Source organism: Salvelinus namaycush, chromosome 3 (assembly GCF_016432855.1).
Source record: "Salvelinus namaycush isolate Seneca chromosome 3, SaNama_1.0, whole genome shotgun sequence".
Lineage (NCBI taxonomy): Eukaryota > Metazoa > Chordata > Actinopteri > Salmoniformes > Salmonidae > Salvelinus > Salvelinus namaycush.
The window spans coordinates 42183150-42255238 of record NC_052309.1 but is presented as its reverse complement, the minus strand read 5'-3'; the positions used below and the strand labels follow the sequence as shown (position 1 = coordinate 42255238).

The 72089-nt window shown below is 41.4% G+C and overlaps 2 protein-coding genes across 2 annotated transcripts; both read right to left on the bottom strand.

Moving 5' to 3' along the window:
- Positions 1–18657: 18657 nt before the first annotated feature.
- rsf1b.1 (remodeling and spacing factor 1b, tandem duplicate 1) lies at positions 18658–62677 on the bottom strand. The gene is made up of 16 exons (XM_038988481.1): positions 62524–62677; positions 35493–35584; positions 34996–35088; positions 32838–33043; positions 32522–32637; positions 28710–32311; positions 28249–28521; positions 27843–27947; positions 23275–23354; positions 22879–22933; positions 22583–22698; positions 22397–22464; positions 21076–21301; positions 20609–20835; positions 19884–20069; positions 18658–19693 (listed from the first exon to the last, which is right to left on the bottom strand). The coding sequence occupies exons 1-16, from the start codon at positions 62675–62677 to the stop codon at positions 19188–19190; spliced, it is 6105 nt and encodes a 2034-aa protein (XP_038844409.1). The 3' UTR covers positions 18658–19187.
- A 2437-nt stretch (positions 62678–65114) lies between these two features.
- On the bottom strand, positions 65115–70698 carry LOC120031561 (40S ribosomal protein S3-like). The gene is made up of 7 exons (XM_038977373.1): positions 70606–70698; positions 69801–69931; positions 69215–69308; positions 68854–68948; positions 67277–67464; positions 65466–65705; positions 65115–65196 (listed from the first exon to the last, which is right to left on the bottom strand). The coding sequence occupies exons 1-6, from the start codon at positions 70687–70689 to the stop codon at positions 65506–65508; spliced, it is 792 nt and encodes a 263-aa protein (XP_038833301.1). The 5' UTR covers positions 70690–70698; the 3' UTR covers positions 65115–65196; positions 65466–65505.
- Between the last annotated feature and the right edge of the window lie 1391 nt (positions 70699–72089).

Genomic DNA, 72089 nt, shown 5'->3' with positions numbered 1-72089 from the left:
AGACAATTGATGTATGGATGACTCATAGTGAAGACTGGGCTCGTGCAGATAACCAACAATTTACGACGTTTGGAATGAGACTAACGTGAGGTAAAGTAAATAAATCATTAATCAGAAGACTATTGATCAGATATGAAAATATCTGAAAGGTTATATTGGGAAATTATAACTTTGTAATCTGACTACTTTCCCTGGTGCACCCAAATTCATAGTTAATTAGTTACGTTATTATTTAGTTGATCGCGTAATAACTAATTACAGAGAATCTTTGATAAAAACTATAAGTCTTCAATTTAATGACAGTAAAGACACGACAGTAGAGACAACAATACATCATGCAAAGCAGCCACAACTGTCAGTAACTGTCCATTGATTGAGTCTTTGAATGAAGAGATTGAGATAAAACTGTCCAGTTTGAGTGTTTGTTGCAGCTCGTTCCAGTCGCTAGCTGCAGCGAACTGAAAAGATGAGCGACCCAGGGATGTGTGCACTTTGGGGACCTGTTACGGATACAAGTGTTCTGTGTGTATCCTGTGTATTTCTTTTCTCTCCTGCTCCCCTACTCACAGGTGACAATAATCATTCCCCAATCAGTCATCAATCAGTCGCTAATCGGAAGACACCTGCTCCTTTTCCCTTACCCAATCACAGTCCCTTTCCCTTGGTTTAAAACCCCTGTCAGTTGTTGTCTCCCCAGCTCAATCTCTTTGTAACATGCCTTCTGTCTGTAGATCGCTTGTGTGTTTTGCAGCTACATGTCACTTTGTCCCCACCTGTGAGTATTGTTTTGGTTATGGTGTTTGAGTGTTTGTTTGATGGTGGGAAAAGGGGGTAACCAGACAAGTCGCCCTTGGGCTACACTACCCGTAGTTAAACATTGTTAAAAACACTAGTTAGAACTGGGCGGACCACCCCCTGTATTTTTGGTTAGTTAGTTAGCTGTTTGTGAAGTAGACTAGTCTAGCTTAGGGGTGTTTTTGAATTATTATTCTTTCATTCCTTGGGTCCCGCTCAGCCCCTTTTCCTGCTTCCCCCCCCCCTTTACCGTGTGTTTATAAATAAACATTTAGTGTTTGACGGTAATTAAGTTGTCTGTGTTATTTGTTCTCACTGTTACGTTTTCACTACTATAATTTGCATGAGTTGTGTTACGGGTCCCATTACCATCCCCCCTAGACTGTCGGGCCAAAGGGATTCGTAACATAACAGGACCTTTAACAGAATGTGACTGGCAGAATGGTGTTGTATGTGGAGGATGAGGGCTGCAGTAGATATCTCATATAGGGGGGAGTGAGGCCTAAGAGGGTTTTATAAATAAGCATCAACCAGTGGGTCTTGTGACGGGTATACAGAGATGACCAGTTTACAGAGGAGTATAGAGTGCAGTGATGTGTCCTATAAGGAGCATTGGTGGCAAATCTGATTGACGAATGGTAAAGAACATCTAGCCGCTCGAGAGCACCCTTACCTGCCGATCTATAAATTACATCTCCGTAATCTAGCATGGGTAAGATGGTCATCTGAATCAGGGTTAGTTTGGCAGCTGGGGTGAAAGAGGAGCGATTACGATAGAGGAAACCAAGTCCAGATTTAACTTTAGTCTGAAGCTTTGATATATGCTGAGAGACGGACAGTGTACTGTCTAGCCATACTCCCAAGTACTTGTATGAGGTGGCTACTTCAAGCGCTAAACACTCAAAGGTAGTAATCTCACCTGTGGGGAGAGGTGCAATTCTTCTTACCAAACCATATAACCTTTCTTTTGGAGGTGTTCAGAACAAGGTTAAGGGCAGAGAAAGCTTGTTGGACACTAAGAAAGCTTTGTTGTAGAGCGTTTAACACAAAATCCGGTGTCATGACTTTCCCTCCTGGGTGAGGATCATAGAGAGCCCCCCCCTCTCCAAGAGAGGAAGGAGGGGAAGTGGACCTGTCTTATGACTTTAACGACCGGTCGTAAACTCTCTCTCTGGACCTGCAGTACTGAACAAAGGAATCTGATGTGTGTAGAGAGAGAATCTGCTGCCAGAACTCCATCATCCAACTAAAGAATGTGGGAAATGGTTGGTGGGGATCCAAACAATAAATCCTGTCAAAAGTTGTGATATCATAAAGGATGGTATAACTAAATAACTAACTCTACAAATCAGATTTACATCTAAATGTTAAACATATATGATTAAATACAAAACTATTTGTAAAAAGAAAGCAAGGGTATTTTAGCCTTCTAAATGAGATAATTGTTGTATAAAGTTTTACCCTGTCAGTAACCACGCGCACTTGAGCACAGACGTTATGCCAACAGGATGGAATGCCCCTTTTTCCAGAGTGCATAAATGGATTGCTAACAAAACTTACATTAGACCAGAAAGTGTGGAGCGGGGCTACATGTTGAAATGGTTTAAAACTACCACAGCAGTATACGTGCAGCCCGAGCTGAATATGTTGAAATGGTTGCAATTTAAATAGAGACCAGCGTGACCGATAGCGTGAGCTGAATGTTTACGAAATGGTTAGAAACTCTCAACAGGATTGAAGAAGATAAAGACTACATCGGAACATTCAGTCTGCAGTTGTTTAAGTACTTTAGTCTAGTAAACTCAACCGAGGACCACCGTGTGTGTACCTTTGAAGGACCCAGTCTAACGAACACTCAGAGACAAAGAAGCCTACTACAACTGAGGACAGTGACCTCTGGTGGACAACCAGAGACTTACACAACCAGAGACTTACATCGAACTACTCGCCATAGATGGACGAGTGGTTTCAAAAGAGAGATGACAAAGGCATACAAGTGTAAATATATGTGTTGCATTTCTTTTCAAATTAGCGGTCGTTCACGTACAAAGTACTCATTTTTCATGAGCATAGCTTCCACATGTATGTACCAGCCCACTCTTTGTCTCTCCCGCTCTCTTTATCTTACCCCTCCCCTTCCATTGTGTAACAAGCCATCATATCGGGTTAGTCCACTAGGGACTTTTCATTGCATTATGTTAGTAATCAATTCAACGTATACCGCGTGTGTTTGTTTATGTATTTCTGTGTGGTTATTTAGTTAGTAAATAAATAAATAAGCCAATTTGTATATCGCTGAATCATCATTTAGACTAGGGTTCATGCAGATATCCAAGAATTTTGCAACGTTCAGAATGAGAATGATATAAGGTAATAATGATTAATGGATGACTGGTACGATAACAATATATTCTGATATGTGACGACCCTCCCACTGTGTCTGCCGAATTCTCTCTCTTTGCTCTTGTTTTCCTTAATAGGATGTCGGTGAGCGGAGCCGGGAGGGTCGTCATCAAAATGGGACACACCTGGGCTCAGGTGTGTCCCAGGATAAATGCACCTCTTCCACATTCATTGAGGAGACTCTCTCCACTGATAGATTTTGGTTGTGGCATTTTTGTGGCTGTTTTTGTTTGTTTGCATTGGCACCTTTCAACACCCCTCATTATCACATTTATGCACGCAACCACTCACTTACACTAATGATTACTGACTTCACACACCATTGTTAATTGTGTTTAGTTTACTTTAGTTAATAAATATATTTTGTTATTCCTTATCTCCATGTCGTCTCCCTTTTTGTTTGAATATATCTGTCATGAACCGGCTTCGAGCCGGTTCGTGACAAATATATTCCTGAGTAAATTCGGGAAACGGTAAATCATTAACTTTTCCGTGGTGCCCCAAGTTACTAATGAGTTAATTGTTACATGATTAATTGAATCACTTAATAATTAAACATAGTTAATTGATTTGATAAAATAGCCGTCATCACATTAATGACAGTCACGTCATGACACCGGGGAGGGGCCAGCTGAGTATAAGACTGTATCATCTGCATATAAATGCATGAGAGAGCTTCCTACTACATTAACTATGTTGTTGATGTAAATTGAGAAGAGCATGGGGCCTAGGATTGATCCTTGTGATACTCCCTTGGTGACAGGCAGTGGCTGAGACAGCAGATGTTCTGACTTAATACAGTGCACTCTTTGAGAGAGGTAGTTAGCAAACCAGGCCAAAGACCCCTCAGACACCAATACTCCTTAGCCGGCCCACAAGAATGGAATGGTCTACCGTATCAAAAGCTTTGGCCAAGTCCATAAAAATAGCAGAACAACATTGCTTAGAATCAAGGGCAATGGTGACATTGAGGACCTTTAAGGTTGCAGTGACACATCCATAACCTGAGCGTAAACCAGATTGCATACCAGAGAGAATACTATAGACTTAAAGAAAGCCAGTCAGTTGATTATTGACAAGTTTTTTCAACACTTTTGATAAACAGGGCAAAATAGAAATAGGCCTATAGTTCAAAATGGCGCCGGAAGAAATGGCAGCAGTTTTATGGGCGCACAACCAATTGTGCTATTATGTGGTTTATTTCGCGTTATTTGTAACTTATTTTGTACATAATGTTTCTGCAACCGTATCTTACGGCAAAAAAAGAGCTTCTGGTTATCAGGACAGCGATCAATCACCTCAGATTAGACAAAGATTTTTTCTTCAACAAACAAGACGCACAAGACATTCTCCAAACACCCGGCAGGGCTGACTTCCACGTTTTTTGCAAGAGGAAGTGACGCAGGTACAGAGGACAAAGAGCCGGATGCCTGGTCAGGACCTGAAAAAGGTGAGTGGGAAAGCTGCCGTTACCGTCAATACTACTCGCCAACGTGCAATCATTGGACAATAAACTAGACGAGGTACGATCACGAATATCCTACCAGCGGGACATCAAAAACTGTAATATCCTATGTTTCACGGAATCGTGGCTGAATGACTACATGGATATTCAGCTAGCGGGATACACGCTGCACCGGCAAGATAGAACAGCACACTCTGGTAAGACGAGGGGGGGCGGTCTGTGCATATTTGTAAACAACAGCTGGTGCACGAAATCTAAGGAAGTCTCTAGATTTTGCTCACCTGAAGTAGAGTATATTGTGATAAATTGCAGGCCACACTACTTGCCTAGAGAGTTTCAGCTACACTTTTTGTGGCTGTTTATTTACCACCACAGACAGATGCTGGCACTACGACTGCACTTAGTCAGCTGTATAAGGAAATAAGCAAACAGGAAACCACTCACCCAGAGGCGGCGCTCCTAGTGGCCAGAGACTTTAATGCAGGGAAACTTAAATCAGCTATACCAAATTTCCATCAACATGTTAAATGTGCAACCAGAGGGATTTATTTTTTAGATCACCTGTACTCCACACACAGAGACGCGTACAAAGCTCTCCCTCGCCCTCAATTTGGTCAATCCGACTCTATCCTCCTGATTCCTGCTTACAAGCAAAAATTAAAGCAGGAAGCACCAGTGACTCGGTCTATAAAAAAGTGTCAGATGAAGCAGATGCTAAACTACAGGACTGTTTTGCTATCACAGACTGGACCATGTTCCGGGATTCTTCCGATGGCATTGAGGAGTACACCACATCAGTCACTGGCTTTATCAATAAGTGCATCGAGGACGTCGTCCCCACAGTGACTGTACGTACATACCCCAACCAGAAGCCATGGATTACAGGCAACATTCGCACTGAGCTAAAGGGTAGAGCTGCCGCTTTCAAGGTGTGGGACTCTAACCCGGAAGCTTACAAGAAATCCTGCTATGCCCTGCGACGAACCATCAAACAGGCAAAGCGTCAATGCAGGGCTAAGATTGAATCATACTACAACGGCTCTGACGCTCGTCTTGTGTGGCAGGGCTTGCAAACTATTACAGACTACAAAGGGTAGCACAGCCGCGAGCTGCCCAGTGACACGAGCCTACCATACGAGCTAAATCACTTCTATCCTCGCTTCGAGGCAAGCAACACTGAGGCATGCATGAGAGCATCAACTGTTCCACTGTGTGACTGTGTGACTGTGTGATCACGCTCTCCGTAGCCGACGTGAGTAAGGCTGCGGGGCCAGACGGATTACCAGGACGTGTGCTCTGGGCATGTGCTGACCAACTGGCAGGTGTCTTCACTGACATTTTCAACATGTCCCTGATTAAGTCTGTAATACCAACATGCTTCAAGCAGACCACCATAGTCCCTGTGCCCAAGAACACAAAGGCAACCTGCCTAAATGACTACAGACCCGTAGCACTCACGTCCGTAGCCATGAAGTGCTTTGAAAGGTTGGCAATGGCTCACATCAACACCATTATCCCAGAAACCCTAGACCCACTCCAATTTGCATACCGCCCAAACAGATCCACAGATGATGCAATCTCTATTGCACTCCACACTGCCCTTTCCCACCTGGACAAAAGGAACACTTACGTGAGAATGCTATTCATTGACTACAGCTCAGGGTTCAACACCATAGTACCCTCAAAGCTCATCACTAAGCTAAGGATCCTGGGACTAAACACCTCCCTCTGCAACTGGATCCTGGACTTCCTGACGTGCCGCCCCCAGGTGGTGAGGGTAGGTAGCAACACATCTGCCACGCTGATCCTCAACACTGGAGCTCCCCAGGGGTGCGTGCTCAGTCCCCTCCTGTACTTCCTGTTCACCCACGACTGCATGGCCAGGCACGACTCCAACACCATCATTAAGTTTGCTGATGACACAACAGTGGTAGGCCTGATCAACGACAACGACGAGACAGCCTATAGGGAGGAGGTCAGAGACCTGGCCGGGTGGTGCCAGAATAACAACCTATCCCTCAACGTAACCAAGACAAAGGAGATTATTGTGGACTACAGGAAAAGGAGGACCGAGCACGCCCCCATTCTCATCGAGGGGGCTGTAGTGGAGCAGGTTGAGAGCTTCAAGTTCCTTGGTGTCCACATCAACAACAAACTAGAATGGTCCAAACACACCAAGACAGTCGTGAAGAGGGCAAGACAAAGCCTATTCCCCCTCAGGAAACTAAAAAGATTTGGCATGGGTCCTGAGATCCTCAAAAGGTTCTACAACTGCAACATCGAGAGCATCCTGACTGGTTGCATCACCGCCTGGTACGGCAACTGCTCGGCCTCTGACCGCAAGGCACTACAGAGGGTAGTGCGTACGGCCCAGTACATCACTGGGGCTAAGTTGCCTGCCATCCAGGACCTCTACACCAGGCGGTGTCAGAGGAAGGCCCTAAAAATTGTCAAAGACCCCAGCCACCCCAGTCATAGGCTGTTCTCTCTACTACCGCATGGCAAGCGGTACCGGAGTGCCAAGTCTAGGACAAAAAGGCTTCTCAACAGTTTTTACTCTAAAGCCATAAGACTCCTGAACAGGTAATCAAATGGCTACCCGGACTTTTTTCTTGATTTTTTTTTTTTATAAGTTATTTTACCAGGTAAGTTGACTGAGAACACATTCTCATTTACAGCAATGACCTGGGGAATAGTTACAGGGGAGAGATGAGCCAATTGTAACCTGGGGATTATTAGGTGACCGTGATGGTTTGAGGGCCAGATTGGGAATTTAGCCAGGACACCGGGGTTAACACCCCTACTATTACGATAAGTGCCATGGGATCTTTAATGACCTCAGAGAGTCAGGACACCCATTTTAACGTCCCATCCAAAAGACGGCACCCTACACAGGGCAGTGTCCCCAATCACTGCCCTAGGGCATTGGGATATTTTTTAGACCAGAGGAAAGAGTGCCTCTGGTCTGCCTCTAATACTGGCCCTCCAACACCACTTCCAGCAGCATCTGGTCTCCCATCCAGGGACTGACCAGAACCAACCCTGCTTAGCTTCAGAAACAAGCCAGCAGTGGTATGCAGGGTGGTATGCTGATTTGCATTGAGTGCCCCCCCAACCCCTCTTTTTACACTGCTGCTACTCTCTGTTTATCATATATGCATAGTCACTTTAACTTACATTCATGTACAGTGGGGAGAACAAGTATTTGATACAATGCCGATTTTGCAGGTTTTCCTACTTACAAAGCATGTAGAGGTCTGTAATTTTTATCATAGGTACACTTCAACTGTGAGAGACGGAATCTAAAACAAAAATCCAGAAAATCACATTGTATGATTTTTAAGTAATTAATTTGCATTTTATTGCATGACATAAGTATTTGATCACCTACCAACCAGTAAGAATTCCGGCTCTCACAGACCTGTTAGTTTTTCTTTAAGAAGCCCTCCTGTTCTCCACTCATTACCTGTATTAACTGCACCTGTTTGAACTCGTTACCTGTATAAAAGACACCTGTCCACACACTCAATCAAACTAACAGACTCCAACCTCTCCACAATGGCCAAGACCAGAGAGCTGTGTAAGGACATCAGGGATAAAATTGTAGACCTGCACAAGGCTGGGATGGGCTACAGGACAATAGGCAAGCAGCTTGGTGAGAAGGCAACAACTGTTGGCGCAATTATTAGAAAATGGAAGAAGTTCAAGATGACGGTCAATCACCCTCGGTCTGGGGCTCCATGCAAGATCTCACCTCGTGGGGCATCAATGATCATGAGGAAGGTGAGGGATCAGCCCAGAGCTACACGACAGGACCTGGTCAATGACCTGAAGAGAGCTGGGACCACAGTCTCAAAGAAAACCCATTAGTAACACACTACGCCATCATGGATTAAATTCCTGCAGCGCACGCAAGGTCCCCCTGCTCAAGCCAGCGCATGTCCAGGCCCGTCTGAAGTTTGCCAATGACCATCTGGATGATCCAGAGGAGGAATGGGAGAAGGTCATGTGGTCTGATGAGACAAAAATAGAGCTTTTTGGTCTAAACTCCACTCGCCGTGTTTGGAGGAAGAAGAAGGATGAGTACAACCCCAAGAACACCATCCCAACCGTGAAGCATGGAGGTGGAAACATCATTCTTTGGGGATGCTTTTCTGCAAAGGGGACAGGACGACTGCACCGTATTGAGGGGAGGATGGATGGGGCCATGTATCGCGAGATCTTGGCCAACAACCTCCTTCCCTCAGTAAGAGCATTGAAGATGGGTCGTGGCTGGGTCTTCCAGCATGACAACGACCCGAAACACACAGCCAGGGCAACTAAGGAGTGGCTCCGTAAGAAGCATGCATCTCAAGGTCCTGGAGTGGCCTAGCCAGTCTCCAGACCTGAACCCAATAGAAAATCTTTGGAGGGAGCTGAAAGTCCGTGTGTGTGATATTCGGATCAGAATGTTGTACTTATCATCCCCGATAACACAGCTCCAGACGGATCAGTGACCAAGGCCCTGGCTGGTTTAACCACATTAGCTCACGAACTAGCAGAGAACTCTGGGGTGGATAATTCTCTAACAAATTGGTTTGATAGTGTGTTTGGGAAATGGAAAAATGTCATAATCACTGTGTTGTGGGCAACTTTCACCTGTATGAGTGTTTTGGTTCTGTGTGGATGTTGTTTGATTCTGTGTATGAGAGGTTTGATCACCAGGACTCTGGAGAGGTCAAGGACGCAACATATGTTGAGGTACGGACCGATTCCGTGCGCCGGCCAGTGGGATGACGAATACAGGCCTCCAGGCCTAGGAGATGGCTCCGTTTCTTTTAACTACGAGGAGCCAATGTTGGATGATACAATTTTTTTATGTTTAGATTGTAATAAAAATTCTAACAGGAAGCGTTACGATTGGATATAGGCCTATAACAGTCATTGATGAATATCGAATGTACATACATGTCTTGGTTTGGATTATCCTTGTATACAATTGATGTATCAGGGTGTATTATTTAGTCATTAAGGGTGGATTGTGGATGGAATTTATATGTTTAAATGAATGATTAGAATATTCCACCCCGAAACTATATAATTGTATGTAATTGATTAGAATCATCAGTGAATGACATTAGAATAGTCAAAGTATTATTAATGATGTGTGTAGTCTTAGTCAGTATTAGGGTAAAACAATATATCTGTACAATATGTCTCTAAAGTATCTTAAACACAGACTGTCTGAGCAAGATTCGGTGCCGACCTTGGCTAGGGGCCACTGAGAGATTTGGGAAAGGACAGGGAGTGCTTCTCACGATCCTTAATCTTTGTCGGCTGGGTAGTGGGACAGTAGGATACCTAATGTTTGTGTGTAAAAGTATGTGCGTAAGAAGCCAGTATAAAATGAATGGTTTTGTACAACTAACTAGCGCGCTCTCGTGAATAAACCTTATTGACTATTTTAGCTGGGCCTCCGTCTGTTTCATTTTAATCAGTATCTTACAAATCCTGATTAGCAGACTGAGTAGTTTAATTTAATTGGTTTATGAACATCGAGAACATAAATTCTCATGACAGGTGACTGTAGTATCCTCGAACGGCAATGAGATGGGCACAGCGGTATGCATGTACAGTGCTTTTCAGTGTGGCGCAAATTAATTGAACAGGAGAAGAGGATGTGGTTGCTTATGGAGGGAGAGCAGTGTGGGTGGTGGGTAGAACAGCTACAGTGACGTTGATTGGTTGCTCTGGCTCATCACTTCTTGACTAAAAGAAAGATAGATTTAGAAATGAGTTCGACCTTGCCATAGTTCAACAGCTGAAAAGCCTTCATTAACATTCTCCCGGAGATAGCAAGACATTCCGTATTCATTGAATGAAGGAGCGTACCCATCCACATTTACAATTTCATTCATCAATTAGATAGATAATACTAGCACATCATTACATTATTGTAGAATAGGCTACTCCTGTATGCACACTATATTAGGATACCGTTATGATTTCATTGGTCTTGTCAGGCATGATTTTAAGCTCTTCGATCAAAGTTGTACGTCGTACCTCGTTCCCTTCTTCAGTGAAAAGTAGTTATGCATCCCCCATTCAATTCAGTTTGAATGTGAATGTGTAGGACTAGTGACAGTGGAAAAATAAACCCATAGCTCCAGCACACATGGGCATGTAGGGGTAGTCTATTACAATGTAAAATATCTATATATCCTATAGCACCACGTGTATATTTTCATTTACAATATAATTAATCCATGAAATAAATACAAGCACATCAAATTACGTTATTGTACACTAGCCTACTCCCCTATCGACACAGTAAATAATATTGCCTACATGCTTTTCGAGTGTGCTCCCGAGTGGCGCAGCGATCTAAGGCACTACATTTCAGTGCTAGAGGCATCACTACAGACACCCTGGTTCGAATCCAGGCTGTATCACAACTGGCTGTGATTGGGAGTCCCATAGGGCAGCGCACAATTGGCCCAGTGTCATTTGGCTGGTGTAGAATTAAGTTAAGAATTTGGTCTTAACTGACTTGCCTAGTTAAATAAAGGTTAAATAAAAATAAAAACATTCAACAATACGTTACCAACAAAAAGTAATTATTTTCAAATAAACCAAATTTGCCTTATCCACACAGTAGGCCTAAATACTTCCTAACGATATCACAACTTAAATATAGCCTGCTTACTCCTCAATCGGATCAAGGACATCTTGGTAATTATTTGCATAGTCTCTAAGGAAACTATCTGGGGCAGACACTCTCGAAAATCACGTCTGCTGCTTGTAAAAAAACAAACAAATAAATGTCTGTGTCGCCGCCAGGCTCTCAAATACCTTGCCCGTCTATCACTCTATCCTGATTCCTTGGGACGTCACTACCCCGAACCCTACACTATAACCCTTAACTAACAGTAAACTTAACCATTTTATATTTATACTTAATTGAGGTAGGGACATCAAGGATTCCGAATAGCACAGACCCTCTGGGAAAGCCTATGAACTCCTCTACTCGACTGAAAGCCATGGACACAACTCTTATTGGTTGTCTGAAGTAGGCTACTGGGAACTGGAAACACAGTCTGTGATTGGCTAACAACATTTAGATCTGTATACAGCGAGATAAGATAACGTACCATTCCATGAGGTGTTAAGGGATTACCTATTTGCCTAGAAAAGATGTCCAGTCTATTAGCGATAACAGGAAATACACAAGCCGAAGGCTACACTATAGCTCAAGGTGGCTACTTCGGAATGTCGTCTTGCATGGGGAAAAACGGTACGTTTCTAACATTTATGGTTGAGATGTAATTAATATAAACTATAACTTTCATTAACACGCAAACGTTAGTAATGACATGTTAGTTACACGCAGACGTTAGTAAGGCATTGGTGTCATGTCAGTCAGGTGTTCAATGGTAGACGACAGCCACACGGTGGTACGGTTGCCTAGGCTTAATTCTGGCACATATCACCCCCCATACACAGCCCTCCCGCCCTTCCCACCACTCACTCAGCAACAGCCTGCCTCACAGTCAGCAGCAGGTCACAGTGAAATAAATATTTAAGACAAATGCCATGGCTGCCGCGGTGTAACTTTCAAAGTAGCCTAATTTTCAGGAAAACAGCGAACATGGCAACACTGAGCACATTCACTAATTTGTTTGTAAACAATTAACAAGCTAGTTAACTACCACATGTTCTTGTCAAACTGTCAACAGAGTAGCTAGCAAGCAACGAGATATGCCAAATAACAGTCTAAAACTGGTGGCAAATGTATCATATTTGACCATACAGACAAGTCACATGGCCAGGAATCAGATTTGTAGGTGGTTTGAAATGTGGCACGAAATATCAGATTCCATGCGCTTTTTGGCTGTTCAGACTGCAGGAAAAAGAACAGATTCAAATATGCAAATAAATAGGATTTGAGTTACTTCAAACTGCCAATGTGAACACGGCTTTAGCACAGCCTTCTAGTCCTACGTCGCCTTACCTTCCAAACCAGTTTCTGCAGTTGACAGTGTAGCCTAATTGAGGTTACCTGGACGGGCATCCCATTTATCCTCTGAGCACTGCAATTGGTGGGTTATAAAGAAACTATACTGAACCTTTACAACCAGGGGTGCTCTTGAGCCAAAAAAGGATCCCCTAAATAGACAAAAAGTATTTGACAGACATTTGATAGAAAGGGGTACACACCCATTAGCAAAAAAAGAAAAAAAGACTGAAATATGAGTTAAGATATCAATATATAATATGTAAATAAACCATACAGCCAACACAAGTCAACATTTTTTTTTGAAAAAAAAAAAAAAAAACAGCAACTAAACTTCCATGAATGCATCTTTGAGGACATGCCTCCTCACCACTTTTTCCGGAGGTTTATGTGGATACGCCTGCATTAGTCATAAAGCTAATAATTTCACATTTATTTGACCAATATTTCACACCACAATGATGTCCTCTCCCTTTCTCTGACAGAAAACAAGTACGCCTACCATACCAGGTTATAAACCTTTTTATTATGACAAATGTACAAGATCTTATTCATGAAAGAAAATACAGGAAAGTTAACAAAAAGGTCTTGAAGAGGAACAGAAAACATAGGCAACCCCTCGAGGGGATTATATTCATACACCAGACCTGTAGTGGCATCCTCAGTCCTCCATATCTACCCATAATAGACAATAATGAACAAACTTTTGAATCATTGGCACCAACCCCCCCCCGGCAGAGGACAGCCTGTAGTACCTGACTGACACTGCCCCTCCCAACTACTGTCTTTCTACCATTGATTTAAAAAATGCCCACTGACTATGTCAAACTCATGCATACAGCTAAGAAACTTCATATCTTGGGAACATCGTATCAGAAATCGTACATTTCTTCATCCCAAAACAATGGTAAACCAACCCTAGTCATTTTTGTCAAATTCCCACAATTGAACTGCCAGTAGAAGCTTAGGAGCAGACAAACTAATCCTGTGGTAACTGTAGTCAATATTACCATGTTAGTTGAGTGCATTGCAGGCAGCACAGAAATAGCATTTTGCCTTGGAAATCATCCTTTACTTCAAACTGTATCAAACATTGTGATCAACCAAAAATAAGAGTTTACCATCAGTGAAGAACACATGCCAAAACTATTTTACAAAATACAAATTTACAAAACAGGCCTAATTTCTTAATTGGAGCGCATTTATCTTGAACTGTTCCTGATTCTGACGAGGGTCTTGTTTATTGGGGCACAACGGAAAACAAAAACAAGCGTTTCTTATTGGACAAGTTCAGTTACTATCTCCCCAATTCACCACATTTTCTTCCATTTTGTGCCTACTGAACACAACCCAGCAGTCCTCCCAGGTATTGTCCATGCCTCCAGTGGTTGGTTTATGCTCTCCTGTCCAGTAGCAGGACTCAATGAACACTGCTGAGCAAAGGAATTTAGAGGTCTGTGGTTATTGAACCTCGCAAATCCGTAGGGCGGTCGGCGCATAGGTCTGCACATAACAAAGTGATGTCCAACAAAACATGCCAGGTCTCCGATTAATTCATTACAAAACAGTTGTGCCAATATCACAACTCCTCTACAAGGAAAACAATTATAAAGAGACACAATTGTAAAAAATTGCCAAATAGTTTTTTCCATGATAAAAAAAAGCCTCTAAATATATAGGCCTATTACAGTAAAAACTACACATACACACATCAATTTAGTTCCTACTGAGGTTTTGCTAGACCATTTTCCAAACAAAGATCAATCCAGCATGCCTTCAATTCATAATCCTCTTGATTCGAGGCTAGGGCCTGTATTCACAGAGACTAAGAATAGTAGTGCTAATATAGGATCAGTTTTACCTTGTAGATCATAATGAATAAGATTATATGGACAGCACTCCTACTGAGACACTTTCTGAATACAGGCCCAGAATGATGATTTAAACTGACCTCAAAATGTAACCTTAAAACCAAACTTAGCTCATATTTCAGAACAGACAAAAGGATAGGCTTTCTAAGATCAGAGAGAGGTTTATTTAGTTGATTCAGTAAGATGTAGAGGGGAGACTAGAGCAAGTGTAGTGTTCTCTACAATCAACACTGCACACTGGTGGTGTCAGAGGGTTACGAAAAGACCAGGGAAGAAAATGACAAAAATAATTACTTCAAAATAGTCTGATGAACAACGACAGGTAGTTATTTGTACTCAGTAAGTACATCTAGTTTCCAGGTTTTGAACCTACACACAGTATTGACTAGAAGGTACATAGGAAACATTATGCCACTTGATGGTTTGCTAGGGAGGAAAACAATACACGTGAAGGAGGGTTTGATATAGAAAGAAATACATTATAAAAATGCAACGTAAAATAATGGTTAAAATGCTGACATGGTTATACTAAAGTCTCACGATTTGATGGACAAAGAAAATAGGCAGAGTTTTCTGTAAATACTCAGTGATTTCACACATAACAAATCCCTTTAAATATTAGCATATTAAAACATTTGTCTAAAACATGGGCATTTAATCCATATATAGTGTTGGCAGCACACACTTTAAAATAATATTTATATATGTATACAGTATACAAAAACTAAACTAGGGTTTTTAGAAACAGGTGCATGCGCACACATTAGATGTGAGAAGACCAGGATTGGTCTACTCTAGTTGGTCACATTATATACAATCAAACGTTTATTTAAAAGGAAAGTCTTGTAAATGTGGTGGTTAACAGATTTCAATGTTGACTAAATGACACCTGTAATTTGGCATGATGCACTGAGGAGCTGCCTTGATATTGTTTCGTATCAATAATGAATTAATTAAAAACAGTCAATACCACTTGATGAAAACATTTGATAAAAAAAAAAAACAGGATATACAGTTGAAGTCGGAAGTTTACATACACCTTAGCCAAATACATTTAAACTCAATTTTTCACAAATCCTGACATTTAATCAGAGTAAAAAATCCCTGTCTTAGGTCAGTTAGGATCACCACTTTATTTTAAGAATGTGAAATGTCAGAATAATAGTAGAGTGAATGATTGATTTCAGCTTTTATTTCTTTCATCACATTCCCAGTGGGTCAGAAGTTTACATACACTCAATTAGTATTTGGTAGCATTGAGTTTAAATTGTTTAACTTCGGTCAAACGTTTCGGGTAGCCTTCCACAAGCTTCCCACAACCAGTTAGGTGAATGTTGGCCCATTCCTCCTGACAGAGCTGGTGTAACTGGGTCAGGTTGGTAGGTCTCCTTGCTCACACACGCTTTTTCAGTTCTGCCCACACATTTTCTATAGGCTTGAGGTCAGGGCTTTGTGATGGCCACTCCAATACCTTGATATTGTTGTCCTTAAGCCATTTTGCCACAACTTTGGAAGTATGCTTGGGGTCATTGTCCATTTGGAAGACCCATTTGCAACCAAGCTTTAACTTTCTGACTGATGACTTGAGATGTTGCTTCAATATATCCACAAAATTTTCCTAACTCATGATGCCATCTATTTTGTGAAGTTCACAAGTCCCTCCTGCAGCAAAGAACACCCACAACATGATGCTGCCACCCCTGTGCTTCACGGTTGGGATGGTGTTCTTCGGCTTGCAAGCCTACCCCCTTTTCCTCCAAACATAATGATGGTCATTATGGCCAAACAGTTCTATTTTTGTTTCATCAGATAAGAGGACATTTCTTCAAAAAGTACGATCGTTGTCCCCATGTGCAGTAGCAAACCGTAGTCTGTCTTTTTTATGGTGGTTTTGGAGCAGTGGCTTCTTCCTTGCTGAGCGGCCTTTCAGGTTATGTCAATATAGGACTCGTTTTACTGTGGATATTTTTGTACCTGTTTCCTCCAACATCTTCACAAGGTCCTTTGCTGTTGTTCTGGGATTCATTTGCACTTTTCTCACCAAAGTACGTTCATCTCTAGGAGACAGAACGCGTGTCCTTCCTGAGAGGTTTGACGGCTGCGTGGTCCCATGGTGTTCATACTTGCGTACTATTGTTTGTACAGATGAACCTGGTACCTTCAGGGTTTTGGAAATTTCTCCCAAGGATAAACCAGACTTGTGAAGGTCTACAATATTTTTCTGAGGTCTTGGCTGATTTCTTTTGATTTTCCCATGATATCAAGCAAAGAGGCACTGAGTTTGAAGGTAGGCCTTGAAATACATCCACAGGTACACCTCCAATTGACTCAAATGATGTCAATTAGCCTATCAGAAGCTTCTAAAGCCATGACATCGTTTTTTGGAATTTTCCAAGCTGTTTAAAGGCAGTCAACTTAGTGTATGTAAACTTCTGACCCACTGGAATTGTGATACAGTGAATTATAAGTGAAATAATCTGTCTAAACAATTGTTGGAAAAATGACTTGTGTCATGCACAAAGTAGATGTCCTAACCGACTTGCCAAAACTATAGTTTGTTAACAAGAAATTTGTGGAGTGGTTTAAAAATGAGTTTAACGACTCTAACCTAACACGGATCCCAAACCGGCTGCGCGCGTGCGCCATCGTGCGTAATTGTATTTTGTACCCCCACACCAAACGCGATCACGACACGCAGGTTAAAATATCAAAACAAACTCTGAACCAATTATATTAATTTGGAGACAGGTCGAAAAGTATTAAACATTTATGTCAATTTAGCTAGCTAGCTTGCACTTGCTAGCTAATTTGTCCGATTTAGCTAGCTTCCTGTTCCTAGCTAATTTGTCCTGGGATATAAACATTGAGTTATTTTACCTGAAATGCACATTGTCCTCTACTCCTCCAATTAATCCACACGTAAAACGGTCAACTGAATCATTTCTAGTCATCTCTCCTCCAGGCTTTTTATTCTCGACTTTATATTGCGATTGGCAACTTCCATAAAATCCGGTGCATTACCGCCACTGACCTTGTTTGTCTTTCAGTCACCTACGTGGGTATAACCAATTAGGAGATCCCACGTGGGTACCTGCTTATATAAACCAATGAGGAGATGGGAGAGGCAGGACTTGCAGTGCGATCTGCGTCAGAAATAGAACTGACTTCTATTTTAGCCCTTGGCAACGCAGACGCTTGTTAGCGCGAGCAAGCAGTGTGGGTGCAATAATTGAATAACATAGATTTCTAAATGTATTTTGCAGCACACGCGACACGAGCGGTGTAATCAGCCTGTTAGTGTATGTAAACTTCCTACTTCAACTGTACGTGACAGTAGAACATTACAATACTTTGGGTAAAAACAATTTAACAAATCTGTGACAAATACTCTTTTGGAGATTGTAATTACAAGTATGGGAACGGTTGTGGGTTCTGGTCACCCAATCTGTCTATTAAAAAAAAGCTGTTTCAAGCATGATGATGATGGTTCTGTGTCCGGTTTTCTCAAGGGAAACTCTATGTGGCGCTCATGCTTTTCATCCAATGCTTGTTGTATATGGTCTTAATGTGGGTGGGAAACCTGCTTAAGGGTTTAGTCAAACAACTGACTAATAGAATTTAACACATCAAAACAAATAAATTGTTTGAGGATTAAAATGTGGAATTAAAATATCAAAAAAAGTGAAAGACATTAATATTAAATGTTTGGGGAAAAGAGTGGGGGATAAAAACAATGATTGGTTTCCAGCAGCTGATCCACAAAACTATGTCACTTTAAGTTGTAAATGGAAGCAGTTTGACCCCTTACCTCTGCCATCTTCTATTCTCATATACAAATTTAGAAATCTTACAAGAGGTATACAGACTAAACAATACAAATCTACAAGAATGGCTTACCAATAAAAAAAATGAATTCTTGGTCAGCCATTCTCGTGACTTTTGTCGTTGTTGAGCACCCCTCCATTCCTTTGTTTGCTGAAGCTCAGGCCCACCTGAGCTAAAACACATCTACTTCCTACAAACAATTAATTATATCCTACAATAAGACATCCTCTTTCCCAGGCAGGAACACTGAGGAGCTTCTCAGCAGAACAGGTTTTCATGGGTCGTGTTCATTAAGTCACACAACAGAAAACAAAAATGAGTGTTTATTGGACAAGTCTAGTTAGTCCCTCCCAGTTTCTGTCTGCATTCTTCCGTTTGGGGGCTGATGAGCAAAACCATGAAGTTGAGAGATGGATTCTTTGTATGGTGGGGTCATGGACATACCCCTGAGTAGGAAACCCTGGAAGTTGGCTGGAGAAACAGGTAGGTTCATTTGTCGTCAAGTATCTGACCCGCATGTCCATTGGTGACGAAGTATGGAGGATAAGACAAAGCTAATTCACGTGCCACAAAACAACCTTTAGAGTTAGTGCTCTCAATGACTGTACAATCCAACTGCGAGAGGTGCGAAGAGTGAAGAGAATTAACTTCTCCCCGTAAGGCATCCAGTTCATATGGATGGATGGGGCCACACTGAGGGGACGAGGATGAATTGGGGGGAAAAAACAAAAAACACAAGAGGACAGGAATAAACGGTGGACGACTTCAGTGGAGAAAAAAAACATAATATAAAAAAATACAATACTACAGAAATGAACAAACGTACAACTTGGTTTTACAACACATCACTATTGCAGACAAAGTCCACTAGGTCTGTGACCCCCAGCAGGTCGTCCTCATCATCGTCCTGTGGCGCCAACTCCAGTCCGTTGGGTGCTATGGTGACGGCTGTGGCTCCAGGTTTTTGGGGCCCAATGTGAGCCAGGCCCTCCAGGGCCTTGATGGGACTCTGTCCGTTAGTAGGGGGGTGCAGCTCCACCAGGTTGTAGTCCAACGGACTGGCTCCCTTCCCCAGCACCCCCCCTTCCTCCTCTTCCTTTGTTTCTTCCTTCTCCTCCTCGTCAGAGTCGTCCGAGTCAATGCGGTTCACACGCTTGCGGACCGGACGCTCTCCCTCCGATGATTCGTCGGAATCATCATCATCATCCTCCTCGGAGGCTCGCCTCCGTTTCAGCGAGAGGCGTCTGCGGCGCTGCTGGGACTCTTCCTCAGACGAGTCAGCCCTCCTCTTCAACCTAGTCCTCTCCCTCTTGCCCACGTCCGAGCCTCTGGAGGAGCTTGCTGAAAGAGCAAGGCATGAAACGGTGGACGTTAGGTAAAACCATATTGTTAATATCAGTTAAAGTAATGGCCAGTGAGGACTCGCTTAAGAATCTAATTCATATGACTTAGACACACTACAGAAAAAATACGCTAATAGCAGTGGCAGTGAGGCAAAGAGTGCGTGTCTAGAAAAAAAAGTCTGGCTGACCTTCGCTGTCGGAGCTGGCGAGGCGCCTCCGCGGTTTGACTTTGTCCCGGTTGGTGCCGGCCTTTGAGCCGTCGGAGTCGCCGGACGACTCGCAGTAGTTGACCTGCTTCTTTGTATGACTACGGCGGGATCGGCGTTGGCTACAGTCCAGGTCGCTGTCACTGAACTCGCTGGAGCCCTCTGACACTAGTTAAAAAGGTCAGCAAAGAGAGAGAAGCCAGTCAACACAGAGCCACGTCACAGGGCCGCCACCACATACCTATTGGTCTTTAAAAGGACAATTACAAAATCAACACTTAATGTCATTATGTCAGATGTTTTCAGACCATAAGATTTTTATAATATCAAGATGGATCCATGTCCCACCCAATCGGCTGTCTAACCACTGTAACGAAGGCCTCAACCACAAATTAGTGGAAAACATAAGTGCCACAAATCAGGACCTTTTCAAATTATTTTGGGTTGTGGCATAAAGCAGAATCCACAAAACAGATTGCCTGGAACTTGTCTCAGGAGAAGACCACTTTTGAGACCTGAAAACATCTAACAAAGTGTAATTCATCCATAAAAATCCATAAAAATGTAATAAAATGTATGCACTCTACTGTAAGTCGCTCTGGATAAGAGCGTCTGCTAAAATGACTAAAATGTAATGTAAAAAAAATGTAATTCTGGAGAGTGATGTCCCTTCAAACAACAAAGAGGAATTGACGACACCAACGTACTCATTTCGTCCTCATCTTCATCACTCGTCTCCTCCTCTTCATCGTCTGAGTACCCTCTCGCTCTGCGGCGCCTTCGCGGCCGAGTGCTCCTTTGACATTTGGCCGGCCTCCTTGTCCTGGCAGTTCTGCGTCGCGTACTGCCGAAGTCACTGTCGTCGTTAGAGTCGACTGCCGCTTCGCTCTCTGCGTCGCTCTTGTCTGACGCCACAAACTCCTCTTCCTCCGTACTACGCATAAAAGTGTGCAGGGGGAGAGAAGAAAATGAGACAAATTAATTCAACACCCCTTTGTGTCACACCTTTCTGGCTGTAATAGCTGTCAATAAAGTGGTACCTTTGGTTGTGTTCATTATGGCACCCAACAGAAAACAGTCTGTCGTCTTCCATTTGGTGCCTTATGAACACAACCCTGTCGTCCTTGTCCTGACTTATGCACCCCTACACCTCCCACCCACCAGATGACCCTACCTGTCACTGAGACGGAACTCGTCCTCGCTTTCCTCCTCCTCCACAGTGCTGTCGCTGTCCAGGTCGTTGAGACGCCGGCGCTTCTTCCTGCGCTGGCCGGCGTTTGGCCGTGGCGGGCGTCCATTCTCCTTGCCCTCACCAACCTCTCCTGCTGCCAGGATGGTGGACATGTCCTTCCCTCTGCTATGGCCTGTGATGTTGGCCATGTCCTTGCCCCGACCAGCTCCTGTAGAGGGCAGCATACGTCAACATTTAGACAATCCAACAGGCACACATTAACCCCCTAGAGTCAATTGACAAACCGGTGCATCAATCAAAGTTACATAACAAAAGAATTCCCATCAAAATCTGTCAGTTTAAGCTAGAGATAGTTTTTTAGCATTGGATGAGTCTCCATCTACTGCATCCGCCAGTGTCATACTTCCGCATCTGGGTGAAAGGTAGCAGAGCTAGAGCGGTGTTTGTCAGAACATGAGACATCCCGAAACTATTCTATGGAAAGGAGAGACTCTCACGAACCCGATGGTGTTCTTCGTTTTGCTCTACGACCCCCACACGTGTCACAGAACACATCAAAGAAACCGGTACTGTTTTTTTTTTAAATTATGGAAGTGTGAAGGTAGTTTTGTGCCTAACCCCCCATAAAGGGGTTAAATGTGCATTTTTCTTTTGAGCTATTCCATCCAGAGTGATGGTTGCTGATAATGGGCCTCTGTACGCCTATGTAGATATTCCATTACAAATCAGCCGTTTCCAGCTACAATAGTCATTTACAACATTAACAATGTCTACACTGCATCTCAGATCAATTTTATGTTATTTTAAATTACAAAAAACTTGCTTTTTTCTTTTCAAAAACAAGGACATTTCTAAGTGACCCCACACTTTTGAACGGTAGTGTATTTTTCTATACCTAAAGGGGTCCTAAAATTCAAAATAGCTAAATTATCCATAGTATGACAATCTTAAAACAATTCCATGTCAACTTAGCACCCCCCCTCCCCCAATGTCTTAGACTAAAGAATGAAAGATTGTTTGCAGGCTACATGAGTTAAAAAGGCTCTCAGGCTGTGTTTCATTCAGGGTAGATGTTCCCTCCTTTGCCCTCGTTCACGCTCCTTGACAGATCTAAAATGAAACACAGCCTCAGACTTGACTATTCATAACCCTTCTTAAAGCTTGAACAATGCACAATTATCAGGGGGCGCACAGGTGAAATGCTGCAGCCAGAAGTAATTTCTGAACAAAACTAAGAGACATTGAATTAAATTCATAATTCTGTGACTTTGTTGCCAGATTCCATAATGTCCTCCAACTGTACCTCCACCATCAGCCTCTCTGATGTCTTCTTCAATTGCCTCCTCGATAGCCTCATCAAATTCATCAAACCTGCAAACAAGATGTCGAAATTATTCAGGGATTTAACAGCCACCATACTGAAATAATAAAGACCAACCACACAACACAGACTATTCGAATAACCCTGAGTTTAGTACAGACTTCATACCTATAACTTATGCTTTTCTTTGCCCTTGTCGACCTTCGACCCCAGCTCTTGCTTTTCTCTTTCTTCTGTTTCTTCACTTCTTCCTTTTCTTCCTCCTTTTCTTCCTCTACCTCCAACTGAAATGAGAGTAGGCAACGTGTCAGTACACTATAGGAAGCAATCAGTCTAGGCTGGGCAGTGAACAGTGTGACAGACCATTTTAGAAGGACGTCCAACACACACACACACAGAATTCTGGATGTTTTGCAATGGACTTTCATGATGGTATATAACCATAACAACCAAATGCTACTTACAGAGGGAGTGATGATGTTTTCGACACTTATTCCAACATAGACCAAACGTTCTTTTCTGGAGGGAGAAAATACAATAATTTTATTTAAAACAACTTCTGATAGAATAAAAAAAAAAAAAAAAAAAAATCAGCTTTCCCATTATCAGAGGCCCACTGCCGTTGTACAACAAGACATGTCAAGCAATGTAAGCTCCATTAAATATTTGAGATCGATAAACAGATCAGGGTGATTGTACCTATTCTATTGTCAAACCAATGCAATTCAGTGTAGACTCCAATTGCATGTGTTGTGGACTGAGCCTCATATTCTTTAATAAGAACCACCCAACTAAATGTATTTATCTTCCTGTTGTCATTTGCTGTTTTACACCAAGAGTCATGGTTCAGAGGTTCTCACCTTCGCTCAGCGCGATCCCTCTTTTTCAGGGCAGCATCGAGATTAGCAAGCTGCTCCTCAAGCTTGTCACATAGTAGCTTCTGCAGGGGGGTCACCAGGAGATGGGTAAGAATGACAGAACACCACACATACAGTCCCCTACATATTTATTTGGACAGTGAAGCTAAACCTTTTAATTTGGCTCTATAATCCAGCATTTGGGGTTTTAGAGGCAACAGTACAGAATGCCACCTTTTGTTTGAGTTTATTTTCATACATACAGTGCCTTCAGAAAGTATTCATAACCCTTGAATTATTCCACATTTTGTTGTAGCCTGAATTCAAAAGGGATTAAATTATTATTTTTCCCCTCACCCATCTACACACACTCACAATACCCCAATAATGACAGAGCGAAAACATGTTGAGATTTTTCTTCTACACATTTCTTGAAAATTAAATACAGAAATCTATTTTACATAAGTATTCACATCCCTGAGTCAACACTTTGTAGAAGCACCTTTTGACAGCGATTACAGCAGTGAGTCTTTCTGGGTAAGTCAAAGACGTTTTCACTCCTGGATTGTGCAACATTTTCACATTATTCTTTTCAAAATTCTTCAAGGTTGTTGATCATTGCTAGACAACCATTTTCAGGTCTGGCATATATTTTCAAGAAGATTTAAGTCAAAACTGTAAATCAGCCAGTCCGGAACCTAAATGTTCTTCTTGGTAAACAACTCGTGTAGATTTGGCCTTGTGTTTTAGATTATTGTCCTGCTGAAAGGTGAATTTGTCTTCCAGTGTCTGGTGGAAAGCAAACTGACCCAGGGTTTCCCCTAAGATTTTGCCTGTGCTTATCTCCATTTCACTTTTATCCTGAAAAAGTCCCCAGTCCTCCCATACCCATAACACGATGCAGCCACCACTATGCTTGAAAATATGGTACTCAGCAGTGTGTTGTATTGGATTTGCCCCAAACATAACACTTTGTATTCAGGACAAAATGTTAATTGCTTGGTCACATTTTTAGCAGTATTACTTTAGTGTCTTGTTGCAAACAGGACACGTTCTTTGGAATAGTTTTATTCTGTTCAGGCTTCCTTTTCACTCTCAATTATGTAAGTATTGTGGAGTAACTGCAATGTTGTTGATCCATCCTCAGTTCTATCATAGCCATTGAACTCTGCCACTGTTTTAAAGTTAACATTGGCCTCATGGTAAAATTGTGGCGTAATCCCTGAGCGGTTTCCTTCCTCTCCGGCAACTGAGTTAGGAAGGACACCTGTATCTTTGTAGTGACCTGGTGTATTGATACGCCATCCAAAGTGTAATTCATAACTTCACCATGCTCAAAGGGATATTCAATGTCTGCTTTTTATTTTATTTTGACCATCTACCAATAGGTGCCCTTCTTTGCAAGGTATTGTAAACCATCCCTGGTGTTTGTTGCTGAATCTGTGTTTGAAAGTCACTGCTCAACTGAGGTACCTTACAGATAATTGTATGTGTGGGGTACAGAGATGAGCTAGTCATAAACAAATCCTTTTAAACACTATTATTGCACACAGAGTGAGTCCATGCAACTTATGTGACTAAAGCATAACAAGAACATTTTGAAAAAGGGGTGTGAATACTTTTAGGCACCATCTGTTTTACCATTTAGAAATTAAAGCACTTTATTTATCTAATCCCCCAATTTTAAGATTTCCTAAGTATTTGGACCAATTCACTGATATTGTATTACATTTATTCAAAAGTTGAGTATTTGGTCCCATATTCCTAACATCAAGTGACTCTACATACTTGTTGGATGCAATTTCAGCTTGTTTTGGTTTGTTTTGTCATTTTCAAGTCACTTTTATTGTAAATAAGAATATAATATGTTTCTGAACACATCTACATTAATGTGGATGTTACCATGATTACGGATAATCATGAACGAATCGCGAATAATGATGAATGAGAAAGTTACAGATGCACAAAGGTCATGCCCTAAAACATGCTAACCTCTCACCATTACCAATAACGTTAGCATTTTTTAGGGGTATGATATTTATGCCTCTAACTTTGTCACTCATCATTATTCACTAGTGTTAATGGTGAGAGGTTAGCATGTTTTGGGGTGATGATCTTTGTGCATCTAACTTTCTCAATCATCATTATTCGCGATTCATTCATGATTATCCGTAATCATGGTAGCATCCACATTAACTTCTCTAGGATAGGGGGCAGCATTTTCATGTTTGGATAAAAAGCATACCCAAATTCAACTGCCAGCTACTCATCCCCAGAAGATAAGATATGCATATTGTTAGTATATTTGGATAGAAAACACTCTGAAGTTTCTAAAACTGTTTGAATCATGTCTGTGAGTATAACATAACTTATTTAGCCCGAGGACAAACCATTCAGATTTTTTTGTTTTGTTGAGGTCACTCTTTTCAATGAGTTTTCATTGGGAAACCAGATTTCTAAAGGGACCTGCTTGCAGTTCCTACCACTTCCACTGGATGTCAACAGTCTTGAGAAATTGGTTGAGGTTATTCCTTTGTGTAATGAAGAAGTACGGCCATCTTGAACGAGAGTCACTTGAAGTGTCCTGTTAGAAGCGCGTGACCAGAAAGCTAGCTATAGTTGGTTTTAATCCTGTATTGATCACAGATCATACCGTCTTCAATTTTATCGATTATTAATGTTAAAAAAAATACGTAGTTGTATTACAAAAGTAGTTTGTCCAAAATGGACATTTTGGATGTATATCGACGGAATTAATCGAACAAAAGGACAATTTGTGATGTTTATGGGACATATTGGAGTGCCAACAACAGAGGCTCGTCAAAGGTAATGCATGAATTAGATTTTTATTTCTGCGTTTTGTGTCACGCCTGCAGGGTTGAAATATGCTTATCTCTCTTTGTTTACAATGGTGCTAACTCAGATAATAGCATTGTTTGCTTTCGCCGAAAAGCCTATTTGAATTCTTTTTTTTTTTTTTTTTTTAAATAAATTTTATCCCATTTTCTCCCCAATTTTCGTGGTATCCAATCGCTAGTAATTACTATCTTGTCTCATCGCTACAACTCCCGTACGGGCTCGGGAGAGACGAAGGTTGAAAGCCATGCGTCCTCCGAAGCACAACCCAACCAAGCCGCACTGCTTCTTAACACAGCGCGCCTCCAACCCGGAAGCCAGCCGCACCAATGTGTCGGAGGAAACACCGTGTACCTGGCCCCCTTGGCTAGCGCGCACTGCGCCCACAGGAGTCGCTGGAGCGCGATGAGACAAGGATATCCCTACCGGCCAAACCCTCCCTAACCCGGACGACGCTATGCCAATTGTGCGTCGCCCCACGGACCTCCCGGTCGCGGCCGGCTGCGACAGAGCCTGGGCGCGAACCCAGAGACTCTGGTGGCGCAGTTAGCACTGCGATGCAGTGCCCTAGACCACTGCGCCACCCAGGAGGCCGCTGCCTATTTGAATTCTGACATGTTGGCTGGATTCACAACCAGTGTAGCTTTAATTTGGTATCTTTCATGTGTGATTTAGTGAAAGTTGGATGTTTATAGTAATTTCTATAGTAATTCATTTGAATTTGGCGCTCTGCATTTTCTCTGGCTTTTTGCCAAGTGAGACAGTAGCGTCCCGCCTAAACTCAGATTTTTGGATATAAATATGAACTTTACCAAACAAAACATACATGTATTGTGTAACATGAAGTCCTATGAGTGTCATCTGATGAAGATCATCAAAGGTTAGTGATTAATTGTATCTCTATTTCTGCTTTTTGTTACTCCTCTCTTTGGCTGGAAAAATGGCTGTGTTTTTCTGTGGCTATGTACTGACCTAACATAATCGTTTGGTGTGCTTTCGCCGTAAATCCTTTTTGAAATCAGATATGTTGGCTGGATTCACAACTAGTGTAGCTTTAATTTGGTGTCTTTCATGTGTGATTTCATGAAAGTTTGATTTTTATAGTAATATATTTTAATTTGGCGCTCTGCATTTTTACTGGCTTTTGGCCAAGTGGGACGTTAGCGTCCCACATATCCTAGAGAAGTTAATGTAGAAATGTTCAGAAATATATTATATTCTTATTTACAATAAAAGTGACAAAATGACAATCTCAGAAAAAGGCTGTGTCGTTATCTTCGCAAGGGGAGCGTGCTAGAGTATTGAAAACAGGGGTGCCATCTTTGAGATTTTGGTTTTATTACTTGGTAAAAAAATAAACTCATAATCTCTCCCATTTTTTGGGGAGCATACAATATACTGTAGCTCAGGATTTGTATTATTTAATACAGTATTTTCTTGCTCATATTTATCAAGGGTGCCAGTAATTATGGACCTGACTGCATGTATGAAAATACCCTCAAATACAACGTGACATTCTGTACTGTCGCCTCATAAAACATTTAATCTCATATCCAAAAGGCTGGAGTAGAGTCAAATTAAAAGTATTAGCTTCACTGTCCAAATAAATATGTAGGGGAGTGCATAATCAAGCCATTAGTTCAAAACATAGTAATGTGGCTAGTATCCAAACTGTAGTGTGAGTACAGATTGTTTAGCATCTGGATGTTACTTACATGTTGGCAAGGTGGACAGAACCACTCCCCATCTGGGATGATCATGAGAGGGGGTCTGAGGCAGGCCGTGTGGTAGCCACTGTCACACGAGTCACATAGCAAGATCTGTGGGGTAAACACGGAGGGGGATTAGCTGGAACACATTATATGGTAGTCTTATCTGTCAGTGGAGATAAATATTATGAATATAGCATATTTTTTAATTCAACCTTCATTTAGCTAGGCAAATCAGTTCAGAACAAATTCTTATTTACAATGACAGCCTACACCGGCCAAACTCGGACAACACTTGGGCCAATTGTGCGCCGCCCTATGAGACTGATACAGCCTAGTATAACCATGATTACAGCCCACCAGGGTTGGGGTCAATTCCATTTCAATTAAATGCTTTTCAATGAGGACCCACCAGCTCGGGATGGTTGGGGAGGCCGCAGTGTTTGCAGGGATCTTCGTTAGGAGGGAGGTCATCATCCGAGGAGGTGTCAGAGTCGTCGCTGTGCCTTTCTCTGTTCCGGTTCTTCCACCTCCTCTTGCCCTTCTCCACCTTAAAGCTCTCATCACTGTCGTCCTCCTCACTCTCCTCTTCGCTTGACTCGCTTTCATTGTCATCACCAGAACCATTCTTTTTGCGCCTTCGTGTTCGAGTGTTGGACCACCGGGTCTTTCTCCTCCGTCGCCCCTGAAAACAAAAGACATCACCTCATTTTTGGATTTCATGAGGTTAATGTAGGACAGCATACACATACGTTACTGAAGGCTGACACTGTGGATCCCTGATTTAAAAGATACTGTTGATCCAAAAACATTCATTCACAATCCACCTGTAATATTAATGTAGAAATACCTGCAGTTACTGAAAGAACTTACCTTAGATTTGGACTGTCCATCTTGATCAACCTTTTCTCTTGGTTTCCTCTGAACAGTTTCCTCCTCCTCGTCTGCCTTCTCCTCAGGGGGCGTGGTCTCTTTTTTCTCCAGCCTCCTGTCCTGGAACTCCACCCCCTTAGCGGTTGGCCTGCAAATCCTGGGTGACCTCCTCAGGGATCTCCCAGTCTCACCAGTATCGGACCCAGAGTCCCTCTCCGTTCTCTGGAGCGCAGCTCTCCTTCGATGAGTAATCCCCCGTATTTTCAGGCGAATCCCCTCCTCTTGAATCTCTGATGTTGTTCCTGCATCCTTTTTTTCATCCTCTTTATTCTCAGACCCTTTACTTGCTTTTGCCTCACCCGTTTTCTCTGCTGCAGTTGAGTTATCTTTCTCAGCACCATCATCCTCCATTTTGTCATCTTTCTTAGCCTGATCATCTTCCTTCTCATTCTCTTTAGGGCATCCCTGTGTTGTGGCATCTTCCTTGATTACTTTGTCCTGGCTTTTGTCTGTCTCACCTTCAGCCTCAGTGAGAGATGATGCCTTCTTGCTGGTAGCCTGTTTTTCTGATGGTGCATTACAGTCTATGCGGTTTGAGTCTGAGGTTTGAGTCTTCTGAGGCTCGCTCTCAGAATTCTCTCCACTTTTAACAGACTTCTTTGTCCAGCCTTTATCGGCATGTCCCCTAATAATTACATCTGTTGACTTTTCCGAACTTATTTCCATAGGCTCTTCCTGTTTCCTCCCCACTGGGACAGACTCTTTGAGAGAAGGTAATTGCTTGGAATCCTCAAAGGCGACATGTTTCTCTCCTTCTGCTGCAGCTGGCTTTATGTCTGCCAGTTTCTCATTTTCTTTAGAGGCATCTGGTTTCTGTCCTTCACAGATTGAAGATTTCACAATCTTTTTAGAAGCAGTCTCTGTGTTTTTAAGGCTAGCCGATTTCTCAGTGTCTTTAGTGTTAACCGATTTCTCTGCTTCTTCAGGAGTAGCCAATATCTCCGCGTCTTTAGGGATAGGCGTAGCCGATTTAGCGGAATTCTCAGCGTCTGTAGGGGTAGCCGATTTCTCAGCGTCTGTAGGGGTAGCCGATTTCTCAGCGTCTGTAGGGGTAGCCGATTTCCCAGCATTTTCAGACGTAGCCGATTTAGGCAATTTTTCTGTATCTTTAGGCGTAGCCAATTTCTCGCCGTCTGTAGGCGTAGCCAATTTCTCGCCGTCTGTAGGCGTAGCCAATTTCTCGCCGTCTGTAGGCGTAGCCAATTTCTCGCCGTCTGTAGGCGTAGCCAATTTCTCGCCGTCTGTAGGCGTAGCCAATTTCTCGCCGTCTGTAGGCGTAGCCAATTTCTCGCCGTCTGTAGGCGTAGCCAATTTCTCGCCGTCTGTAGGCGTAGCCAATTTCTCGCCGTCTGTAGGCGTAGCCAATTTCTCGCCGTCTGTAGGCGTAGCCAATTTCTCGCCGTCTGTAGGCGTAGCCAATTTCTCGCCGTCTGTAGGCGTAGCCAATTTCTCGCCGTCTTTAGGCGTAGCCAATTTCTCGCCGTCTTTAGGCGTAGCCAATTTCTCGCCGTCTTTAGGCGTAGCCAATTTAGCAGATTTCTCTGCGTATTTAGGCATTGTCGATTTCAACGTGTCTTTAGGGATACCCAATTTCGCTACCTTTTTCGGTCCTTCCAGTTGTGATTGGTTTGATTTCTCAAAGATGTCTGCCATCTCCACGTCTTTAGGGACAGATTGTTTCTCAGTCACTGCTGCAACAGCTCTTGTCTCATCTTTACAGATGGCTGTTTTCTTAGAGTCTTTCTCCAGGACGTTTTTTTTCTTCACCTCAGGGGCAACATTTGTATGTGTGCTTACAGCACTGACAGCAGGTTTCTCCTTGGTGAGAGCTGACATGTCTTTAGGGGTATCACATTTTTCTGTATGTTTAGATGCCTCTGGTTTCACTGTCATTTTAATGACCAACGATTTATTAGTCTCATTAGTGCTCTCCAGTTTCTCTGCTTTTTTATTGGGAACTGGTTTGTCTGCCTTTTTAAGGAATGAGGACGTATTGGTCTCTTTAGAGCTGGCCAGGTTCTTGGCATCTTTACTCTTTTCTGAAATCTCTGTCTTTTTAATGACAGAAGATGTTTTAATATCGTTAGAACCATCACATTTCTCTGCACTCTCTTTGTTAGATGGATTCTCTGTATTTTTTATGACTGCTGGCGACTCAGGGCGTTTCGAGCTTTCTGGTTTATCTGTAATGGGATCAGGTCTCTCGGTTTGTTTAGTGATGACTGATGTTTCTGGGTTTTTAGGGTTCAACAACTTTTCTGTGGCTTTTATAATGGATGTTTTTTCCATCTCTTTCACTACAGAAAGGGGACAACTGTCTTTAGGGACAACTGTTTCCTTAAAGGCAGCCAAATTTACCTCTTGAAATGCAATGGATGAATCTGTTCCTTTAGTTTCATCTGGTTTCTGTGACTTACTAGATAAAGGGTTTTTATCTGTTTCTATTGATGTGGATGTCTTGTGTTCTGTACGACGCACTTTCACATCCCACTTGGATACCTTGACTTTTTGTTCCTCTTTAAGATCAGAGGACTTTTCCGGTGTGCTTGTTGCATCCTTAGATGAAGTCAATGGCTTTGTCAGAGGAGATGAAGATTTAGCCTCTTTTAGGGATGATTTTTTCAGTGCTTCAGTGCTTTCCTTCTCTGCTTTTGGGGCTGGAACAGTTTTCTGTAGGTTAGTTTCATCAGCCATGGCCACCTCCATGGGCTCCTCAGCATTGCTTGCCATCTCCCCTTCCTTTTTGTCCATGTCCAGGGACAGATTTGTTTTCTCTTTTTCACTAGCTTCTGCTGCTTCACATTCTTCCCTAGCAACAACTTTTGTTTGCTGTTCTTTGCTATCAGCAGATTCTCTCTGTATTCCCATCTCTTTAGGAGATTCTCTCATCCCCTTATTGACACTTTTTTCTGTGACAGGCTGAGCATCAACATTCACTTGATCGCTTTTAATCTCCATAGTCCCCACCAGGGCAACAGAGACCTCTTTACTTGTCTCCTCAACTGTAGGAGCTTCTTTGACAGGAGCAACAGATGGGTTACGCACAATGATTCTACTGCCACCACCACTACTATTATCAAAATCTTCACTAAGTTTCATCTCTCTCTTTTTCAAGGGGATTTTGGCCTGCTGGTCATTCTTCATCACCCTTTGGAGTTCCTCTGCAGTCTTCCTCTTGGCTTCCTCAGTCTGTTCTGTCTGTGGCGTCACACAATGTTTCTCCGCAAGAGGCTCTGTAGCGCTTGTGGCTGTACTCTCCTTGGATTCTGACACCTCCATCGGCTCTTCTTTGATGGCCTGGGTGTTAATGGTGGCCTTGTCATCCACCATTGGCTTCTCGGATTGTCTTGTTGACTCTGACTCGACTTGGTTGTCTTTGAGGCCATTCGATGGGGATTTGGCATCTGATTCGTCCAGCTTTGATTCCTCTTTTGGGGATTTTTTTTCTGTATTCTCTGTTTTAGGGGAGACTAAAGAAACTGTATCCTTGGAGGGTTTGTCCTCTTCATCCCCTGAGGTATCCTCTGTCTTTTTAATTTCCCCTAATGGACAAAGGTATTATAAATAGAAAATACAAGTACAACATTTATAACTGCATCTGTCAGGGAAATACGTTTAGTTTACTTTGGATAAAATAGATCCACGGCAAATGACTGAACTCATGCAATATCATAAATATGTCTGAGTAAACAGCAAAAAACAGATGGCATATGACATTATTGACGTAACAAGCCCTGTCCATATAACTTTACCTTCTCCCCCAGTCTTCTTGTTCCCATCTTCCTCCTCTCCTTCTTTCTTTGTCAACAGTGCTGGGTCGATTTGAGTCTTCAGCTGTGCCAGGATCTCAGCCAAGCTGTTTCTGTCTCTACAGAGATGGAGAATTCAATTCAATTCAGTCGTTCCAATTTCGCAGACAGACATGCTCAGTAGTCGTGGTAAAATTACATATGAACCAAGTAATCTATAATCCACATGGAATACAAGATTTTACATTTTGGCTCTGCAGTACCACAGTATGCCTCTTTCATCCCCTAAAGCCCCCCTCCCCCAAAAGTTCCATAGTACCTGACAATGCACTTCCAGGAGGACCCGTCCAGGTCGTCCTGCTCCTCCACATAGACCCTCACATTGTTATCCTGGTCAAGTTGGAACCAGTACATTAGGCCATCCTTGTCCTTGCCAATGGGATGGAGCCGCATCTTATCGGGATCCTCCTCATTAATTGCAGTCTTGAACTTGACATTGTCATCAAACTGGCACTCACATAAGTGCTAGACAGAGATAAAAAGTATGAGAAATGTTTCCTTTGGCAAAAACAAAAATCCGATGTTAGTAGGGCGGCAAGATATGGACAATTTTTTTTTTGAATGGAATATTGCGATATGACTAGCAACACAACACAGTTGAGTGAACTGAACAAGATCTGTGCCACCACCACTGGCAACCACTATTTTCAGAGAATTAACTTTTGTATCACACAGAAAATATGTAGATTTATTTAGGTGAAAAGCGGGGTCCTTTTTACCACCTGCATCTTGTTTGGAAATATATGTTGAAATGTTTGCATGCAGAACTAGCCTAATTATAGCTACAGTGCATTCGGAATGTATTCAAGCCTTTGACCTTTTCCACATTTTGTTACGTTACAGCCTTATTCTAAAAGTTTTTTACCCTCAATCTACACACGATACCCAACAATGACAAAGCAAAAACGATTGTATTTTTTTTATTTTGCAAAAATAAATACAAAAACAGAAATATCACATTTACATAAGTATTCAGACCTTTTCCTCAATACTTTTTTGAAGAACTTTTGGCAGCGATTACAGCCTTGAGTCTTCTTGGGCATGACACTACAAGCTTGACATACCTGTATTTGGGGAGTTTCTCCCATTCTTCTCTGCAGATCCTCTCAAGCTCTGTCAGGTTGGATGGGGAGTGTTGCGGCACAGCTATTTTCAGGTCTCTCCAGAGATGTTTGATCGGGTTGAAGTCCGGGCTCTGGATGGGTCACTCAAAGACATTCAGACTTGGCAAGAAGCCACTCCTGCAATGTCTTGGCTGTGTGCTTAGGGTCGTTGTCTTGTTGGAAGGTGAATCTTCACCCCAGTCTGAGGTCCTGAGCAGAGCAGGTTTTCATCAAGGATCTCTGTACTTTGCTCCGTTCATCTTTCCACAATCCTGACTAGTCATCCTAGTCCCTGCCGCTGAAAAACATCTCCACAGCATGATGCTGCCACCACGCTTCACCATAGGGATGGTGCCAGGTTTCCTCCAGACGTGACGCTTGGTAATCAGACCAAAGAGCTCAATCTTGGTTACATCAGACCAGAGAATCTAGTTTCTCATGGTCTGAGAGTCCTTTAGATGCCCTTTTTATATGCTTCCGTCTGGCCACTCCACCATAAAGTCCTGATTGGTGGAGTGCTGCAGAGATGGTTGTCCTTCTGAAAGGAAGGTTCTTCCATCTCCACAGAGGAACTCTGGAGCTCTGTCAGAGTGACCATCGGGTTCTCGGTCACCTCCCTGATCAAGGCCCTTCTCCCCCGATTGCCCAGGCGGCCAGCTATAGGAAGAGTATTGGGGTTTCCAAACTTCTTCCATTTAAGAATGATGGAGGCCACTGTGTTCTTGGGAACCTTCAATGCTGCAGACATTTTTTGGTACCCTTCCCAGATCTTTGCCTCGACACAATCCTGTTCTACAGACAATTCCTTCGACCTCATAGCTTGTTTTTTTCTCTGACATGCACTGTAAACTGTGGGACCTTATATAGACAGGTGTGTGCCTTTCCAAATCATGTCCAATCAATTGAATTTACCACAGGTGGACTCCAATCAAGTTGTAGAAACATGTCAAGGATGATCAATTAAAAAGGATGCACCTGAGCTCAATTTCAAGTCTCGTAGAAAAGGGTCTGAATACTTATGAAAATAAGGTGTGTTTTTTAAATTTTTAATACATTTGAAAAAACATTCTAGAAACCTGTTTTCGCTTTGACATTATGGGGTATTTTGTGTAGCTAAAAATGAATTCAAACAATTTTAGAATAAGGCTGTAATATAACAAAATGTGGAAAAGGTCAAGGGGTCTGAATACTTTCCAAATGCACTGTATATGGCAAACTCTCTATAATGGACATGTCAATATTGAGATTTTGATAGAAAATAAACAGTGCATCCCTAGATGTTAGGCCTACTTTATACAAAGACTGGCCACTTACTTTGAGGATTCCAGTCTTGCACTCCACAGACATGTCCTTGTATCCTTTATTTTCAAGTTCCCATGCCCAGGTACTGTTGAACTCATGGCACACCTGTAAGGAAACACATTCCATCAGCCATTGGTTAACCTCTAAAATATACAGAATCATCTTTCAGAATGCCCAGAGTTATGCTGCTGCCTGTATTTTTATTCAAATTAAATATATTGATAGTTGAATCAAATCAAACTTTGTCACATGCACCGAATACAACAAGTGCAGACCTTACACGCCCTTAACCAACAGTGCAGTTCAAGAAGAGTTAAGAAAATATTTACCAAATAAACTAAAGTAAAAAAAATAATAAAAAGTAACAATAAAATAATAATACGAGGCTATATACAGGGGGCACTGGTACCGAGTCAGTGTGCAGGGGTACAGCTTAATCATCTATAAAAGTTAAGCCTAACTGTATCGAGTGTGCAGAAAAATGACCAGCCTTGTTGGGCTCTATTTACCTTCACAATGTACTTCTCCCATCTGTCTGCGGACACCGACTTGCCAATCTTCCTCAGCAACTTCACATGAAGGTCCACCAAGAGCTTTGGAACTGAGGGGAGAGTCGGGATAAATGGCACAATTTGCTAAACATCAATGTATCTCAACGACACATCACATTCAGATATTGTATAGGTAAGGCCAGTTGTTTTTAGTGTTGGTTTTTTTGACCGGTATATCCAGCATTATCCACTAGGTTTGCTGCAGGTAGAAAATCCTAGAAAATGTTATTTAATTGACTCAAGCGGTCTCCAATCAAATCGTCTGGTTGCGCATGAGTGTTTTGGTCCCAAACAATCTAAATCATGTTATTTTCTTCAAATTTGACAATATTTGGATGAATCCAGTTCAAAGTATGGTGCCCAAGTATGAAAAATGACTGTAGCTGGTAAAGATAAAAGATAAAGTTTGATCATAAAGTTACCGGTCCCCTCCCCCAGTGTCAAAAACTTAGATATAGGAGGCAGGCATTATCAAGGATTTACTTCCGGCTTTGGTAGCATCTTATCTTTACTAATTGAAATATGTACTGCCTAAAAACCGTCATCACATATATACCTTGCTTTAGTTTTGTTTACAAGATTGTAAGTTTTGTTTGTAAGATAGCTGCTAGTAGCTAGCTCAAGCAGAATGTACAACCAAAGATACTGGTAACCTTTCATCTGTGGTGTGACTTAGCTACTAGCAAGCCAACAGTCATTTCCCTTTCCATCACCTTTTGTCTTTCCACTATCATCCAGCTGTAATGATAGGAACATTTCCATCACCTTTTGTCTTTCCACTATCATCAAGCTGTAATGATAGGAACATTTCCATTTCCATTTTAGTCATTTAGCAGACGCTCTTATCCAGAGCGACTTACAGTAGAGTGCATACATTTTATTACATTATTTCCATCACCTTTTGTCTTTCCACTATCATCAAGCTGTAATGATAGGCATTTTAGAGAATTCAACATCTACTGTCTGCACAGCTTCTCAGGCAACCACCGCAACAGGAATGCTGTGATACAAAATCAGCTTTCAGCAAAGGAAAAGGGGGGGATATGCTGTGAAGCCTGTGAAGCCTGTGCAACCAGACCCAACATAGTTATTAATTTCAAATCTGCATCAATTGAGCACACCAACATTTCCAAATACAAACATTGTGAAGTTTCACAAAAAAAAGTGCACAACCAAAGATTGCATATTTCAAATTGAGTACTTCAAAAACACATCATCGAATGAGTAGACCACTACATCATCGAATGAGTAGACCACTACATCGACAGTAACTCAGAATATTAAATACCCATTTAACAAACATTTCCCTTTTCAAAAACATTACAGGCTACGTGGACAGGCTCCTGGATCTCCTCCTCAATGAGGTCACCCTTGATCCATCGTTGTATGTGGGGAAGCTGTTTGAGCTGTCCATCCCAGGACCCGTCTGCCCAGTGTGAGAGGCCTGACAAGGAGGCCATAGCTGGATTTGTATCCCGCTTCAACCTTGGGGGTGACTGAAGCAAAGTGGGTGACTGAAGCCTGCTTGATTGAAGCAAGGTACATGGTTCCCCTTCCTCACTTGATCAATCTCTGTAATTGGTTGCATTTCCTAAAGCCTAAGTAATTCACTTTTACATAATATGATAATCACATTGTTACTTTTTCCCCCCAAGCATTCAGATGGGAGATTAGTGTTAAATTGTAAGAATCAACGGGTCCTGCACACTGCATGGCAGCCAGGTGCCTATATTTGGCTTATGGCTGTAAGAAAAAAAGTCACATTTCTCATGAGTGTTTATGTTGATCAATATTTTGGCTATGCTGGCCAATTGTAAATTATCAAATAAAGGTCTGATCAATACACACAATTCTGAACATATGGTCATTTGTAAAATGCTAATGCAGCGGCACCAATAAATTGTCCAGTACACTTATTGTATGCTGTTTTGTGTACATTCATAGAGCGTCTAAGGTGACTGAGGCTTTACTAATTACTGTGAAGTGTATCAGTGAACTAACTGTATTCTGTAATTAGTTACAAAACAATATTAATTAAATTGTGTATTGCTGCGGTTTGTCTGATATCCAACAGTCTATGATCCGCCCTGTTGAACATGAGCATTTTGCACAAAAAAATAAAAAAAAATAATAAAAAAAATAATGGGTTGAGGCATACTATTTAGGGTAAGAATGACATGTGGTCCATTGTTGACCTTATCAATGACATGTGGCCCATTGTTTACATTGTTACCTGGCAACGACCACAAGGGCATTTCAAAGAGCTTTCAGTCAAGGCAAGCTCACGAACTTAAGCTCCCGCCCACACAGCCTGTTCTTTCAGGCTTTCTGATAGTTAGAGAGAAAAGGTACAATATAAATTCTGAGCATTTTAATAACATAAAATACTATGGGTGATATTTTGATCATTCAAAGGCTATTTTTACTTAAAGATGTTTGGTGAGTGTTTCTCTAGTGACATTTTTTTAATAAAAACTAGTCGTCTGTCATTGAATGACAACCCACATTTCAAGAATCCCTAATGTTGATCAATCACTGACGAAGAGGCGTAGGCTTCGGCTACCGAACTTCGACAAGCCTCAAGATTTTTGTTTTGCTCGAACAGCCGAAAAAAACGAAATAAAGAAAAACAGCTGAACACCAAAACAAACTTAATAGTTGCATAGTATAAGGCGGAGCTCTACTAATTATTTGACAGAGAATACTATTTGTAGATCAGTGATTATAAACCTCACTTTGCTCAAGCTGATCCTCTCCAACAGACTTGGGTAAATGGGTAAATTAGGGGCAGTTTACATGGGCACATTATTGTGGGTAGTAGCTCATATCCCACTTAAGGTCTTATTTGGGATAAGCTGTTTACATACACCTTTGATATCCTGCTCATGAGTATCCCTGTATCCACGAATAAACAGAATATTTAAGTTCATATGGGTTAAATGGAATAGTAACTGAAATGCGGACAATGACTGTAGGTCTGTAACCTTTCACATGTAGCTAATATAATATTAACTCCTGCAAAATGATGCAATTCTTGCAGTGAAATTACACAACAAATGTTCATTTTGTCTCGGGAACAGGAGTTAAGAAATAGTACATTTCTTGAGAAAATGTGAATGCACGTGTAATGTGTTATCTTTGACACTTATGGTGCATTCGGAAAGTATTCAGACCTTCCCATTTTCGTTACTTAATAGGCATATTCTAAAATTATATTTTTTCACTCAATCTAAACACAATACCCATAATGACAAAGCAAAAACAGGTTTAGAAATGTTTACAAATCTATTACAAATAAGAAAACAGATATACCTTATTTACATAAGTATTCAGACCCTTTGCTATGAGACTCGAAATTGAGCATAGGTGCATCCTGTTTCCATTGATCATCCTTTAATGTTTCAACTACTTGGAGTCCACCTGTGGTAAATTCAAATGATTGGACATGATTTGGAAAGGCACACACCTGTCTATATAAAAAGGTCCCACAGTTGACAGTGCATGTCAGAGAAGAAAAAAATGACGCCATGAGGTTGAAGGAATTGTCCGTAGAGCTTCGAGACAGGATTGTGTCGAGGCACAGATCTGAGGAAGTGTACCAAAAATGTCTGCAGCATTGAAGGTCTCCAAGAACACAGTGGCCTCCATTCTCAAAATGGAAGAAGTTTGGAACCACTATTGACTCTTCCTAGAGCTGGCCGCCTGGCCAAACTGAGCAATCGGGGGAGAATGCCCTTGTTCAGGGAGGTGACCAAGAATCCGATGGTCACTCTGACAGAGCTCTAGAGTTCTTCTGTGGAGATGGGAGAACGTTCCAGAAGGACAACCATCTCTACAGCACTCCACCAATCAGGTCTTTAAGGTAGAGTTGCCAGACGGAAGCCACTCCTTAGTAAAAGTCACATGACAGTACCTTAGAGTTTGCTAAAAGGAACCTAAAGGACCGAAAGACCATGAGAAACTAGATCCTCTGGTCTGATGAAACCAAGATTGAACTCTTTGGCCTGAATGCAAAGCATCACATCTGGAGGAATCCTGGCACATTTCCTACGGTGAAGCATGGTGGTGGCAGCAACATGCGTGAAGATTTTTTCAGGAGCAGAGACTGAGTGACTAGTCAGGATCGAGGGAAAGATGAACGGAGCAAAGTACAGAGAGATGCTTGATGAAAACCTGCTCCAGAGTGCACAGGACCTCAGACTGGGGCGAAGGTTCACCTTCCAACAGGACAACGACCCTAAGCACACAGCCAAGACAATATAGGAGTGGCTTCGGGATAAGTCTCTGAATTTCCTTGAGTGGCCCAGCCAGAGCACGGACTTGAACCAGATCGTACATCTTTGGAGACCTGAAAATAAATATGCAGCGACGCTCCCCATCCAACCTGACAGAGCTTGAGAGGATTTGCAGAGAAGAATAGGAGAAACTCCCCAAATACAGGTGTGCCAAGCTTGTAGCGTCATACCCAAAGAGACCCGAGGCTGTAATCGTTGCCAAAGGGGCGTCAACAAAGTACTGAGTAAAGAGTCTCAATAATTATGTGATCAGTTTTTTTTACTTTGAATAAATTTGCAAAAATGTCTAAAAACAGTTTATTCTTTCTCATTATGGGGTAGTGTGTGTAGATTGATGAGGGAGGAAAAAACTATGATCAATTTTAGAATAAGGCTGTAACGTAACAATGTGGAAAAAGTGAAGGGGGCTGAATACTTTCCGAATGCACTGTACGCAAGCAGACAGTATTTCAACTAGAGGTCGACCGATTAATCGTAATGGCCGATTAAATCGGTGCCGATTTCAAGTTTTCATAACAATCGGAAATCGGTATTTTTGGGCGCCGATTTGACGAATTTAATATATTTTTTTTACACCTTTATTTAACTAGGCAAGTCAGTTAAGAACACATTCTTATTTTCAATGACGGCTAGGAACGAGGCAGAACGACAGATTTTTAACCTTGTCAGCTCGGGGGATCCAATCTTGCAACCTTACAGTTAACTAGTCCAATGCTCTAACACTGATTACATTGCACTCCACGAGGAGCGTGCCTGTGCCGCGAATGCAGTAAGCTAAGGTAAATTGCTAGCTAGCATTAAACTTCTTATAAAAAACAATCAATCAATGACTGTCATTGCTCCAATATGTACTTAACCATAAACATCAATGCCTTTCTTAAAATCAATACACAAGTATATATTTTTAAACCTGCATATTTAGCTAAAAGAAATCCAGGTTAGCAGGCAATATTAACCAGGTGAAAGTGTGTCATTTCTCTTGCGTTCATTGCACGCAGAGTCAGGGTATATTCAACAGTTTGGGCCGCCTGGCTCTTTGCGAACTAATTTGCCAGAATTTTACGTAATTATGACAACATTGAAGGTTGTGCAATGTAACAGGAATATTTAGACTCATGGATGCCACCCGTTAGATAAAATACGGAACGGAATAAACGTTTTGTTTTCGAGGTGATAGGTTCCGGATTAGTCAAAAGGTATATGGTTTAGAGAGAAATAGTCGACGTGTTATAATTCCTGTAATAACTTGCGGCTGAACTTGACAGGGGTTCCTTCATTATTTTACTGTTCATGTCTTCCATAGAGAATGTCTTGATCTACTTCAAATAAAGGTCTGTGTTTCGTGCAGGCTTAAACCGCCTCTACGTTTTGATACCCGTGTAAATCTCACTAGGATAAGTTAACGTTTGTCAACATATTTTCATAAATCCACTCTACAAAAATAATTATCTTCGCTTATATTTAGCCAATATTGATCAGTTACCTTGTCCTATGGATATCTACACAGTTATAAAATTGGCAAGGTGGTGTAAGCCTACGCGAAACACAGACCTTATTTTAAGTGAATCTAAAAATATCCTATGGAATAAATGAAGGAACCGCTTTTCAGATTTTGCTAGGTGTCATGGGAATTATGACTCGCACTTTGGTCGTCAATTCTTACCATGCCCATTATTAAAATAGGATTTCCTGCATATAGAAATGACAGTTTTTGTTTTCAACATTCATCACAGGTAACTTACTCAATTTTTATTCAAACAGTTGAGAGTATTTGTCTCCTAAGCAGACTCTTCAGTATCATTGTCACTTCAGAGCTGTGTGTGTGTGTATTTATGTATTATATTAAAATAAGTGTTCATTGTTCATTCAGTATTGTTGCAGTTGTCATTATTACAAAAATATAAATAAATAAATAGGCCGATTAATCGTATCGGCTTTTTTTGTCCTCCAATAATCGGTATCGGTGTTGAAAAATCATAATCGGTCGACCTCTAATTTCAACCACATAAAATATGCCCCCAAGACAAACGTGTTCATTTACCAGAAACATGTACACTCGTTTTCTCAGCTTTAATTTCTTAAAACCGGTCAAACTGATGACATTTGGACATTTTGCACAGGACCAAACTTTCCACTGTTGGGAGCTATTGGGTTCTCTCCCCGGTCCCTAAACGGAACATACAACTTTACCGGTGTTAACTAGCTTACTTATGCATTCATTCTATCGATGTTTGACATTATTCTGGTGAGCACTACTGTAGCCTTCTGGGGCAAACGGGATCTGACGCGATTGTTAAGCCAACACACTGACCGTTACGCCAAGAGGTTTGGATTACTTGGCATAATGGTTAAGGTGTTGGCTTGACAGTTGCGTCAGAAGTGGGATGCCGCCAGTAAGGCCAATGAAGAGGCGTGTAAACATGAGGGACTTGATATAGAGAAACGTGAAGAAGCGATCTTAAGCCAACACATAGTGAGACCTGGTCGGGGCTACCAAGAGTTGAACTGCCCTTAATTTACCAATTTTTGTAGAATCTACCAATAGTATTCGCTGCCAAATAATAGGCTTTGTGCAATGAAGATTCGTAGAGCTACGCTTCCCCCTGGCTTAGGCGATAACCTCACCAAACACACATACAACCAGACATTGATTGATTGGAGACAGCTTGTGTCAATTAAAGAACAATTCCTAGGATTTTCTACCTGCAGCAAACCTAGTGGATAATACTGAAAATACCAGTCAAAAATGTATAATAATTTAAGAAAAGAAATGTAAACTGGCCCTATGTATAAGCCAATATATACAGGTAACTGCCAAAATAAAGAAAACAAGGCATCGGGCCACTACGAACCAGATCAGCTTCAATGCACAGTGGCATAAATTTAACAAGTGTGTTACTTGCTTTTATTCTTCCACAAGAAACACCATCATTTGGTGTTTTGTTGATGCAAAAAACTGTCTCAGGCCATGCTTAAATTAACAGGAACCACATCTGTGTGGAAGCACCTGCTTTCAATATACTTTGTATCCCTCATTTACTCGTGTTTCTATTATTTTGGCCATTACCTGTAGCTATAGCATGTGTATGTTGAATATGAATCCCACTTACATTCTAACCAGGTTTCCATCCAACCTTAAGTGAGTAAAGTACATGTCGGATAAAAAACAAAGTCACGACAGGCCTGATGGAATCAGCTAATTTGTCAGTAAAAACTTTCCAAATGTCGATAAAACAAAATACACTAGACAGGGTGGGATCATTCAAATTAATTATGTGAGAAATGTTGGTGAAAAGGCCTTTATGCACGAATATACGGTGCCTTCTGAAAGTATTCATAGCCCTTGACTTATTCCACATTGTGTTACAGCCTGAATTCATAAAGGATTATATACAGCTCTGGAAAAAATGAAGAGACCACTGCAAAATGCTCCGTTTCTCTGGTTTTACTATTTATAGGTATGTGTTTGGGTAAAATGAACATGTTTGTTTATTTCTATAAACTACTGAAAACATTTCTCCCAATGAAAGCTGTCATTGAAAATCTGGGTTATTCCTCCAAATATTGATTTCTGAACTCTTCCTACATTAAATCGTTAGTATTGTGTTGTTTAACAATGAATATCAACTTATTTTCTTCGCATTATTCGAGGTCTGACAATAACGCATATTTTTTGTTATTTTGACCAGTTGTCATTTTCTGCAAATAAATGCTCTAAATGACAATACTTGTTTTTGTAATTTGGGAGAAATGTGTTCAGTAGTTTGTAGGGGAAAATATATATATATATATATATATATATATATATATATATATATATATATATATATATATATATATATATGTTCATTTTACCCAAACACATACCTATAAATAGTAAAACCAGAGAACCTGATCATTTTGCAGTGGTCTCTTAATTTTTTCCAGAGCTGTGTATTACCCCCCCCCCCCCACACACACACACATCTACACACAATACCCCCTAACGACAAAGAGAAAACATGTTTTTAGATTAAGAAAATCTATTGAAAATGAAATACAGAAATCAAATTTACATAGGTATTCACACCTCCAGGTAAATACATGTTAGAATCACCTTTGGCAGTGATTACAGCTGTGAGTCTTTCCGGTAAGTCTAAGAGCTTGTCACACCTGGATTGTACAATATTTGCACTATTCTTTTTACATTTTTCAAGCTCTGTCAAGTTGGTTGTTGATCGTTGCTAGACAGCCATTTTCAAGTCGTGCCATAGATTTTCAAGACGATTTAAGTCAAAAACTGTAACTAGGCCACTCAGGAACATTCATCGTCTTCTTGGTAGGCAACTCCAGCGCAGATTTGGCCTTGTGTTTTAGGTTACTGTCCTGCTGAAAGGTCTCCCAGTGTCTGTTGGAAAGCAGACTGAAACAGGTTTTCCCCATCAAGGATTTTGCCTATTCTTAGCTTTATTCATTTTCTTTTTATCCTAAAAAAAACCCTCTGTAGTCCTTCCCAATGACAAGAATACTCATAACATGATGCAGCAACCACCATACTTTAAAACATTGAGTGGTACCAGTGATGCGTTTGCCCCAAACATAACACGTTCTATTCAGGACATGAAGTTCACTTCTTTGCCACATTCTTTGCAGTTTAACTTTCGTGCCTTCTTGCAAACAAAATGCAGGTTTTGGAATCAGTGGCAGTCGGTATTGTTTAAGATGAGGGAGGACAATTTTGTTTTTATGAGCATGGCCTTATTTCTATTACAACATATTGGATGACTGTCATTCATATTCCATTCACCCAGCTCAATATAACACCAACATATTTAGGCTACTACACCGTACTCAAATGTTCTTTATAACAATCATGAGGTTACTACAACCTAGCCTATGAATTAAAGTTTACAATGTAGGTGCACAGATTGAGAGAAACATTTGAGTAATCAAGGTGACAGACAGTGACCCATTTAAAATTGCCTTGCATACATCTAGCTGATTAGTCCAAGAGTTTCTATTGGACAAATTCAGGTATGTTTATACCCGTTTAAGAAACATTTTTCAACAGAAGAATCGGACGAATTAATACACCCCTGATCACATGCAAACACTGTTTACTTACATAGCAGCCACATACAAACAGCATGATCACTATGCTCTTTGTATTCCTTCTCGCATCTACGCGCTCTCACCTTTTCCCTATGCTTGGGGACTTCAGTGCACAACACATCAGTTGTCTGTGACCAGGCAAAATGAAATACTTTCCAAGCCAAACCTTCATATCATAATCGCTGCACACAGCCTACATTTTTGTCACCATATTAGTGAACATCATAGTCAACATAGCTACTAGAACTGACATGTTAGTAAACCCGCTACAATCAAGCAGTACAGTGTACCATCAGCAAGCCATTTAGCAGTTACACCGGCAGGCCCGGTGGCAATAAATTAATAAAACCAAAAGGTTACCTTAACTTGAAAGAGTTCCAGTGTTAGACATCTATAGACAGCTAGCTAACATGGCATCCCTCTCTGAGCCGGGTGTTTGAGTAGGCTAAATAAGATCAATTTAGCTATCTCTCTCTCCCTCTCGCTGTTCCTTCATTTTTCAATAAATTAATTTGTTCAAAACTGTTCAACTATTGTCTCGCTCGGCGTCAACTACTTACCACTTTTGATGAACTGCCGTGCTAGCTAGCTGTAGCTTATGCACATTCTCTGATCCTTTGACGGGGTGGACAACAGTTCAGGCTGCAAGAGCTCTGATAGGTTGGAGGACGTCCTCTGGAAGTTGTCATAATTACTGTGTAAGTCTATTGAAGGGGGAAGGAACCAAGAGCCTAATCGGTTTTGGATTAAAATGAATGTACCCAGAGGACAGACAGAAACTAGCTGTCCTCCAGCTACACCATGGTGCTACCCTACACAGTGTTGTTAAGGTTCATGTCAGGGATGCAAACTGGTGACACTTTTTTTTTTTACACTGAAACCTGCAAAAAATCTCTGCTAGGGGGAAATGCAGGTTAACCAATTCACTTCTTATGGTTGGGTGGCAGTATTGAGTAGCTTGGATGAAAAGGTGCCCAGAGTACTGCCTGCTACTCAGGCTCAGAGGCTAAGATATGCATATTATTAGTAGATTTGGATAGAAAACACTGAAGTTTCTAAAACTGTTTGAATGATGTCTGTGAGTATAACAGAACTCATATGGCAGGCAAAAACCTGAGAAAAAAATCCAACCAGGAAGTGGGAAATCTGAGGTTTGAAGGTTTGCCTATCCAATATACAGTGGGATATTGGTCATTTTGATGCTTCTACTGTGAAGAATGAGGGACGGAGAGCTTTTTGAGTCAGGTGTCTGTCACGAGGTGAACATGCGCGCTCAAGTGAGAGCGACCTGCTTTCCATCGCATTTCTGAAGACAAAGGAATTCTCCGGTTGAAACATTATTGAAGATTTATGTTAAAAACATCCTAAAGATTGATTCTATACATCGTTTGATATGTTTCTACGAACTGTAATGGAATTGTTTGACTTTGTCTGACCTGCGCGTCATGAATGTGGATTACTGGACTGAACACGTGAACAAGATGAAGGTATTTGGACTTAAATGGACTATATCGAACAAAACAAACATTTATTGTGCAACTGGGATTCCTGGGCGTGCATTCGGATGAAGATCATCAATGGTAAGTAAATAATTATAATGCTATTTTTCTTTTCTTTGGATGGGGCCACAATGTCTCCTGACCGCTCCTGTCTCAGCCTCCAGTATTTATGCTGCAGTAGTTTATGTGTCGGGGGCTACGGTCAGTTGGTTATACCTGGAGTACTTCTCCTGTCTTATCCAGTGTCCTGTGTGAATTTAAGTATGCTCTCTCTAATTCTCTCGTTCTCTCTTTCTGAGAACCTGAGCCCTAGGACCATACGTCAGGACTACCGGGCATGATGACTCCTTGCTGTCCCCAGTCCACCTGGCCTTGCTGCTGTTCCAGTTTCAACTGCTCTGCCTGCGGTTATGGAACCCCTACCTGTCCCAGACCTGCTGCTTTCAACTCTTAATGATCGGCTATGAAAAGCCAACTGACTTTTATTCCTGATTATTATTTGACCATGCTTGTCATTTATGAACATTTTGAAAATCTTGGCTCTCTCTAATTCTCTCCTCTCTTTCTTTCTCTCTCGGAGGACCTGAGCCCTAGGACCATACGTCAGGACTACCGGGCATGATGACTCCTTGCTGTCCCCAGTCCGCCTGGCCTTGCTGCTATTCCAGTTTCAACTGTTCTGCCTGCGGTTACGGAACCCCTACCTGTCCCAGACCTGCTGTTTTCAACTCTTAATGATCGGCTATGAAAAGCCAACTGAAAATTATTCCTGATTATTATTTGACCATGCTTGTCACTTATGAACATTTTGAACATCTTGGCATAGTTCTGTTATAATCTCCACCCGGCACAGCCAGAAGAGGACTGGCCACCCCTCATAGCCTGGTTCCTCTCTAGGTTTCTTCCTAGGTTTTGGCCTTTCTAGGGAGTTTTTCCTAGCCACCGTGCTTCTACACCTGCATTGCTTGCTGTTTGGGGTTTTAGGCTGGGTTTCTGTACAGCACTTTGAGATATTAGCTGATGTACGAAGGGCTATATAAAATAAACTTGATTGATTGATAATTATAATGCTATTTCTGACTTCTGTTGACTCCAAAAAAATGGAGGATATCTTTATGGCTTATTTGGGCTCTGAGCGTTGTACTCCGATTATAGCATGGTGTGCTTTATCCGTAAAGTTTTTTTGAAATCTGACAGCGGTTGCATTAAGGAGAAGTTTATCTAAAGTTCCATGTTTAATACTTGTATCTTTTATCAATGTTTATTATGAGTATTTCTGTAAATTGATGTGGCTCTCTGCAAAATCACCAGATGTTTTGGAGGCAAAACATTACTGAACATAACACGCCAATGTAAACTAAGATCTTTGGATATAAATATGAACTTTATCGAACAAAACATACATGTATTGTCTGACATGAAGTCCTATGAGTGTCATCTGATGAAGATCAAAGGTTAGTGATTAATTTTATCTCTATTTCTGAATCTTGTGACACCTCTCTTTGGCTGGAAAAATGGCTGCGTTTTTCTAACATAACATAATCGTTTGTGGTGCTTTCGCCGAAAAGCGAAATCCTATTTGAAATCGGACACTGTGTTGGGATTAACAACAAGTTTATCTTTAAAATGGTGTAAAATACTTATGTCTGTCTGAGGAATTTTAATGAGATTTCTGTTGTTTTGAATTTGGCGCCCTGCACTTTCACTGGCTGTTGTCATATTGATCCCGTTAACGGGATCTCAGCCGTAAGAAGTTAAACAAAATATTATGATCTACATGATCATTCTGTGTAAAAAAAAAAAATGAGGTTAAAGTGAACCTAACTAACAGCTAAAAAAATGTTAAGAAAGCAATCCAATGTTATGTTGCCTAGACTTTACTGCAACTGACACTCCAGTCTTGAGAAAAAAACAATACACTAATATTGCAGTTACCATGACAGCCTTTATTATAGAAATATTGCACTTGGGAAAAAAGTAGAAATAGAATGAAACAGGCATTCTATATTTGCTCTATTATAGTGGCCACTACTGTAGACGTCGATCAAGTGCACAAGGCTACGAAATAACGTTGAGTAAAAAAATACATATTTTTTAAAAGAGCATCCCCTCACTCACACACAAAAGTGTTACTGTCAAGTTAAACACAACAAAAGCAATATCTTTGGGCTACACATTATTACGTTCTGCCTGTGGACATCTGTTCTACAACGTGCCAGCAGAGCATGATACCCTTCGTTGGCATAATTGATCTCTTTCAGGCAGAGAGTACACCTGGCATACCCCTTTTAATCCACTGTTTTGAAAAAGTGAGAAAGAGGGAAAGTTTGTGGTGTTCCTTTCAACTCTATAGTGGCATCCAGCTTAAGCCAGGTCCAGCTCCACGTTATCCCTGAATCCACTTGTTGAACAAGCAATGCCTTATTTTCACCTAATTCTCTCATTCTGAAAATTAACCACATACTTGAGGGAAAACATAAGTTCACTGATAGTAATTGGTTTGTTAGCTAGTTAACATTTCACACAGATTGCCAGGGTCCAGTAAGCAACTAACGCGTTATAACTTGAGGAACGGCAAGGAGTCATATACCAGTTAATACTATAGCGAATTGGTTAGGTTACTAATGTTACTTCACCTGATGTTGTAACGTTAGCTGTCTGCCTTCATTAGCCAGCTAATTTTCACACCATAAACTCAATTACTTGATCAGTGAAGTTGGCTAATGTTGTTCAACATTTCTCTGGCTAACTAACGGAGAATTTGATCCAGCTAGCAAGATACTTAACCATGCTTGTTCCACCACACTTTCTCCCTCATCTCAAATGCCAGTTGTTTTTCGGTTACAGCTCATGAAGTATGCTCCATCACCTTCTCGCCCCGGTCTCCATGGGCAGGCTTCTCACCTAACTCTTTGTTATCGTTCAGGGGACGCGCTGCTGTAACTGGAAAACGGCCTTTCCAAAGCGCGCAGTGATGCGGAAATTGGCAAATTGGTTGTCTCTTCAGTGGCGTGCTGCATTCTGTTATATGAACGATTGGCTGAGCCTTGGATACAGCCAGTATTGCTCCAAACGCTAATCACTCGTATGCTTACAGCCAGTAGTGATCCAAGCCCCCCACCAAACTTTTCTCATCGGATCTACACGAATCACGTAGGTCACCTATTTTGGATTCAAAACTGAGAAATTTTGCTAAAAGGTGCCTAGTTTGCATCCCTGTAATGTAGACCTTCATAGCAAAACAGTATGTTTTAATAAATTATTTAGTGCCCTGAATATATTTAGTATAGTTTAATCTAAAAAGGATAACCATTTTTATTCTGTACAGGCTTCCTTCTTTTCACTCTGTCATTTAAACTAAACAAAAATATAAACATGCAACAATTTCAAAGATTTTACTTAGTTGCAGTTCATATAAGGACATTAGGGCTGAATTAATTAATTTCAATTGACTGAACTATGGATTTCACGAGTGGGAATACAGATATGCATTGGTTGGTCACAGATACCAAAAACAAAAAAAGGTAGGGGAGTGGATCAGAAAACCAGTCAGTATCTGCTGTGACCACTATTTGCCACATACAGCGGGACATCTTCTCAGAGTTGATCAGGCTGTTGATTGTGGCCTGTGGAATGTTGTCCCACTCCTCTTCAATGGCTGTGCGAAGTTGCTGGATATTGGCGGGAACTGGAACATGCTGTCGTACGTGTTGATCCAGAGCATCCCAAACAAGCTTAATTGGTGAGATGTCTGGTGAGTATGCAGGCCATGGAAGAACTGGGACATTTTCAGCTTGCAGGAAATGTGTACAGATCCATGCGAAATTGGGCTGTGCATTATCATGCTGAAACATTAGGTGATTGGGGTGAATGAATGAGGCCCATTGTCGTGCCTGGAACTCGGCACGGTTTCTTTGCGCATTCAAATCTCCATCAATAAAATGCAATTAATGTTAGTTGTCCATAGCTTATGCCTGCCCATACCATAACAGAGTGCCCCATGGTGGGGTTTACAATATTGACATCAGCAAACCGCTCACCCACACGACGCCACTGTCTGCCATCTGCCCGGTACAGTTGAAACCAGAATTCATCCGTGAAGAGCACACTTCTCCAGCATGCCAGTGACCATCGAAGATGAGCATTTTCCCACTGAAGTCGGTTACGAAGCCGAACTGCACTCAGGTCAAGACCCTGGTGGGGATGACGAGCATACAGATGAGCTTCCCTGAGAAGGTTTCTGACAGTTTGTGCAGAAATCTTCAGTTGTGCAAACCTAGTTTCACCAACTGTCCAGGTGGCTGGTCTCAGACAATCCCGCAGGTGAAGAAGCCGGATGTGGATGTCCTGGGCTGGCGCCGTTACACATGGTCTGCGGTTGTGAGGCTGGTTGGATGTCCTGCCAAATTTTCTAAAACGACATTGGTAGATAAATGAACATTCTATTCTCTGGCAACAGCTCTGGTGGATATTCCTGCAGTCAGCATGCCAATTGCGTGCTACCTCAACTTAAGACATCTGTGGCGTTGTGACAAAAATGCACTTTTGTCACCAGCACACGGTGCACCTGTAATGATCATGCTGTTTAATCAGCTTCCTGATATGCTACACCTGTCAGTTGAATGGATTGTCTTGGCAAAGGAGAAATGCTCACTAACAGATGTAAACCAATTTGAGCACAAAAGTTGAAAAGAATGAAACATTTCTGGGATCTTTTATTTCAGCTCATGAAACATGGGACCAACACTTCACGTTGCATTTATTTTTGTTCAGTCTAGGTTAGTATTAGGAGTAACTACAATGTTGTTGATCCATCCTCATGTCTCTCTTATCACTGTCATTAATCTCTGTTTTATATGTCACCATTGGCCTCATGGTGAAATCACTGAGCGATTTCCTTCCTCTCCGGCCAATGAGTTATGAAGGATTGAAAATCCTCCCCGGTCTTCGTAGTTGAATCTGTGCTTGAAATTCACTGCTCGACTGAGGGACCGTACAGATAATTGTATGTTAAACATTATTATTGCACACAGAGTGAGTCCATGCAACTTGACATAAGCACATTTTTACTATTTAACTTAAGGCTTGCCATAACAAAGGGGTTCAACATTTGAGTCAAGATATTTCCGCTTTTCATTTTTTATTAATATGTCTAAAAACGTAATTCCACTTTGAGATTATGGGGTATTGTGTGTAGATGTTACGTCCCCAGCAATGAACCAAAAAGTTTTGCTCAAACAGAATGGCGAACTAACAAAGAGTCACTAACATGAACCAAAACAAAAACAGGTTGGGTTCTAAGAGGGGTTCTGAAAAACACTTATGGGGTTGTCCACTGAATTGACTAGCAACAACAACTGGGACCTAAAAGACACCCACTATACTTGCCCAAGAAAAGGCAAACAAAATTAAAACCTACACCAAACTTGAAGACAAAGCAAACCAATAAGTAGAGCAAAACAAACAAAAAAAACAGGAAGGAAGGTCATATATATATATATATATTTTTTTTTTAAATAAATGAAATAGGGAGACCCAACTAAAAAAAAAGTATTAACCCTCCACATCTCTCAAACCAACTGGAGCACTGGGCCAGCAACTCTTAAAACATCACATCTGACTAACGAGATGACAAGCCAGCACGGGTGTAACATACTGACTAACGAGGTGACACCAAATCAGTGCGCCCAACGTGCTAACATCCAACCTCTAAATATAAATGAAAAACCAAAGCCTGTAACACCTTTTCCATTAAGACAACATATACAGTACCGGAAAGTATTCAGACCCCTTGACTTTCCACATTTTGTAATGTTACAGCCTTTTTTTTCTCTTTTACTGATTGTTCCCAACCCTCATCAAATCTACACACAATACCCCATATTGACAAAGCAAAAACTAATTTTTTGGGCTCCCATTCTTCTCTGCAGACCCTCTCAAGTTCTGTCAGATTGGATGGGGAGCGTTGCAGCACAGCTATTTTCAGGTCTATCGAGAGATGTACAATCAGGTTCAAATCTGGGCTCTGGCTGGCCCACTCAGACTTCTCCAGAAGCCACTCCTGCGTTGTCTTAGCTGTGTGCTTAGAGTCATTGTCCTGTTGGAAGGTGAACCATCACCCCAGTCTGAGGTCCTGAGCACTCTGCTCCGTTCATCTTTCCATCGATCCTGACTAGTCTCCCAGTCCCTGACACTGAAAAACATCCCTCACAGCATGATGCCGCCACTACCATGCTTCACCATTGGGATGGTGTCAGGTTTCCTCCAGACGTGACGCTTGGCATTCAGGCCATACATAGAGTTCAATCTTGGTTTCATCAGACCAGAGAATCTTATTTCTCATGGTGAGTGTCTTTTGGCAACTGCATGCGGGATGTCATGTGCCTTTTACTGAGGAGTGGCTTCCGTCTGGCCACTCTACCATTAAGGCCTGATGGGTGGAGTGCTGCAGAGATGGATGTCCTTCTGGAACATTTTACTATCTCCACAGAGGAGCTCTAGAGCTCTGTCAGAGTGACTATCGGGTTCTTGATCACCTCCTTGACCAAGGCTCTTCTCCCCCGATTGCTCAGTTTGGCCAGGCAGCCAGCTCTAGGAAGAGTCTAGGTGGTTCCAAACTTCTTCCATTTGAGAATAAGGGAGGCCAGTATGTTCTTGGGGACCTTCAATGCTGCAGACATTTTTGGTACCCTTCCCCAGATGTGCCTCGACAGTCCTGTCTCGGCGCTCTATGGACAATTCCTTCGACCTCATGGCTTGGTTTTTGCTCTGACATGCAGTGTCAACTGTGGGACCTTACATAGACAGGTGTGTGCCTTTCAAAATCATGTCCAATCAATTGAATTTACCACAGGTGGAATCCAATCAAGTTGTAGAAACAGCTCAAGGATGATCAATGGAAACAGGATGCACCTGAGCTCAATTCCAAGTCTCATAGCAACTTCTTATGGCTGCAAGTCTCTCTTATAACTTCTTATGGCTGCAGGGGCAGTATTGAGTAGCTTGGATGAAAGGTGCACAGAGGTGCCCATAGTAAACTGCCTGCTCCTCAGTCATAGTTATTCATATTTGCATTGGATAGAAAACACTCTGAAGTTTCTAAAACAGTTTGAATTATGTCTGTGAGTATAACAGAACTCATATGGCAGGCAAAAACCTGAGAAGTTCCACTTCCTGTTAGAATTTTTTTCTGAGGTGTCAGATTTTCAACCAAGCTCTCATTGAAATTACAGCGAGATATTGATGAGTTTTCACTTCCTACAGCTTCCACTAGATGTCAACAGTCAATAGAACTTGATGACTAATGTGAAGGGGGGCCGAAGGAGACAGGAATTAGTCAGGTCTGCCATGAGCTGACCATGCTTTCACATGCGCATTCACATGAGGAGGACCTCCGTTCCACCGCTCTCCTGAAGTCAATCTAATTCTCCGGTTGGAACGTTATTCAAGATGTATGTTAACAACATTCTAAAGATTGATTCAGTACATCGCTTGACATGTTTCTACTGACTGTTACGGAACTTTTGGACATTGTCACGTTATAGTGGAGGCGCTTTGTGACTTTGGAATTGTTTACCAAAGGCGCTAACCAAAGTAGCTAATTGGACATAAATAACGGACATTATCGAACAAATCAAGCATTTATTGTGGACCTGGGATTCCTAGGACTGCATTCTGATGAAGTTCATCAAAGGTAAGGAAACATTTATCATGTATTTTCTGGTTTCTGTTGACCCCAACATGGCGGATAATTTGGCTATTGTTCTGAGCTCCGTCTCAGATTATTGCATGATTTGCTTTTTCAGCAAAGTTTTTTGGAAATCTGACACAGCGGTTGCATTAAGGAGAGGTATATCTATAATTCCATGTGTATAACTTGTATTATCATCTACATTTATGATGAGTATTTCTGTTGAAACGACGTGGCTATGCAAAATCACTTGATGTTTTTGGAACTAGTGAATGTAACGCGCCAATGTAAACTCTGATTTTTTTGTTATAAATATGAACTTTATCAAACCAAACATGCATGTATTGTGTAACATGAAGTCCTATGAGAGTCATCTGATGAAGATAATCAAAGGTTAGTGATTAATTTTATCTTTATTTCTGCTTTTTATGAAAGCTATCTTTCGCTGGAAAAATGGCTGTGCTTATTGTGGTTTGGTGGTGACCTAACATAATCGTTTGTAGTGCTTTCGCTGAAAAGTATATTTGAAATCAGACACTTTGGTGGGATTAACAACAAGATTACCTTTAAAATGATATAAGACACATGTATGTTTGAGGAATTTTAATTATGAGATTTCTGTTGTTTGAATTTGGCGCCCTGCACGTTCACTGGCTGTTGTCATATCGATCCCGGTAGCGGGATGCAGCCATAAGAAGTTATTAATACTTATGTAAATAAGATATTTCAGTTTATTTGCACATTTTTTGTATTTTTTTTAAACTGGGCCAATTGTGCACCGCTGTATGGGACTCCCAATCACGGACGGATGTGATACAGCCTGGATTCGAAACCAGGGACTGAGTGACGCCTGCTTGTGAGCAACGGTCTAAGGCACTGCAACAGAAAACTTTAATATCACATGAACTTTAATATCACATGATATTTTATTTCAGCTCATGAAATGTGGGACCAACACTTTACATGTTGCATTTATATTTTGTTCAGCATAGTTTGAATGAGGCAGACTTATGTCTTTGCGTAATTACAGGGTGGTCACTAGATTCTATAGCCACAAAGTCATAGATTTCACTCACAGTATCTGCTCATGTGCGGGTTCACTTCACACGGTTTACAGCGTGGTAGAGCCTCACACTTCAACACTCAGTTGTTGGAGAGATTGACCCACTATGCTCACTGGTGGACTTACCCTTGAGCAGGATTCACATCAAGGCGCCACAAGAGCTGGAAATAAAAATCAAATGAATACATGTATATCTACACATGTAAATACAGTATATATATATATATATATTTTAAATTGTTTCTCCACATGCTCCACTCGAGGCATAATAAAAAAATACTCATCAAAAGCTTGAGATATGGTTTTTTGCATGGGCTCCGTCTCAATCCATCATATCCGGCAATATTGACCTTCCACATCTGCTACAGCACCGAGCTACAGCAGTGTTTGTCAGACCAGGAGACATCCAGAATATTGGTCTTCTAACAAAAACGTCTGTAGCGTCCGAGCACACTAATTTGACCCCTCTATGGAAAGATGAGAACCTCACTAACACAATGTTCTCCATTTTACTCTACCCCCACAAGAGTCATGGGACTCGTCTGGAGGTAACCTGATAAGACGAAAAATAAATGGAAGTGAATAGGGCATTTCCATGTAAAAGATATGAGTAATTCTACCGTAAAATAACACATTTCAGGTGCTGCTGATAGTGTCACCGACACCGAGGCAGTGGACATGTGTAGCCCATGTACGGTGCCTATAGAAAGTCTACACCCTCTTGAATTTTTTTCACATTTTGTTGCGTTACAAAATAGGATTGAAATCGATAATTCATTTTTTAGTCATCGATCTACACAAAATATTCCATAATGTCAAAGTGAAAAGAAAATTATATTAATAAAATGTGATTATTAAAAATTTTATAAAAAAGTAGCATAAGTATTCACCCCTTTTGTTTAGGCAAGCATAAGTTAGTTCAGAAGTCAAATTTGGCGTAACAAATCACATAGGTTATATGGACTCACTGTCACCTCAAATAATTGGGGTTGACATGATTTTTGAATGACTACACCTTCCTCTGTTCCTCATACATATATTACATACATAACCTGTAAGGTCCATCAAGTACTGAATTTCAAGCACAGATTCAACTACAAAAGACGAGGTGCTTTTTAAAAGCTTCAAAGCAGGGCAGTGATTGGTAGATAGTTAACAATAAATCAGACATTGAACAGATCTTTAAGCATAGTCAAGTTCATAATTATGCTGTGGATGATGTATTCAAACACCCAGACACTTCAAAGATGCAGTCGTCCTGTAGTTGTCCTTGAGCTGCAGGACAGGAAGGAAACTGCTTTGAGGCCAACTACAGAATTCAATGGCTGTGATGGGAGACAACTGAGGATGCATCAACAACATTGTAGTAACTCCACAATAATTACCGAAATGACAGAAAATACAAATACACAGAATAAAAATATTCCAAAACATGCATGTGTAAAGTAATACTGGGGGAAAAAACAGCAAAGGAACACACTTTTTGGCATAAATCCAAAGCATTATGTTTGGGTGAAATCCAACAACACTGAGTAACTGCCTCCTTATTTTCAAGCATGGTAGTGGCTGCATCATGGTGTAGGTATACTTGACATTGGCAAAGACTGGAGAGTTTTTCAGGATAAAAAGAAATGGGATGGAGCTAAGCACAGGCAAAAGCATGGAGGAAAATCTGCTTCAGTGTGCTTTCCACCAGACACTGGGTGACGAATTCACCTTTCAGTAGGACAATAAACCTACAACAAGAAGCCAAATCTAAACTGGAGTTACTTACCAAGAAGACATTGAATGTTCCTGAGTGGCTAAGTTAACATTTTGACTTAAATCTGCTTGAAAATCTATGGCAAGATTTGAAAATTGCTGTCCAGCCATAATCCCCAAAACCTTGACAGAACATGAAGAATTTTTTAAATAAAAATGGGCAAATATTGCACAATAGTGAACCGTTTCAGGAAACTAGGCATATGTGGCGCGTCACTACTTCACAGGAGCTCCATTTGAACGTAAACAATTTAAATAAATAAACATTTGGGGCAGAAATATATTCTCGAATGTGAAATTACACATGCCTTAACAAACTTGTATGCAATCTGTAAATACGAATTTAAAAAAAAATTACGAGCCTAGTTGGTTTAGCCATGGAAATAAACAGCAACCTTCCAGTTAGCCATGATATGTTGAGCTAATGAGTGGGCTGGACATGCCGGGAGATGAGTTCGGATTGATCTGCCATGTAGCATGTTTCTCTCTATAATATGAGCTGGTCAAGTATGTGTAGGTAATCCTTTCTAATGTGGCTTTTTTGAAAGATATCGCGTAGTAAAACTGCATAAGTGTTGTTCTGCACTTTCTGGAGGACCGAGTTTTGAAAATCAGTGGAATAAGATTATGATAGCTAAGGAAATTGAGAAAATTCTAGCGTTTGATTGCAAACATGCAGACGGAGTCGAAAAGAGAACACACAGAAGGCTCCGGACGACATCTTCAAACTAAGGGCAAACATGGCATCGGTGACTAAGAGGGAGAAGTGTCCATCCATTTATATGGGTAAGAGAGTCTAGCTAGCTACATTGTCAGATAATACACATTTCTAATTTAGTCAGAAATTCATTTTCATTTCAAGTTAAAGTGAAACTTTTAGCTAGCTAGCTAACGTTAGCTGGCTGACTAGTTAATGTTACGTGTATGATCTGTGTAGTAATATTATTCTTATTTCAGAGCCATTTGCATTGCTAGTTAAGCCTGATGTTAGCTAGCTAACATTGAACCTGGTTGGTTAGCTACCTGCAGATTCATGTAGGGTTGTACCGTTATGAGTTGGCAGGACAGTTGCAGTCACCAATGCACTGGATAACATATAAAATCAGCCTAACCAGCTCTGCCAGGGCGAGTAAAATTGTCAGAGTGAGCAGATCTTTCATTTGTGTCTAGACGTAAACTCAGCAAAAAAAAAAGAAACGTCCTCTGTCAACTGCGTTTATTTTCAGCTAACTTAACATGTGTAAATATTTGTATGAACATAAGGTTCAACAACTGATACAAACTGAACAAGTCCCACAGACATGTGACTAACAGAAATGGAGTAATGTGTCCCTGAACAAAGGGCGGGGTTGGTCAAAAATCAAAAGTAACAGTCAGTCTCTGGTGTGGCCACCAGCTGCATTAAGTACTGCAGTGCATCTCCTCCTCATGGACTGCACCAGATTTGCCAGTTCTTGCTGTGAGATGTTACCCCACTCTTCCACCAAGGCACCTGCAAGTTCCCGGACATTTCTGGGGGGGGGGGGGGGGGGGGAGAATGGCCCTAGCCCTCACCCTCCGATCCAACAGGTCCCAGACATGCTCAATGGGATTGAGATCTGGGCTCTTCGCTGGCATTGGCAGAACACTGACATTCCTGTCTTGCAGGAAATCAGCCATACTGCTCGTTCTGTGCGTGGTGGAATTGTCATGCTGGAGGGTTATGTCAGGATGAGCCTGCAGGAAGGGTATCACATGAGGGAGGAGGATGTCTTCCCTGTAATGCACAGCGTTGAGATTGCCTGCAATAACAACAAGCTCCGATGATGCTGTGACACACCGCCCCAGACCATGACGGACACTCCACCTCCAAATCGATCCCGCTCCAGAGTACAGGCCTCGGTGTAATGCTCATTCCTTCGACGATAAACGCAAATCCGACCATCACCCCTGGTGAGACAAAACCGCAACTCGTCAGTGAAGAGCACTTTCCCAGTCCTGTCTGGTCAAGCGACGGTTGGTTTGTGCCCATAGGCGACGTCGTTGCCGGTGATGTCTGGTGAGGACCTGCCTTACAACAGGCCTTCAAGCCCTCAGTCCAGCTTCTCTCAGCCTATTGCGGACAGTCTGAGCACTGTGGAGGGATTGGCGTTCCTGGTATAACTCTGGCAGTTGTTGTTGCCATCCTGTACCTGTCCCGCAGGTGTGATGTTCGGATGTACCGATCCTGTGCAGGTGTTGTTACATGTGGTCTGCCACTGCGAGGACGATCAGCTGTCCGTCCTGTCTCCCTGTTTCACTGTCTTAGGCGTCTCACAGTACGCACATTGCAATTTATTGCCCTGGCCACATCTGCAGTCCTCATGCCTCCTTGCAGCATGCTCAAGGCACGTTCAGGCAGATGAGCAGGGACCCTGGGCATCTTTCTTTTGGTGTTTTTCAGAGTCAGTAGAAAGGCCTCTTTAGTGTCCTAACCGTAACCTTAATTGCCTACCGTCTGTAAGCTGTTAGTGTGTTAACGACCATTCCACAGGTGCATGTTCATTAACTTCTCTTGGGTAGGGGGCAGCATTCGGAATTTTGGATGAAAAGCATGCCCAAATTAAACTGCCAGCTACTCATCCCCAGAAGATAAGATATGCATATTATTAGTAGATTTGGATAGAAAACACTGACATTTCTAAAACTGTTTGAATCATGTCTGTGAGTATAACAGAACTTATTTAGCAGGCGAAACCCCGAGGACAAACTATTCAGATTGTTTTGTTTGTAGGTCACTCTCTTTTCAATGAATTTTCATTGGGAAACCAGATTTCTAAGGGACCTTCTTGCAGTTCCTACTGCTTCCACTGGATGTCAACAGTCTTTAGAAATTGGTTGAGGTTATTCCTTTGTGTAATGAAGAAGTACGGCCATCTTGGAGGGTCACTCGAAGTGTCCTGTTTGTTAGAAGTGCGTGACCAGAAAGCTAGCTACAGTTGGTTTTAATCCTGTATTGAACATAGATCATCCCATCTTAAATTTGATCGATTATTTACGTAAAAAAATACCTAAAGTTGTATTACAAAAGTCTTTAGAAATTTTTTGGCAAAGTTTACAGGTAACCTTTGAGATATTTTGTAGTCACGTTTCACAATTTGGAACCGCTGTTTTTATGGATCAAACGCGCCAAATAAATGGACATTTTGGATATATATCGACGGAATTAATCGAACAAAAGGACCATTTGTGATGTTTATGGGACATATTGGAGTGCCAACAACAGAAGCTCGTCAAAGACATGAATTATATTTTTATTTCTGCGTTTTGTGTCGCGCCTGCAGGGTTGAAATATGCGTATCTCTTTGTTTACAATGGTGCTATCCTCAGATAATAGCATCGTATGCTTTCGCCGAAAAGCCTATTTGAATTCTGACATGTTGGCTGGATTCACAACCAGTGTAGCTTTAATTTGGTATCTTTCATGTGTGATTTAATGAAAGTTTGATTTTTATAGTAATTCATTTGAATTTGGCCCTCTGCATTTTCTCTGGCTTTTTGCGAAGTGAGAAAGTAGCGTCCCGCCTAAACTCAGATTTTTGGATATAAATATTAACTTAACCGAACAAAACATACATGTATTGTGTAACATGAAGTCCTATGAGTGTCATCTGATGAAGATCAAAGGTTAGTGATTAATTTTATCTCTATTTCTGCTTTTTGTTACTCCTCTCTTTGGCTGGAAAAATGGCGGTCTTTTCTGTGACTTGGCTCTAACCTAACATAATCGTTTAGTGCGCTTTCATTGTAAAACCTTTTTGAAATCGGACATGTTGGCTGGATTTACAACAAGTCTATCTTTAAAATGGTGTAAAATACTTGTATGTTTGAGTAATTTAAATTATGGGATTTCTGTTGTTTTGAATTTGGCGCCCTGCAGTTTCACTGGCTGTTGACGAGGTGGGACGCTATCGTCCCACATACCCTAGTGAGGTTAATTGTTTATGGTTCATTGAACAAGCATGGAAAACAGTGTTTAAACCCTTTACAATGAAGATCTGAAGTTATTTGGATTTTTAGGAATTATCTTTGAAAGACAGGGTCCTGAAAAAGGGACGTTTCTATTTTTGCTGAGTTTAGCTAGCTTGCTAGCCAACGTTAGCCAGTTAGCTTGGGTGCTTGACTGCTGTTAGGTCAGAACGCTTGGATCAACCCTACTTTTCGGCCAGAGCATCCAGTGTGCCCTCAGAGCGAAACACTCAATTTACGAATGGACAATCTGACAACAGTTTATTTACACCCAGAGCACCCTCTGGCACTCCAGATTAAATTTACGAACAGACCTGTAGTATAAACCAGCCTTTAGTGTTGAAATCTTTGGTTGTTTAGTACATAGCTGCACATGTGAATTTCTTACCCAAGAAGACTTACAGCTGTAATTGCTGCCAAAGGTGTTTCTACCATGTACTGACTCAGGGTACTTATCTAATCAAGGTATATAATTTATTTTATTCATTAATCCTTAAAAAATATATAGAGAATTGTTCTACTTAGACAGTAATGTGTAGATTGTTGACAAAAAAATACAATTAAATCCATTTTAATTCCACTTTGTAACAATAAAATGAATTAATAGACTTTCTATAGACACTATATCTGATGCTGTCTGCCCAAAAAGATTTTGGCATCAGATACATGGGCTACATACAGTAAGACAGAGAGGCGCTGTTTCGATCACTGATGCTTTCTCCAATGAGATAGTTTCAGCCACTTGTGAATTGAAGGAAAGTTGGCAGTTGAACTGTGCACTGTTCAGATGCTAGAATTATTTTGGGATTAATGTCTCTCTCATCAAATCACTTCAAAAAGTGACTGGTTCAAGTTCATGGCACATTAAAAGGTAGTACATTTTTACAGTTAAATTACTCTTCACTATAAATGAAAACAATTGGGGGCGAACAGGCCTCTGCCTGGGACCTCCAAATCACTATTCGGCCCCAAATGTTTTTTATTTCATGCATCAAAATCATACAATTTTTTATTTTAAACCTAACCATTAAGATTTGTTGACAATTTGGACTTTGTGGCTACTATACAAGCTAATTGGAACCTAATTACTTAAGGAGTCCATTGAGCAGGAAGACCAGGTGTGCGCGTGCGCAATACAGCGCGAGCGAACCACAACTAAAATATTACTTAACGGTAAATACAAATGGACAATTGTCCTTATCACAACATACGTCATAACGCGAAGAACATGTGTGCCCCGTACTTTCATAATTGTTAACAGCAATTGATCTTTGTGCAAAAGCTCAAAGCAGTTTCTGTAGGATGTGATATCGTGCAATTCGGTCTATGGCAGATAAAGGCTGGAAAATAAATTCAATCATTTAAAATCAGCAAATTTCACCGAAGCCTTTCAGTCTTTGAAAAGTTCGGAGATAAACAGTGCAAAAACAAAGTATCTGACTCACCCGGGATCTTTAGTATGAATTTGGGACAGCAAAAATGCATGTAAAACGTTTGGAAAACACACAATAACAACTAGCTAGCTGGGACAAACGACACAGAACACTATGCAATGGTGTGGAGTCGCACGTCCCCACAGCAGCTCGCGCTTTTCAAACTATACCTGAAGATGTGTCTTGGAGATATCTCTCCAACTGCGGGAATGTGAGCTCCGGTAGATCCAGCAAAGCTCCATAACGCTCTAGAAAAGAGCATATCACGGCGTAGCTTGGGCACAAATCGGAGGAGAAACCCACCGATGGAGCCGAGGCAGCCATCTTTTCCAATGGTGGAGCAGCAGACTCGAAAAGCTCGGAGGACCAATGATTGCCCACAATTCACCGCGAAAAAGAAAATAGCAGCCCAGAGGTCTTTGCGGTAAAAAGTAAAATTACTAATGTAAAAAGTATGCGCGCGGAATGATCCTTCAGTGATACTATTTAGGCACTGATGAAGGTGTGAACAGTTTCACATTCTTCCATAGTTAGGCAATTTAGCCCCAAATAAATACATGGAAAGTCTGCCATACAGTGGCTCGGACGCAGCTGCCATTTTGTAGCTTGAATAACTTCTATAATGTGATACACTGCCTGCCTATTGGCAATTGTATCAATTCATCCACTTGTAACGCCACGAACACTCAGTGGGGATAAAAGTAAAGATACCGTCATAGAGAATGGCTCAAGAAATGAAAGTCACCCAGTAAAATACTACTTGAGTTAATCAAAAAGTATTTGGTTTTAAATATACTTAAGTATCAAAAGTAAAAAATCATTTCAAATTCCTTATAAAAAAGCACACCAGATAGCATCGTCTTTTATTTTTTACATTTACAGATAGCCAGTGGCATGCTCCAACACTCAGGCATCACTTAAAAACAAAGTATGTGTTTAGTGAGATCAGGGGCAGTAGGGATGTTATTTTGATAAATGTGTGATTTAGGCAAATTTCCTGACCTGCTAATCATTCAAAATTCAACGGGTGCTTTTGGGTGTCAAAATGTATGGAGCAAAAAGTACATTATTTTCTCTAGGAATGTGGTTAGATAAAAGTTGTCAAAAATAAATAGTTTTTTGGGATATCTGTACTTTACTATTTATTTTTACTTATTCGTCCTTTGGATGAGTCTCCACAGCAAAAATATAATTTTGGGAAAACTATGGAATTATGTTTTCCATGCAAAGCTGTATTTCACCCAGCCTAAAACATGATTTTGCTAATGATTTAGAAGTCAATTACCCTGATTTTTCAAATACAATGAGTGATGGTAAATACTGACACATGTAATGTTACAAAAGTATGTGGACATCCCTTCAAAATTAGTGGATTCGGCCATTTCAGCCACACCCGTTGCTGACAGGTGTATGAAATCAAGCACAGCCACGCAATCTCTATAGACAAACATTGGCAGTAGAATGGCCTTACTGAAGAGCTTAGTGACTTTCAATATGGCAGTCATAGGATGCCACCTTTCCAACAAGTCAGTTTGTAAAATATCTGCCCTGCCCCCTTCAACTGTAAGTGCTGTTATTGTGAAGTGGAAATGTCTAGGAACATCAAAAAGGCTCAGCCACACAAGGCAGGCCACACAAACTCACAGTACTGAACCGCCAAGTGCTGAAATGCGTAAAAATAGTTTGTCCTCGGTTGCAACACTCACTGCCGAGTTTGAAACTGCCTCTGGAAGCAACGTCAGCACAAGAACTGTTCGTCGGGAGCTTCCATGGGAGAGCAGCCGCACACAAGCCTAAGATCACCATGCGCAATGCCAAGCTTCGGCTAGAGTGTTATAAAGTTTGCCTCCATTGGACTCTGGAGCAGTGGAAACGAGTTCTCTGGAGTTATGAATCACGCTTCACCATCTGGCAGTCCCGACGGACCAATCTAGGTTTGGTTGATGCCATGAGAACACTACCTGATCGAATGCATAGTGCCAACTAAAGTTTGGAGGAGGCATAATGGTCTGGGGCTGTTTTTCATGGTTTGGGCTAGGCCCCTTACTTCCAGTGAAGGGAAATCTTAATGCTACACTATACAGTCATACATACTAGACAGTTCTGTGCTTACAACTTCTTGGCAACAGTTTGGGGAAGGCCCTTTCCTGTTGTAGCATGACACTGCCCCCATGCACAAAGTGAGGTCCATATAGAAATGGTTTGTTGAGATCAGTGTGGAAGAACTTGACTGGCCTGCAGAGCCCCGAACTCAACCCCATCGAACACCTTTGGGATGAATTGGAATGCCGACCACGAGCAAGGCCTAATCTCCCAACATCAGTGCCTGACCTCACTAATGCTCTTGTTGCTGAATGGAAGCAAGTCCCCACAGCAATGTTCCAACATCTAGTGGAAAGCCTTCCCAGAAGAGTGAAGGCTGTTATAGCAGCAAAGGGGGGGGACCAACTCCATATGAATACCCATGATTTTGGCATGAGCAGTCCATACATTGTCATACAAAATGTTCCAGATATTTTTTGTATTACACATGCAATTGTAATTCACAGACAAGTTAAATTGCTTAACTTTTTAACCACCATTATGACAAATTAAGTAAAAGTAACAGTTTGGCAATAGGTTGCAACTACATTCTAGATGTTCTGGGGTGGGTGTCAAGAACCAAAGTGACTTTAAAAAGGCAAAGGCTCCGTTTTAAAGCAAGCATTGTGTAACTTCCCATAGTGAAAGGTCATTTGGTCAAATAATTTCAAAGAAAACATTTACAAACATTTACTATTTTTATTTTTTTTCTCAACACTTGAAAAAGGTATTTGGATAATTTCCAGATGACTCATGATGACCTGTTAAAAAAATAAAATATGGAAAATTAGAGCAGACATTTTTCTACCTTAAACTTTTTTGCACTCCTTTTAGGCTATGCTAACAAAATGCATAGATTTATGTCAACAGGCAACGTGGTGTCTGAAACCCAGCGTCTCTTCCAGCCGTGGGATGCAGACAGACCGAGATAGTAGGAAACAGGGTTTCTGTGTTCTGTGACAAAGCAGCACTGTGCAAGCTGTACTGGAACTTATCCTGCCTTTTTAACACTTAGCTAAACCTGCCTTACATTGGGACAATTGTGACTCTGGTTTGGGGCTCCCTCATGGTTATGCTGTGGGGACGGGTGTCGCAGGTGCGACGGCAGCGGCCTCCGGCTTGGCTCCCTTCTGCTCTGAGATGGGGGTTGAAGGGACCTGCTCGTCCTTCGGTTCCACGATGCTCACGTGGTCGGGGAGAGGCTTCTTGGGGCCGATCTTACCGCTGGGATCCCAGGGCAGCATGATCTTCACCTTGATCCCCAGCACACCTTTGGACAGGCAGAACAGATTGCACCTCAAGAATTTGACACCATTTCACCACTTATCATTTCTGGTCCTTTTCCATAAGACGACAAGTCATCTTGATTAGTGTTGTCACTATACAAACCTTGTACTAATGATACCAGGCCAATTATCTCGATACCAAGCAGTATTGCGATACCATAGGGGGAAATCAGCAACCTAGTATCCTGTTCACCCCCAAGACGCTTGTTCCCATTTTCAGGATTCTTACAGACAGTGGCAAGTCAAGTAAGGACTTTCAAGTACTAATATCTATTTAAGGACCATCAATTTGTAACAGTTAATATTATGCAATCGTTTCTAGTAGCCACCAGGTGGCAACATATTGCCACAACCTCATGGGGGAAAAACAGTATTCATCACTACCTTACAAATTCTACTAAATAATACGATGTTTCACTACATGAGTGTTAAGTCAGTACTAATGATTTTGTAATTTGAGTAGTGACAAGCAGAGTTGAGACATGCCTACTGGTGAACACATTTCCTATTCACATTACTAAACAATTCCAGCTGAATGACTGTTTTTATTGGGTATTTGGGAATCTACTAATTAATAGTTACAGAAAAGTGTCTTGTGTCCGACTGCAGCTTTAGTGTGGCAGGTCGGGAAAGGGTGTGTGGCCTGTGTGAAGGGAAAATGGCATGTGAACGGCCACCAGAATGGCAGGCACACGGCTGCCGCTTGATAAAGCAGAATATCGCGGGCGCCCCGTAAATGAGGCTATTGGCAAAAAAGCTGAAGGTTGTTGCAGAGAAGTGTGGGATGATTGGGTCCAGTGATATAGTGGTAAAAAAGGTGGGTAAACTATACCGAAGAAAAATATAAGACGCAACGTGTAAAGTGTTGGTCTAATGTTCTCAGAGCTGAAATTAGAGATACCAGAAATGTTCCATGCCCACAAAAGGTAGGATTAAATCTACATTTGCCTGGCATTTTAGCTATCGATGTGACGTTGCCAGGCAGGTACAGTCAGTTCTGTACCTGCCTGGCTGAGTGGCAGTGTGGATGGGATGAGCGAGCTCGCCTGGCAACCACAGCATGAAACACGTGAGGAAATAAAACTCCGTAGTCTGCCTGGAAATTAATTTGTAAGACCAATAAATTTTGAACATATTTGGTTATTATCTGTTTTCTCATTTTAATCCAAGTACTTTTCAAGTATCAACTTGAGAAAATGTCAGATTTAAGGTATTCCAATACTTTAATTTCTGAGTTCCAAATTCAAGTACTTTAAGCACCTCAAGTGCCTTGTGCGAACCCTGCGTTTTCTAAACGTTCTACGTATGTGCTACGCAAAAAGCTGTCACAAATTCACACATCTATTCAATACAACACATTGAATTTAACTTCAATGTTCAGTGTATAATAGATTGGCTGGTTTGCTCATATTTGCAAAGGCCTACATGTGATTTGGTTGGAGGAATATACATGCATAATGAGCTGCATGTCATTGTGGCAGTAAGGGTAAAACACTGCATGAAATGTTCTTTACTCTTCAGTTAACACAGGCATAAAACCCCAGGGTGACCTCACCTTGACGGAGCAGCACATGGCGGACAGCAGTGTCAACGTAGTAGTTAACGGGGTCTCCGCTGTGGATCATGAGGCCATCCACGAACTTCATAGATTTGGCCCTCTGACCCCTGAGCTTTCCAGAGACCACCACCTCACAACCCCTGGATCCGCTCTCCATGATGAAGCGCAGGACACCATAGCAGGCTCTGCAACACCAAAACAAGCAGAATTAAAACACCATATATTCTTACAAGTCCCAGGTCTTCAACTTTGCAGACAGTGGCATGAAATAATATACAACAGATAATTGCAGTCTTGATCTCCTAAACTCTATTCATCCCACCCTTTAGAGTAGTGTGTAAAATATTGTAAAAGATGAGATTGCGCTCTAACACTGGGATCTTCCAGTTTCAACTAACACATAAAAGAATAACTGAAGTCACAAGAGGTATACCATACCACTGCATCACTTCACTATCTTTTCAAGGTTTGACAGGATGGGCATTAAGAATGTCCGTTCATGTCCGTACTCATGAAAATTATTCATTCGCGTTTGAAAAAGTGAAAAGGGGCTTAAAGCAAAAAGCTTACAGTACACAACTGAAAACGTAACATTTTCACAGCACTTGACATACTCCACAAACAAACATCTTAGAGTTTGAAATGTTATCAGTGCTTATACATTTTGCCTGCTAAATAGTTGCATTTAAAAAAAAAATAGAGCAGGGATTTTTTGTCATTGAAATCTTTGGGAGGGCTAGTATAGTTGCATCTCCAAATTTAGAGCAGAGTAAAATAAAAATTGAGATTTTTCTTAAAATGAACACAACTTCTCGGGATGAAAAACACTTTCAGTGTAAACTTAAAACCCCTAAAACCAGACTGAGCATGTAGGAAAGATAATGGACCATTAAAAAATATATAATATTTGAAAACTAACAATCAACAAAATACAAAACCAGAGTCAGGGAGAATTGAACATTCCAAAAACAATTAATTTAGCAGTATTGATTTAGCTAATTATGTTTGAGCAAAAGAACACAGCATTAGCCATAGAAAAATGCATAGAATTGCAGGACATCTTTAAAACTGCAACATTTTCTCTCAGTTCCATGGCAAAATGTATAGAATTGCAGGAAAATTGCTTTAAAGCTGGAGAGAAATACTCAATCATGGACACTCTTACTGACAGTTGTGGCTACTTTGCATGATATATTGTTGTCTTTACCTTCTTGTCCTTTGTGCCGTTGTCTGTGCCCAATAATGTTTGTACCATGTTGTAGTCATGTGTTGCTACCATGCTGTGTTGTCACGCGTTGCTGCCATGCTATGCTGTCGTCTTAGGTCTCTCTTTATGTAGTGTTGTCTCTTTTCATGATGTGTGTTTTGTCTTATATTTTTATTTAATATCCCAGCCCCCGTCCCCGCAGGAGGCCTTTTGCATTTTGGTAGGTCGTCATTGTAAATAAGAATTTGTTTTTAACTGACTTGCCTAGTTAAATAAAGGTTCAATTGTTAAAAAAGTAACTTACACACACCTTTAATTAAGTACTAACAATAGTTAGTACGAGAAAACACAGGGCAAGGATCCTCACCTGCGGACAGCCAGACCCCCAAGAAGCTTGTAGCGCAGGGACTCTGCCTGGGCGATGGCGCACAGACCACGTGTGGCAACCTTCTCAGCATACAGCTGATGGCAAGAAAAACAGACAAGGACAGTTATATAACCACACTCACAGTATGTTGCAAACTTTCACAGAGCAGAAAGTGTTTAGGGGACCAGATGACAACGATAGAATTTCTGGTAGTATTTGACAAGGAATGAGCCACAAGCAAATACTAACTTTATAGTCATCCACCACCCCTAAAATATGATCCTGAAGCAATGAAAACCAAAATGTAGAGATCTATCATGGCCATAACATGACAATGGGTGTCAAACCAAGCATCCCTTACCTCAACACTGCCCTCTGGGAAGCCAAACCTCTTCTGGACCACTGCAGTCAGCTCACGGATACGACGTCCCTTCTCACCAAGAACGTTTTGTGTCCTGGTGAAAGAGTATTTGGTCTGTTGGCACCTCAACAGTTTGAGTCAACTCACTGGCTCTCAACAGTAGTGTTCATTATCAGAGACAACTTTCTAAAAAATCTAAGTTTATCAGATAGTCAAACCTCATGTGGTCATATGTGGAGAAAAGTTCACGATCCCACCCATTGCAGAAAACGCATTGAAAATATAGGGAACATTATTGCATTCACCATGAATGGCGATCAGCACGCAGTCATTAATCTCCCCCCCCCCCCACAGATACAGCTATAAACCACAACCCAAAATAATGGGAACAGATATGCACCATGTAATTTCCAGAGCTAATATTTTTTTGGGGGGGGTGTTCAGGCATTTAGCTGGACATGCACAACCTATAGTGTGGATTCATCTTGACAGACTACTTTTGAGGTCAAAACATCTACTCCAAATCAATGTTTGTCAGAATGTGCCAGTACGCCTGTGGTTTTGATGTCCAGGTGTTTGGACTCACCTGGTAGCCAGGATGATGATTTCGGTCCTGGTTGGAGTGACACGAACCTCCACACCGGAATAGCCATCCTCAGCGAGCTCTCTGGTAAGGAACTCGTTCAGTTCAGCTTTGAAGATGCCGTCAGCAACAAACTGTAAAAATATGAAGACAGGAGGAGTGTGAGTGAGGTAATCAGCAAGTAATTTAGCAGGGACAGTTTGAAATACAGCATCCTGGCTGCTCATTGCAACAATCAGTAGACTTACCAAGGACACATGTCTAACCAAAGTAAAGATTGGAATGTTACATGTACACTTCGATCACATTAAATACAGTTTAACTCTCCAGGTCGAACCAAGAAAACCCCATCTATCCGGAGGCAACTTATTTTTCCGACGCACACATTATCTGGCCTCACGGTGGCATGTTGATGTTTTATGGAAAACTGGCATAGTAATATTGTAAGACCTAAACTTGCATGGCCAGGAGAATACCCTGCAGGTTGGGGATTGATTGACATTTTGAAGCTGCGGATAAGAAAAGGTACCAGTGGGTTAGCAAAGTAACTAGTTAGTTAACATCTTTAGCAAACTACACTGGTCAATGAAGAATATATTTCAACACACTACAGTATGGGATCATGTGCGCGTGCTGCCTAGCATGCTAGGTCACCAGCCGTAGCTTTAAAAATAAATTTAAAAAACTTCGGAAAATTGTACATCTACTTACAGGACATGTTACCGCAGTAACTAACTTCTTAACTATAAGGGTGGTTTCTATATATGTGAACTGAAATCTCTAAAACTAAAGATAAATCGGTACAAACCTTCCTCTTCTTAGATATTTGCACTGCCATCTTGGGAAGTTTCATAGACCGGAAAGACTGTTCCGGCTTCCCGGAAATAACCATATGCTATTGTTTTCATTTAAGCGCATGCACATTCCCTGATTCTCCTCTTCCTCACTGCGTTAGGTAGAATAGCTGAAATACGTACAAAATGTAATTGATCTGGAATGTTATACAATTCTATTTATTTCCGTCAAGTAGTGTACGTTTTAGTTTGTCAGTTTGTTTTAGCTTTGTTGTCTTTGGTTTTTTTCCCCAACACTACACAACAGATTCAAACACAGCTGAAATTATTTTTTTCAAAAACAACAAAGCTAAAACTGACAAACTAAAACGTACACTACTTGACGGAAATAAATAATGGTATAACATTCCAGATCAATTACATTTTAAACGTATTTCAGCTATTCTACCTAACGTCTTGTTAATATCCGGAAGTACACGCTTAAGGTGTGTTTACTGTGAAAGGAAGACAAAAATGTTAGCTAACATGCAGACGTTAGCATGCCACTAGAACAGGAGTGGGCAACTCCAGTCCTCGAGGGACTTATTGGTGTCACACTTTTTCTCCATCCCTAGCAAACACAGCTGATTAATCAAATTGCATTCTAAACTGAAGATCATGATTAGGTGATTATTGGAGTCAGGTGTGTTAGCTGGGGCAAAACTGTGACACCAATCAGGCCCTCGATGATTGGAATTGCCCAGCCCTGCACAAGAACAAACTCAGCAAAAACGGAACAAAGTTGGATTGTATTAGCTGGCTAGCAACTGTTGGGTTTTTGTGGTCCAAACCTGTTTGCATACAGTTAAGGCAAGGATTCACAAACACGTTTTGGCACTACACCGCTGATTCACTAATCAAGGTTTGATCATTTGAATCTGTTGTGTAGTGTTGGGGCAAAAACCAAAATGCTCACCCATTGGGGTCCCGAGGACCGAGTTTTGGAAATGCTGAGTTAAGACGTTGGATTGACAGTCGCTGGATCAGGGTTCAAGTCCCGGTCGAGGCTACCCCCCGAATTTTCTAGAATATACTTAAATTGGTTTCATTGACCCTCCCCTTTAACTGCAACATTTTTAGCTACAACGTCTGAGTCGGTTGGAGAGGAACAGCTTGAGCAAAGTGAGGTGTAAAGTCACTGATCTACAAATAGTATTCTCTGCCAAATAATAGGCTTTATGTGATTAAGATTCACCTCCCCTGGCATAGGCGACCCCACCCCACCACCAAATACACATGCACAACCAGACATTGATGATTGGAGACAGGTTGTCTCAGTTAAGTAATATTTCCTAGGATTTTCTACCTGCAGCAAACTTAGTGGATCATACTGGAAATACCAGTGAAAGCAAAGTGCCAAAAAATAAATAAAACATGGCCCTAATCCTGGGCCAAGTCTCAAATATGGATGAATTGGTGTGTATGCACAGAATACTGTTGTACACTTTTTAATCCACTA

What these genes read in the sequence shown, in the direction of transcription:
- rsf1b.1 (XM_038988481.1), bottom strand. Translation starts at nt 62,677, where the DNA reads ATGGCTGCCTCGGCTCCATCGGTGGGTTTCTCCTCCGATTTGTGCCCA. An exon ending in GGGAGAAGTACATTGTGAAG is followed by an intron (nt 35,089 to 35,492) that starts GTAAATAGAGCC and finishes GTTTCCTTACAG; the next exon opens with GTGTGCCATGAGTTCAACAG. An exon ending in TCTGTCCACCTTGCCAACAT is followed by an intron (nt 23,355 to 27,842) that starts GTAAGTAACATC and finishes ACCCCCCTGCAG; the next exon opens with AAGCTACTATGTGACAAGCT.
- LOC120031561 (XM_038977373.1), bottom strand. Translation starts at nt 70,689, where the DNA reads ATGGTTATTTCCGGGAAGCCGGAACAGTCTTTCCGGTCTATGAAACTT. An exon ending in ATCATCATCCTGGCTACCAG is followed by an intron (nt 69,309 to 69,800) that starts GTGAGTCCAAAC and finishes CTCTTTCACCAG; the next exon opens with GACACAAAACGTTCTTGGTG. An exon ending in GGGGGTCTGGCTGTCCGCAG is followed by an intron (nt 67,465 to 68,853) that starts GTGAGGATCCTT and finishes TTGGTGTTGCAG; the next exon opens with AGCCTGCTATGGTGTCCTGC.